Below are 72,089 nucleotides of genomic sequence, written 5' to 3' on the forward strand. Positions count from 1 at the left end.
CTCACTGCAAGCTCCACCTCTCGTGTTTACACCATTCTCCCGCCTCAGTCTCCCGAGTAGCTGAGACTACAGGTGCCCGCCACCACGCCCGGCTAATTTTTTGTATTTTTAGTAGAGACGGGGTTTCACCGTGTTAGCCAGGATGGTCTCGATCTCCTGACCTCGTCATCCGCCCGCCTCGGCCTCCCAAAGTGCTGGGATTACAGGCGTGAGCCACCGCGCCCGGTCGAGAATTTTTTTCTTTTTGAGAATGAAATGTTTCCCATCATAGTGGATTCTTAAGCACGTTTTCCTTGTATGCGGCGTGCTAGCTGGATTTCTTTTGGCATAATAGCCGTTTGGCATGGATAGCACACAGGTTGCTGTCTTCAAAAAGGCCAACCAGGTAGGCCTCACTTGCCTCCTGCAAAGCTCCAATAGCTGCACTCTGAAGCGTAGATCTGTTTTCAAGTCCTGAGCAATTTCTTGCACCAGACGCTGAAAGCGAAGTTTGCGAATCAGAAGTTCAGTGGCCTTCTGATAACGTCTGATTTCACGGAGTGCCACAGTACCAGGCCTGTAATGATGAGGTTTCTTCACCCCTCCAGTAGAGGGCGCACTCTTGTGAGCGGCTTTTGTACCCAGTTGCTTCCTGGCTGCTTTACGGTCGATTTGCAGGCAGTCCGCTTTGTACAAGCCATGGTATAGAGGCTTCCTTATTTACCTCCCTTATCCTTCAGCTTGGAGCCCTGCGAGCCAGAGGCGGCGCTGGCTTGGAGAGTGATGGCGGCATGGGGGTGCGGTGGCGGCTGCGAACACCTTGAGTGAGTTTCTTAATCCTCAGTTCTAATTTGATTGTACTGTGGTCTGAGAAACTTTGTTATGATTTCCGTTCTTTTGCATTTGCTGAGGAGTGTTTTACTTCCAATTATGTGGTCAATGTTATTTTTTATTTAGTTGTTTATTTATTTTTGAGACGGAGTCTCGCTTTGTCTCCCAGGCTGGGTGCAGTGGCGCCATCTCGGCTCACTGCAAGCTCCGCCTCCCGGGTTCACGCCATTCTGCTGCCTCAGCCTCCGGAGTAGCTAGCATTACAGGCGCCTGCCACCACGCCCGGCTAATTTTTTTGTATTTTTTTAGTAGAGACGGTGTTTCACCGTGTTAGCTAGGATGGTCTCGATCTCCTGACCTCGTGATCACCCCGCCGCGGCCTCCCAAAGTGCTGGGATTACAGGCGTGAGCCACCGCGGCCGGCCTATGTGGTTCATTTTAGAATAAGTTCTATGTGGTGCTGAGAAGAATGTACGTTCTGTTGATTTGGGGTGGAGAGTTCTGTTGATGTCTATTAGGTTTGCTTGGTCCAGAGCTCAGTTCGAGTCCTGAATATCTTTGTTAATTTTTTGTCTCGTTGAAATGTCTAACATTGACAGTGGGGTGTTAAAGTCTCTCACTATTATTGTGTGGGAGTCTAAGTCTCTTTGTAGGTCTCAAAGACCTTGCTTTATGAATCTGGGTGCTCTTGTATTCTTTAATTTTATTTATTTATTTTTTGAGACGGAGTCTCGCTCTGTCGCCCAGTCTGAACTGCAATGGTGGGATCTCGACTCACTGCAACCTGTGCCTACCGGTTGCGAGCGATTCTGCCACCTCAGCCTCCCAAGTAGCTGGGACTACAGACGTGCGCCACCAGGCCGGCTATTTTTTTTTTTTTTTTTGTAGAGACAGGGTTTCATCATGTTGGCCAGGCTGGTCTTGAACTCCTGACCTCAAGTGATTCGCCCACCTCAGCCTCCCAAAGTGCTAGGATTACAGGCGTGAGCCACTGCGCCCAGCCTAATTTTTATATTTTTTCTAGAGAAGGGGTTTAACTATGTTGCCCAGGCTGAGGACTCATCTTTTAAGGAAGTACAGCTATTTGTTTCTGATTAAATATTTTGAATTAAAAGGTTACTTTTTTTTATATCAATGGTTTTTTGTAAATCCATGCCTCTATTTAACGAAGAGGACAGTACTAAGAGTTCATACTAAATTATAAACGGGCCGGGTGCAATGGCTAACACCTGTACTCCTAGCACTTTGGAAGGCCGAGAGGGGAGGATTGCTTGAGTCAAGGAGTTTGAGACCAATTTGTACAACACAGGGAGACCCCATCTCTACAAAAAATAAAAACAAAATTAGCTGGGCTTGGTGGCATGTGCCTGTGGTCCCAGCTACTCAGGAGGCTGAGCTGGGAGCCCAGGAAATTGAGGCTTCTATGAGCCGTGATCAAGCCACTGCACCGCAGCCTGGGTGACAGAGTGAGACCCTGTCTCAAAAAATATATATTAATATATAATAAGATATATTAAATATTAAACAAATAATATATTATATAATAAATAATAAATAATAATATATAATATGTATATTTATATTATATGTATAAATGAAGAAAAATAAGACTATACAGCTCCAATTTCCTGACACATATCTCACTCTGGGTCACTTTTAGATAGCTTTGGAAGGTCTCAGGGTTAGGCGTTTCTGGGATTCAAAAAGATCACTTTTTTCTGTTATTTGTCATATTTACAATTTTAATAGTAACATGATCAGTACTACTGTTTTCTGCATGTTAGATTCTAGGTTCTGAATTTGAGGTTATAAGCGACCTAGAAAATGATAATATTTAGAGTCGATATAATAATCAGCTTTTGTGTATTTTGTATATTGGGGAGTAAAATCTTGAGTTAGCCATAACCTAGAGTCTAGGACTACCAGTTTTGTCATCATTTTCTGATTCTTCTCAGTTCTCTTTGTTTTGCTACACTAGTGTAAATGTATTCCCTTGTTTCAATATAATAACCCCACATGTACATAGGCCCCTCCAAAACAGACAACATGCAAAAATGTAGAGTTTATTATTCTAAAGTGTTTAAGATTTCTACTCAGATGCTTTGATTTGCTTCCACAATCAGATACTGAATGTATCTTCTGTTTAAAGAATAGAGATGAGGAAAATAGCACTGTCTGTGTGTGTATGTGTGTGTGTGTGTGTGTGGCGTGTGTGTGTGTGTGAAATAGACTGATGTGATGCATTGTGACAACAGGTTGGGTTAATGACATCCTCTTTTTATAAGGACACCAGTCATATTGAATTAAGGCCCATTCTAATGACATTATTTTAACTTCATTCTTAAAGACCCAATCTCCAAATACAGTTACCTTGTGAGGTACTGGGGGTTAGAACTTCAACATATGAATTTTGAGGGAACACAACTCAGCCCATGACGCACCCATAAAGGTGGAGAAACAAAGGGAAGAATTTGAAATTACCAACCATTAAAGGCTTAACAATAAGGGCCCTACAGATCTAATACTCAGACCTTTGAGAAAAAGGGGGAGTTGGTCTAGTGCTTATATCTCAGAGCTCAAAAACCTATACCACAGCACAAATTTAAGATGCAAATATCTTACTACCAAGATGGAATAAGAATTACTGGAGTTTACAGTCTTCTCTGAAAAAACATAGAAAAAAACCAAATAATAGACAAAAAATATATAAAACCAATTTTTAAGACATCAAGCAATGAAGGGCAGTAATCTTGGAAAATGGGAAACAAATGAGCCCTGTGATTACACAGCCTTCTGAACTGAGAGAGATCCCAGGTTGTGACAAAGAGAGGGGGACCCCAGGCAGGGTCTGGTAGAACTCTGTATGTTGAGGAGACAGAATTGAGAGTCTGGGGAAACGGAGGCAGCTAGCATTTTCAGGACAGAGTGCCAGAAGTGAAGGAGCTGCCCCAGAGAGAACTCTGGAGATCTGTAGAGGGTGCCCCTTAGTATTCAGGAGAAAGCTGGTCAGCACATCCATGAGAGGAAATGACTCAAAGCCGGGGAAAAACCACTGAGAGGATTAGAGAGAAGAGCATATAACACTCACACAAGGCCAGAGAAACTGCTATCTTACTAGCTAGACTGGAGAAGCTCACAATTCATAGGACGCTGGGGACAATACTGAGAAGGGCCTTGACTCAGTAGTGTGCAATAGTTAAGTTAACCCAAGACTAATCATGGCTCTGGTCATTCCTAATTTTTTTTTTTTTTGAGGCAGAGTCTCGCTCTGTCACCCAGGCTGGAGTGCAGTGGCACGATCTTGGCTCACTGCAAGCTCCATCTCCCGGGTTCACGCCATTCTTCTGCCTCAGCCTCCTGAGTAGCTGGGACTGCAGGTGTCTGCCACCATGTCCGGCTAATTTTTTGTATTTTTAGTAGAGACAGGGTTTCACTGTGTTAGCCAGGATGGTCTCGATCTCATGACCTTGTGATCCGCCGGCCTCGGCCTCCTAAAGTGCTGGGATTACAGGTGTGAGCCACTGCGCCCGGCCCCCTCCCCCCTTTTTTTTTTTTGGAGCCTTACTCTGTTGCCAAGGCTTGTGTGCAGTGGTGGGATCTCAGCTCATTGCAGCCTCCACCTCTTGGGTTCAAGTGATTCTTGTGCCTCAGCCTCTCCAGTAGCTGGGATTACAGGCATGTACCACCAGGCCTGTCTAATTTTTGTATTTTTAGTAGAGATGGGGGTTTCACCATGTTGGCCAGTCTGGTCTCGAACCCTTGACCTCAAGTGATCTGCCCACCTTGTCCTCCCAAAGTGCTGGAATTACAGGCATGAGCCGCCACACCCGGCCCATTCCTAATAAGTCTCAAAAGCAAGACCAAAAGAGGATCCAACCATTTCCAAGTAACTTAACTATATCTGAGAACAAAGCTCAAGAATATTTATTGAGATACAGAAAAGATGCAGAACTCATCAAGGTGAAATTCACAATTTTACTAGGCATGAAAAAAGGCAAACAACAACAACAACAACAACAAAAACTGATGCATAATGAAGAGAAAAATCAATCAATTGAATTGGATCAAGAAGTGATACAGAGGCTGGGCACGGTGGCTTATGCCTATAATCTCAGCACTTTGGCAGGCTGAGGTAGGTGGATCACCTGAACTCAGGAGTTTGAGAGCAGCCTGGCCAACATGGTGAAACGCTGTCTCTACTAAAAATACAAAAATTAGTACCGGGCATGGTGGTGGGTGCCTGTAATCCCAGCTACTCAGGAGGCTGAGGCAGGAGGATCACTTGAACCTGGGAGGTGGAGGTTGCAGTGAGCGGCGGTCACACCATTGCACTCCACTCCAGCCTGGTGACTAGAGTGAAACTCTGTAAAAAAAAAAAAAAAAAAAAAAAAAAAAGAAGTAAAGGACATTAAAGCCAGTTATTATAACTCTATTTCATATGCTCAAAAAGATTTTTTTTTGGTAAAGACCTAAAGTGAGTTTCTACAGGTAAAAATGACAATGCCATCAAAACAGCTTTATTTGTAATAGCCAAAAAAATGGGAAATAATCCATATGCCATGAACAGGTGAATGGTAAACCGTGGTGTATCTGTACAATGAAATACTACTCAGCAATAAAAGGGGCAAAGTATTGATACACACAGCAATGTGGATGAGTCTCAAAATAATTATGCTAAGTGAAAGAAACCGAGCAAAAGGAGAACACACAAAATGTGAATTCACCTACAGTGATAGAAAGTAGATTAGTAGTTGCCTGGAGATGGGAGTGGGTAGGGATTACAAAAGGTTATGAGAAACTTTTCAGGGGATGGTTGGACTTGTTCATTATCTGGATTGTGATGATGGTTTCATGAATATACATACATCTGTCAAAACTTATAAAATTGTACACTTTGAATATGTGATGTGCAGCTTATGACAAGTCAATTGGTAAAGCTGTATTTTTTTAAAAATAATGATTGACAGGAGTGTTTAAGGTCTGTCTCAAAACTTATCTCTTCTGGAGGCTGCTACACACCAACCTGTACTTGTACTTTATACTCAGAAACACTAATGTGCAGTTGCCCTATCAGTAACTTGCTTTGATGGGTAGTTCTACCCACAGACTCTTAGTAGGAACATTAGCAGCTAGCATTTGCTGTCAGCTTTGCTTCCAGTGACTCTTCTCTTCCTGACAGGATTTTTGCAGCCCCAATAACCTCATATGATATTTAGAGGGTGAGATATTTAGTATTAACTCACAGCATTCTCACTAACTGGGTCAATGGAAAGAAGTATGGACAAGGAATACAGTCGTGCTGAAATTGTGCTGCCGCTAAGTAGACACACATAGAGGTAAAGCGTTCACTGCATGGTAATGGTCTGTTCTCAGCTTTCTAGTATTGCATTGTCTTCTGTAATTGTGCAGTATCTTCTACCTGGAAATCTTCCAACTCTCCCACAAGATATTTTATTTTACAACATCCATGGAAAGAAAAGTTACAATAATCGTGACTTGCTAACCTCAATAAGGTCAACAACAGGTTTTAAAAATCTTTGTTTCTCTTTCCTTATCTCTGCCATTGTTAAATAATTCAGGAAATACCTAGCAAGGGCTTAGTGCGGGGCACACTTAGCTGTCATGTACGTCTACAGCCTTGTTATTCAAAGGGTATTTAGTGGAGGACAGTCTCTGCATTGGCTGGGAGCTTATTAGAAATGCAGAGTCTTAGTTCTCCTCCAGACATACAGGATCAGTTTCTGCATTTTAACAAGATCGCTTGGTGATTTGTATGTACATTTAAGAAGCTGTGTTCTGGAGAATTCTTCTTAGCTCTACCACTTAAATACTGCCATGACTTTGAGAAAGAGACTTCACTTCTTTAAGTCATTAACAAATGAGGGGTGTGGGAATAATAGTAGAACCCACCTCATATTTGTTGGGAGGATTTAGTGAGACAAACCTTCTAAAACCCTTAACATACTAGCTACTAAGTGCTTTTAAAAAATTACCCTTTATTATTATTATTATTTTGTAGTTGAAAGAAAAAACACACTTTTTTAATAAAACATCCGTCATAGGCACTTCCTCTCTAGTTTATTTATATGTTCATAATGACGGCAGAGAGACATTATTGCAACAAACATGAAAAATAAATATGACGCTTGATCCCGAATTAGAACTTGAAGAAGAAAGGAAATGAGGGAAAGGGAATGTCTTAGCTTGAACTCTCATAACAAAATACCACATACTGGGTGGCTTAAACAACAGATGTGTATTTTATTTAATTATTTTTTTTGAGATGGAGTCTCGCTCTGTTGCCCAGGCTGAAGTGCAGTGACGCGATCTCGGCTCACTGCAACCTCCACCTCCTGGGTTCAAGCAATTCTCCTATCTCAGCCTCCCGAGTAGCTGGGACTACGGGCACACGCCATGACGCACGGCTAATTTTTGTATTTTCAGTAGAGACAGGGTTTCACCATATTGGTCAGGCTGGTCTCGAATTCTTGACCTCAGGTGATCCACCTGCCTCGGCCTCCTAAAGTGCTGGAATTACAGGCAGGAGCCACTGCGCCCGGCCTCAGAAATGTATTTTCTTACAGTTCTGGAGGTTGTGGTGCCCGCATGGCTAGGTTTTGGTGAGGATGCTCCTCCTGGCATGCAGATAACTGCCTTCTCATTGTGTCTTCACATGCCCTTTACTCCACAGTTGCACCTGGAGGGGGAGAGAGATTGTTCTTTCTCCTTTCTCTCTCTGTTTTTCTTTTTTCTTTTTTTTTTTGAGGTGGAGTCTCACTCCGTCGTCCAGGCTGGAGCGCAGTGGCGCGATCCTTGGGTCACTGCAACCTCCACCTCCCTGGTTTGAGTGATTCTCCTGCCTCAGCCTCCGGAGTAGCTGGGACTACAGGCACGTGCCACCACGCCCGGCTAATTTTTGTATTTTTAGTAGAGATGGGGTTTCATCATGTTGGTCAGGCTGGTCTCAAACTCCTGACCTCAAGTGACTCGCCTGCCTTGGCCTCCTAAAGTCCTGGGATTACAGACATGAGCCGCTGTGCCTGGCCTCTTCCTCTCCTTATAAAGCCACTAATCCCATCAGGAGGGCCCTACCCTCAACCATAATTACCCTCAGAGGCCTCATCTCCAAATACCATCACATTGGGGGTTAGAATTTCAACATAGAAATTTTGGGGGGATACAAACATTCAGTCCATAGCAGGGAATATGTTTGTTGATGCTATTGTTATTCTTCCTGTAAGTGACACTATTGGACATTTGTATTTAAGTGATGTAGAATTTGAAAATGATGAATCCCTTCCAGGTGAAAAGCTGAACAAAAACTTTCAGAAGAGGACTGGATGTATTTAAGGGCTTTAAACAATAATAATGTTGCTATCCAGAGACTGCTCTTGCTGATACCCCCTTCCTTTTGCTCAGTTTCCTCAAGAAAGGGTCTATGGGTGGCTGGCTACCTTGGACCCCCTAACTAATAAGCTCCAGGTTATATTTGTTCCACTCAAGTCTATTTATTTTATTATTATTCTTTCCTTAGGGATGGGTCTCATTATGTTGCCCAGGCTGGACTTGAACTTCTGGGCTTGAGCAATTCTCCCACCTCAGCCTACCAAGCAGCTGGGACTACAGGTCTGCACCACTGCACCCCACCCATTCAAGTCCACATCCCCAGAAATGAGGATAATGCTTGGCACAAGGTAGGCATTTAATACATATATGTTGAATGTATGAATAAATATACTGGCTCTTTCTCAAGGCCAGAGAAGCCTCTCTTCATCCTCCCAGGACTTCCATTACCTACTTTTTTTCTGGAGGGCGGGGGGGAATAATTTCAACCTACAGAAAAGATGCAGATGCAAGAATAATGAAAGGAACTCTTAGATACCCTTTAATCAAATTCACCAATAATGTTTTAGTTTGTAAAATCGAATTTGAAATAATTAAAAAAAAAAATTATTTTCTCCTCAAATTTCTTTTTCTTTTTCTTTGGCTTAAGAATCTTCATGTTTTTATTTATTTATTTATTTATTTTTTGTTTTTGTTTTTTTGAGACAGAGTCTCACTCTGTTGCCCAGCCTGGAGTGCAGTGGCATTATCTAGACTCACTGCAACCTCCACCTCCTGGGTTCAAGTGATTCTTGTGCCTCAGCCTCCTGAGTAGCTGGGATTACCGGTGCATGCCACCACGCCAGGCTACTTTTTGTATTTTTAGTAGAGACAGGGTTTCGCCATGTTGGCCAGGCTGGTCTCGAACTCCTGACCTCAGGTGATCTGCCTGCCATGGCCTCCCAAAGTGCTGGGATTACAGGCTCATGCCTGTAATCGCTGCGCCCAGCCTCAAATTCCTTTTTTACCATGAAATAATTTCAAATTTATAGATTTGCAAGAAAAACACAAATAATACAAAGAACTACCTTATACCCTTCACCCAGATTTCCTGATTATTAATCATTTACATTTGTCTGTTTTTCTTTCATATACCGTTATTTTATTCCTGATACATTTGAGATTAAGTTGCAGACATGTTGACAAATTACCCCTAAATACTTCAGTGTGTATTTCCAAAAACAAGGATACTTTTCCATATAACCTCAATACTCTCATCAAAATCAGGGTATTAACATTGCTACAATACTTTAATCCACAAATTCCACTTAAATTTCAACAATTGCAGGGATAGCATTAGGAGAAATACCTAATGTAGATGACAGGTTGATGGGTGCAGCAAACCACCATGGCATGTCTATACCTATGTAACAAACCTGCACGTTCTGCACATGTATCCCAGAACTTAAAGTATAATAAAAAAATTTTCAACAATTGTTCACTAATGTCACTTATTGAAAAGAAGAGCAACAGCATCATCAACAAAACTTTTCCTCTTCCGCCTTTCCTTTCTGTTTCAATATTCAATTCAGGATCATGCATTGTATTTAGTGGTCATGTCTCTTTTTTTTTTTTTTTTTTGAGACAGGGTCTTGCTCTGTTGCCCAGGCTGGAGTGCGGTGGCATGATCTTGGCTTACTGCAACCTTCGCCTCCTGGGTTCAAGTGATTCTCCTGCCTCAGCCTCCCGAGTAGCTGGGATTACAGGCATGTGCCATCATGCCATCACCCCTGGCTAATTTTTGTATTTTTAGTAGAGATAGGGTCTCACCATGTTGGCCAGGCTGGTGTCATGTCTCTTTAGTTTCCTTCAATGCTTAGTTTTTTCCTCATTTTTCATGATCTTGCCATTTTTGAAAAGGATAGGTCAGTTGTTTTATAGTATTTCCCTCAATTTGGGTTTGTCTGATGTTTCTTCATGTCTAGATTCAGAGTATGGATTTTTGGTAAGAATGCTATAGAAGCAATACGATTTTCCTCTCAATGCCTCACATTAGGAAGCACAAAATACCAATTTTCCTCATTAATAATGATAGTAACTTTTGTCACACTGTTAAGATGATGTTTATATTTCTCCACTGTAGAGTTCATTAATAACAGATATTTTATTGAGCTTTACTTTTAAATTTTATACATATGTATCTATTTTTTCATCAAAATTTTAATGAGCTTAACATCTATGGATAATTCTTGTCTGAATAATTTATTACAGCAGTGGTTGCTGAATGTTATTTTCTAATTCTTTTTTTTCCTTTTTTGAGATGGAGTCTCATTGTGATGCCGAGGGTGGAGTGCAGTGGCACAATCTCAGCTCACTGCAACCTCCGTTTCCTGGGTTCAAGTGATTCTCCTGCCTCAGCCTCCTGAATAGCTGGGATTACAGGCACCTGTCACCATGCCTGGCTAATTTTTGTATTTTTAGTAGAGATGGGGTTTCACTATGTTGGCCAGGCTTGTCTCAAACTCCTGGCCTTAAGTGATCTGCCTATCTCAGCGACCCAAAGTGCTGGGATTACAGGCATGAGCCACCATGCCTGGCATTGTTATTTTCTAATTTGATCAGTTCTTGTAAGTTTATTAGTTGGCATTGTACTATAAGATAGATCTTTTCTTTGAATATCAGTATGGGCTCATGGATTCTTATTTTATTGAATCAGTTATGCTCTATTATTATCCTTAACTATTACTTATTACAGCTTTATTGATGTATATTTGACATACAAGAAATTGCATATACATAAAGTGAACAGTTTGAAGAATTTTGTGTACCTATAAAGTGAATAAACTGTTACACTCATCAGTGAAATAAACATTTTCATTAATCCCTAAAAGTTTCCTTGTCCTTCTTAGTAATCCAATCTCCCTTCCTCTCTCTCCATCCTCAGGAAAGCACTAATTTGATTTCTGACACTGTAGATTAATTTCCATTTTTTCTAGAATTTCATGTAAATGGAATTCTAAAGTATGCATTTTTGGAGTGAGGGTTCTGGCTTCTTTCACGTGGTGTAATTATTTTGAGATTAATCCATGTTGTTGAATCTATTAGTGGTTTCTTATTTTTATTGGTGAGTAGTATTCCATTGTATTGATTTACCAAAGTATGTTCACCCATTCACTTATTCTTGGGTATTTATTTTTTTCTAGTTTGTGACTCTTACTAATGAAATTTCTATGAGCAAGTAAGAAGTCTCTGTACAAGTCTATGTCTGTGTCTTTGTATGGATATATTCTTTGATTTTCTTGGTAAAATATCTAGAGTTGGAATGGCTGGATTATACAGTAGATCTATGTTGAACTTCTATGAAACTGCTAAGTTATCAAAGTGTTTGTACCACTTTACAGTCTCCTCAGCAATATATGAACACGTTCATTGTTTGATGTCTGCACCAATACTTGGTATGGTCATTCTCTTTAATTTTATCCATTACACAGTGGGTATACTGGTACTACTTTATGGTTTTGATTTTCATTTTCCCAATAACTACTGATGTTAAACATTTTTAAATATACTTATTTACCATTCTTGTATCTTCTTCAGTGAAGTGTCTGTTCAAATCTTCTGCCCATTTTTACTGGGTCATTTGTCTTCTTCTTCTTGAGTTGTAAGAATTTCTTTTTCTTTTCTTTTTTTTTTTTTTGAGACAGAGTCTTGCTCTGTCGCCCAGGCTGGAGTAGCTGGGACTACAGGCGCCCGCCACCATGCCCGGTTAATTTTTTGTATTTTTAGTAGAGACAGGGTTTCACTGTGTTAGCCAGGATGGTCTTGATCTCCTGACCTTGTGATCCGCCCACCTCGGCCTCCCAAAGTGCTGGGATTACAGGCATGAGCCACCGTGCCCAGCCTGAGTTGTAAGAATTTTTCATATATTCTAGAAGTAATTTATCAGATTGTATGTTTTGCAAATATTTTCTCCACTCCTGCCTTTTCATTTTCTTTTCTTTCTTTCTCTCTTTTTTTTTTTTTTGAGGCAGAATTTCACTCTTGTTGCCCAGGCTGGAGTGCAATGGCATGATCTCAGCTCACTACAACCTCTGCCTCCCGGGTTCAAGAAATTCTCCTGCCTCAGCCTCCTGAGTAGCTGGGATTACAGGCATGCGCCACCACACCCGGCTAATTTTGTATTTTTAGTAGAGATGGGGTTTCTTAATAGTGTTATTGGAAGAGCAAAGGTTTTTGATTTTCATGAAGTCAGCTTGGAAGTAGATCCTCCAATTGCAGATGGAGGCCTCCAATCCCAGGCCAACAGTTTGCCTGAAACCCTATGAGAAACCCTGAGCCAAAACCACCCAGCTAAGCTACTCCTGGCTTCCTGACCCTCAGAAACTATGTGGAATCATAAATGTTTGTTGTTTTTAGTTACTAAGTTTTGGATAAAATGATATGCTGTGATAGATAACTAATATACACTGGCTTAAAGTGAATATGCCTTGTAATTTTCTTCATATATAAATTTTTAATAATTTCAACTATTATTTTATATTCAGAGGGTACATGTGTAGGTTTGTTACCTGGGTATATTGCATGATGCTGAGGTTTGAGGTATGTATGATTGATTCCGTCACCCAGGTACTGAGCGTAGTACCCAATAATTAAATTTTCAACCCTCCCCTCCAATAGTCCCTAGTGTGTATTGTTACCATCTTTATGTCCGTGAGTACCCATCGTTTAGCACCCACTTTCAAGTGATAACATGCTGTATTTGGCTTTCGTGTTTCTGTGTTAATTCACTTAGTGTAAGGCCTCCAGATGCATCCATGTTGCTGCAAGGGAAATTATTTTATTCTTTTTTATGGCTGTGTAGTATTCCATGGTGTATGTATACCACATTTTCTTATTCCAATCCATCATTGATGGGAACCTAGGTTGATTCCATGTCTTCACTATTGTGAATAGTTCTGCAATTAACACACAAGTGCATGTGTCTTTTTGGTAGAATGAATTATTTTCTTTTGGGTATATACCTAGTAATGGGATTGCTGTGTTGGCTGGTATAGTTCTAAGTTCTTTGAGAAATCTACAAACTGCTTTCCACAGTGGCTGAACTAGTTTATATTCCCACCAACAGTGCATAAGCTTTCTCTTTTCACTGTAGCCTCACCAGCATCTGTTATTTTTTGATATTTTAGTAATAGCCATTCTGACTGGTATGAGATGGTATCTGGTGTGGTTTTGATTTGTATCGATTTGTATTTCTCTGATGACTAGTGATGTCGATCATTTTTCATTAGTGACGGTGAGCATTTTTAATTATTTCAGTATATATATGTTATATAAAATATATATTTTTTGTTTGGTGTTCATTGAGCTCCTTTGATCTGTGGGTCTTTTTTTTTTTTCTATTGCTTTCTTCAAGTTCACTAACTTTTTCTTCTGCAGTGTCTGGTGTTAATTTAATCTGGCACATTTTTTCCAGAGACTGCATTTATTATCTCTTGAAATCAGTTTGTGCCTTTTAAGTATTTTAGCATGCTTACCATTTACCATACTCTTTACCATGCTCACCATTTACATTCTTTTATATGGAGTATGTTTACAGTAGCTGTTTTAATAACTATTAATTTTATTATCTGTGTCATTTCTGTGTCTATTTCCGATCATTAATTTTATCTTTATTATGAATCACATTTTCTTGCTTTTTTGCATGCCTTTTAAATTTTATTGGATGCCAGATATTTTGAATTTTATGTTGTTGGCTGGGGTTGTTTGCATTCCTTTAAATAGTTTTGGTCTTTTTTTTTTTCTGGCAGGCAGTTATCTGGAAACAATTTTATTTTTTTAAGGTTTACTTTTAATTTGTTAGGTGGGTCCTAGGGCTAATTCGGCTCTAATGCTGAGGCAACACCTTCCGAAAATTCTACTTGTTGCACCATGTGTTAACAGGCCTTCCCACACTGGCTAGTGGCAATATGAACTCTTGACCTGTGTGAGCTCTGGTGATTGTTTCACTTGATTCTTTCTGATGTTCTCTCCCTGGCCCTGGGACGTTTCCTCAAACACATGTGCTAATCAGTGGGCAGCTGAAGAATCAAGGGCAATCCTCTATAGATCTCCGGAGCGTTTGCTCTATCAGCTCTCTCTTCTCTGGTAATCTGGTCTTTAAATTCTAGCTGTCTTGGTGTCCCCAAGCTCTAAACTTTGTTTCCTCACCTCAGGGAACCCTTGTGGATTCCCTATAGGGGCTTCCTTCCTGAGCTGCACCCTGTAAGCTCTCTCTAGGCAGTGAAGCAATTTTAGGGCTCACATTGTTTGCTTTCTTTCAAGAATCACATCCCTGTGCCATTTTCACATATCTGAAAACCATTGTTTCATATATTTCTCATTTTTAAATACTATTTATTTATTTATTTATTTATTTTTATTTTTTAAGACAGAGTCTCACTTTGTCACCCAGGCTAGAGTGCAGTGGTGTGATCTTGGCTCACTGCATCTGCAGCCTCCCGGGTTCAAGCGATTCTCCTGCCTCAGCCTCCTGAGTAGCTGGGATTACGGGCACCAGCCACCACACCTGGCTAATTTTTGTATTTTTAGTAGAGACGGGGTTTTACCATGTTGGCTAGGCTGGTCTCGAACACCTGGCCTCTAGTGATCCACCCTCCTTGGCCTCCCAAAGTGCTGAGATTACAGGTGTGAGCCACCGTGCCTGGCTCAGATTTTACTTTTCATAGCAGTTTTGGAATTTCAGAACAATTAAGAAAGTAGTACAGAGTTCCTATATACCCTACATCCAGTTTTCCTTCTTATTGTCTTACATTTGTATGATACATGTCATAATTAATGAACCAACATTGACACGTTATTATTAGCTAAAGTCCATAGTTCTTTTTATTTCCTTAGTTTTTACCTATTTTTTTTTCTTCTTTTCTTTTCTTTCTTTTATTTTTTTGAGACGGGTCTTGCTCTGTCACCCAGGCTGGAGTGCAGTGGCATGATGATGGCTCACTGCAGCCTCGACCTCCCAGGTTCAAGTGATCCTCCCACCTCATCCTCCTGAGTAGCTGGGACCATAGGCACACACCACCACACCTAACTAATTTTTAAATTTTTAGTAGGGACAGGGTTTTGCCATATTGCACAGGCCAGTCTTGAACTCCTGGGCTCAAGTGATCCACCCATCTTGGATTCCCAAAGTGCTGGGGTTATGGGCGTGAGCCACCACGCCCAGCCCCTAATGCTCGTTTTCTACTTTAGAATCCCATCCAGGATACTGCATCACTTTTAGTTGTTGTATCTCTCTAGGCTTCTCCTGGCTGTGACAGTTTTTCTGACTTTCCTATGGTTCTGACGACCTTCACAGTTTTGAGAAATACTAGTCACATGTTTTACAGGATGTCCTACTATTTGACATACAGACCAATGGAATAAAATGGAGAATGCAGAAATTAATCCATATATTTATAGCTGTTATTTTTTATTTCCGTAGGTTATGGGGAACAGGTGGTGTTTGGTTACATGAGTAAGTTCTTTAGTGGTAATTTGTGAAATTTTGGTGCACCCATCACCCAAACAGTATATACTCTACCCTATTTGTAGTCTTTTTACCCTCACCCCCTCCACCCCTTACCCCAGAGCCCCCAAAGTCCATTATGTAATTCTTATGCCTTTGCATCCTCATAGCTTAGCTCCCACTTATGAATGAGAAGATACGATGTTTGGTTTTCCATTCCTGAGTTACTTCACTTAGAATAATAGTCTCCAATCTCATCCGGGTTGTTGCAAATGCCATCAACTCATTCTTTTTTATGGCTGAGTAGTATTCCATCATATATATATTGTGAGATATATACATCACAATTCTTTCTATATATATACCATATATACCACAATTTCATATATATGTACACATGCATACACACACACACACACACACACACACACCACAATTTCTTTATCTACTCGTTGTTTGATGGGTATTTGGGTTGGTTCCACATTTTTGCAATTGCGAATTGTGCTGCTATAAACAGGTGTGTGCAAGTATCGTTTTTGTATAATGACTGGGTAGGTACCCAGTAATGGGGTTGCTGGATCAAATGATAGTTCTACTTTTAGTTCTTTAAGGAACCTCCACGCTGTTTTCCATAATGGTTGTACTAGCTTACATTACCATTAGCAGTGTAGAGGTTTTCCTTGTTCACCACATCCACACCAACATCTATTATTTTTTGATTTTTTTGATTATGGCCATTCTTGCAGAAGTAAGGTGGTATTGCATTGTGGTTTTGATTTGCACTTCCCTGATAACTAATGATGTTGAGCATTTTTTCATATGTTTCTTGGCCATTTGTATATCTTCTTTTGAGAATTGTCTATGTATGTCCTTGGCCCACTTTTTGGTGGGATTGTTTGATTTTTTTCTTGCTAATTTGTTTGAGATTGTCGTAGATTCTGGATATTAGTCCTTTGTCGGATGTATAGATTGTGAAGATTTTCTTCCACTCTGTGGGTTGTGTGTTTACTCTGCTGACTGTTCCTTCTGCTGTGCAAAAGCTCTTTAGTTTAATTAAGTCCCAGCAATTTATCTTTGATTTATTGCATTTGCTTTTGTGTTCTTGGTCATGAAATCCTTGCCTAAGCCAATGTCTGGAGGGGTTTTTCTGATGCTATCTTCTATAATTTTTATAGTTTGAGGTTTTAGATTTAAGTCCTTGATCCATCTTGAGTTAGTTTTTGTATAAGGTGAGAGACGAGGATCCAGTTTCATTCTCCTACATGTGGCTTGCCAATTATCCCAGCACCATTGTTGAATACAGTGTCATTTCCCCATTTTATGTTTTTGTTTACTTTGTCAAAAATCAGTTGGCTGTAAGTATTTGACTTTATTTCTGGGTTCTCTATTATGTTCCATTGGTCTATGTGCCTATTTTTATACCAATACCATGATGTTTTGGTGACTATGTCTTTATAGTGTAGTTTGAAATCAGGTAATGTGATGCCTCCAGATTTGTTCTTTTTGCTTAGTCTTACTTTGGCTATGCGGGCTTGTTTTTTGTTCCAAATGAATTTTAGGATTGTTTTTTTCTAGTTCTGTGAAGAATGATGGTGGTATTTTGAGGGAAATTGCATTGAATATGTAGATTGCTTTTGGCAGTATGGTCATTTTCATAATATTGATTCTACCCATCCATGAGCATGGGCTGTGTTTCCATTTGTTCGTGTTGTCTGTGATTTCTTTCAACAGTGTTTTGTAGTTTTCCTTGTAGATGTCTTTTACCTTCTTGGTTAGGTATGTTCTTGAGTATTTTATTTTATTTTATTTTATTTTTACAGCTATTGCAAAAGGGGTTGAGTTCTTGATTTGATTCTCAGCTTGGTTGCTGTTGGTGTATAGCAGAACTACTGATTTGTGTACATTAATTTTGTATTCGGATACTTTGCTGAGTTCTTTTAACAGTTCTAGGAGCTTTTTTGAAGAGTCTTTAGGGTTTTCTAGATGTACAGTCATATAAGCAGCAAACAGTGACAGTTTGACTTCCTCTTTACCGATTTGGATGCTCTTTATTTCTTTATCTTGTCTGATTGCTCTGGCTAGGACTTCCAGTACTATGTTGAAGAGGAGTGGTGAGAGTGGGCATCCTTGTCTTGTTCCAGTTCTCAGAGGGAATGCTTTCAACTTTTCCCCATTCAGTATTATGTTGGCTGTGGGTTTGTCATAGATGGCTTTTATTATATTGAGGTATGTCCCTTGTATGTTGATTTTGCTGAGAGTTTTAATCATAAAGGGAAGCTGGATTTTGTTGAATGCTTTTTCTGCATCTATTGAGATGATCATGTAATATTTTTGTTTTTAATTATGTTTATGTGGTGTATCACATTTATTGATTTGCATATGTTAATCCTGCATCCCTGGTATGAAACCCACTTGATCATGGTATATTACATTTCGATATCTTATTGGATTAGGTTAGCTAGTATTTTGTTAAGGATTTTAGCATCTATGTTCATCAGGGATATTGGTCGGTAGTTTCTTTTTTAGTTATGTCCTTTCCTGGCTTTGGTATTAGGGTGATACTGGCTTCATAGAATGATTTAGGAAGGGGTCCTTCTTTCTCTATCTTGTGGAATAGTGTCAAAAGGATTAGTACCAATTCTTCTTTGGATGTCTGGTAAAATTCAGCTGTGAATTTATCTGGTCCTGGCCTTTTTTTCTTGGTAATTTTTAAATTACCATTTCAATTTTGCTGCTTGTTACTGGTCTGTTCATGGTATCTAATTCTTCCTGATTTAAACTAGGAGGGTTGTATCTTTCCAAGAATTTACCCATCTCCTCTAGGTTTTGTTGTTTATGTGCATAAAAGTGTTCATAGTAGTCTTGAATAATCTTTTCTATTTATGTGTTCTCAGTTGTAATATCTCCCATTTCATTTCTAATTGAGCTTATTTGGATTTTCTCTCTTGGTTAATCTTGCTAATGGTCTATCAATTTTATTTATCTTTTCAAAGAACCAGCTTTTTATTTCATTTATCTTTTCTATTTTTTTTTTTTTGTTTCAATTTCATTTAGTTCTGCTCTGACCTTGGTTATTTCCTTTCTTCTGCTAGGGTTGGGTTTGGTTTGTTCTTGTTTCTCTAGTTCTTGAGGTGTGACTTTAGATTGTCTGTCTGTGGTCTTTCAGATTTTTTGATGTAGGCATTTAGAGTTATGAACTTTCCTCTTAGCATCACCTTTGTGGTATCCCAGAGGTTTTGATAGGTTATGTGACTATTATCATTCAGTTCAAAGAATTTTTAAATTTCCCGCTGGGTGCAGTGGCTCACGCCTGTAATCCCAGCAGTTTGGGAGGCCAAGACAGGCAGATCACCTGAGGTCAGGAGTTCAAGATCAGCCTGGCCAACATGACGAAACCCTGTCTCTACTAAAACTACAAAAATTAGCCAGGCATGGTGGCGGGCGCCTGTAATCCCAGCTACCTGGGAGGCTGAGGCAGGGAGAATTGCTTGAACCTGTGAGGCGGAGGTTGCAGTGAGCCAAGATCATGCCACTGCACTCCAGCTTGGGCAACAGAGTGAGACTCCATCTCAAAAAAAAAAAAAAAGAATTTTTAAATTTCCATCTTGATTTCATTGTTGACCCAATGATCATTCAAAAGCAGGTTATTTAATTTCCATGTATTTGCATGGTTTTGAAGGTTTCTTTTGGCGTTGATTTCCAGTTTTAGTTCCCTGTGGTGTGAGAGAGTGCTTGACATAATTTCAGTTTTCTTAAATTTATTAAGGCTTGTTTTGTGGCCTATCATATGGTCTATCTTGGAGAAAGTTCCATGAGCTGTTGAATAGAATATATATTCTGTGGTTGTTGGCTAGAATATTCTGTTAATATCTGTTAAGTACATTTGTTCTAGGGTATAGTTTAAATCCATTGTTTCTTTGTTGACTTTCTGTCTTGATGACCTGTCTAGTGCTGTCAGTGAGGTATTGAAGTCCCCCACTATTATTGTGTTGTTGTCTATCTCATTTCTTAGGTCTAGTAGTAATTGTTTTATAAATTTGGGAGCTCCAGTGTTAGGTGCATATATATTTAGGATAGTGATATTTTCCTGTTGGACAAGGCCTTTTTATCATTATATAATGCCCCTCTTTGTTTTTTTAACTGCTGTTGCTTTAAAGTTTGTTCTGTCTGATATAAAAATAGCAAATCCTGCTTGCTTTTGATGTCCATTTGCATGGAATGTCTTTTTCCACCCTTTTACCTTAAGTTTATGTGAGTCCTTATGTGTTAGATTAGTCTCTTGAAGGCAGCAGATGGTTAGTGAATTCTTATCCATTCTGCAATTCTGTATCTTTTAAGTGTAGCACTTAGGCCATTTACATTCAATGTTAGTATTAAGATACGAGGTACTATTCCATTCATCATGCTATTTGTTGCCTGTATACCTTTTTTTTTTAAAATTGTATTTTTGTTTTATAGGTCCTGGGAGGCTTATGCTTTAAAGAGGTTCTGTTTTGATATGTTTCAGGATTCATTTCAAGATTTAGAGCTTTTAGTAGTTGTTGTAGTGTTGGCTTGGTAGTGGTGAATTAGCATCTGTTTGTTTGAAAAAGACTGTATCTTTCCTTCATTTATTAAGCTTTGTTTAGCTGGATGTGAAATTCTTGGCTGATAATTGTTTTGTTTGAGGAGGCTGATGATAGGGCCCCAATCCCTTCTAGCTTGCGGGGTTTCTGCTGAGAAATCTGCTGTTAATCTGATAGGTTTTAGTTTATAGGTTACCTGGTGCTATTGACTCACAGTTTTTAAGATTCTTTCCTTCATCTTAACTTTAGATAACCTGGTGACAGTGTGCCTAGGCGATGATTTTTTTGAGATGAATTTCCCAGGTGTTCTTTGTGCCTCTTGTATTTGGATGTCTAGGTCTCTAGCAAGGCTCGGAAAGTTCTCCTTGATTATTCCCCCAAATATGTTTTCCAAACTTTTAGATTTCTCTTCTTTCTCAGGAACTCTGATTATTCTTAAGTTTGGTTGTTTAACATAATCCCAGACTTCTTGGAGGCTTTGTTCATATTTTCTTTTTTTCTTTGTCTTTGTTGGATTAGATTAATTTGAAAACCTTGTCTTCAAGCTCTGAAGTTCTTTCTTCTGCTTATTCGATTCTATTGCTGAGACTTTCCAGGGCATTTTGCATTTCTATAAGTGTGTCCATTGTTTCCTGAAGCTTTGATTGTTTTTTATTTATGCTATCTATTTCCTTGAAGATTTCCCCTCTCATTTCTTGTATCATTTAAAAAAATTTCCTTACATTGGGCTTTGCCTTTCTCTGGTGCCTCCTTGATTAGCTTAATGATTGCCCTTCTGAATTTTTTTTCGGGTAAATCAGGGATTTTCTTCTTGGTTTGGATCCATTGTTGGTGAGCTAGTGTGATTTTTTTTGGGTGTTAATGAACCTTGTTTTGTCATATTACCAGAGTTGGTTTTCTGGTTTCTTCTCATTTTGGTAGGCTCTGTCAGATGGCTGAAGGCTGTTGTTCAGATTCTTTTGTCCCATGGGTGTTCCCTTGATATAGTACTCTCCCTCTTTTCCTAGGGATGTGGCTTCCTGGGAGCCAAGCTATAGTGATTGTCATCTCTCTTCTGGATCTAGCCACCCAGCAGGTCTACCAGGCTCTGGGCTGGTACTGGGGGTTGCCTGTACAGAGTCCTGTGATAAGAACCATCTATGGGTCTCTCAGCTGTAGATACCAGCACCTGCTCTGGTGGAAGTGACAGGGGGGTGAAATGGACTCTGTGAGGGTCCTTAGTTTTGGCTGTTTAATTCACTATTTTTGTACTGGTGGACCTCCTGCCAGGAGGTGGTGCATTCAACAGATCATTAGCTGTGGTAGTATGGGGAGGATCAGGTGGTGGGCGGGGCCCTAGAACTCCCAAGAGTATATGCCCTTTGTCTTCAGCTACTAAGGTGGGTAGGGGAGGACTATCAGGTGGGGGCAGGGCTAGGCATATCTGAGCTCAGACTCTCCTTGAGCGGGTCTTGCTTGGGCTGCTGTGTGGGATGAGGGTGTGGTTCCCAGGTCAATGCAGTTATGTTCCCAAGAGGCTTATGGCTGGCTCTGCTGTGTCATTCAGGTTGTCATGGAAGTGGGGGAAAGCCAGCAGTCACAGGCCTTACCCTGTTCCCTTGCAACCAAAAAGGCTGGTCTCACTTCCACTCTTCCCCTGTATCCCCACAATAGCACTGAGTTTGTTTCCAGGCAGTGGGCAAGCAGAGCTGAGAACTTGCCCCAGGCTACCAGTCTCCCAGCTGCAAAAGCATGCAGGGCTTTCGTACTTTCCGCCTGTGGAGTCTGCACACCAGATTCACACCCTCCCCTGAGTTCTGGCCGGGAGACTTCTCATTTGGTTGAAATTGTTACAAAGTTCAGCTGGAGGTTTCCTTCTCCCTGTGGCCTTTTCCAAGTACCCCCAGGCAGCCTGCTCCAGGGACCCCTGTGAGGCAAGGCAGAAATGGTTTCTTAGGAGACCCAGAGAGCCCACAGGGCTTTTCCTGCTGCTGTTTCTACCACTGTGTTTTGTTCTGCTCTCTAAATTGACTCAGCTCCAGGTGAGGTTAGAATCTTCTCCCATTCGCTAGACCTTGAGATTCCCCATTGAGGGTGTATGTTCGAGGGCAGACAATCCCCCTTTCCCATTTTCACCGTTTGGGCACTCACAGTATTTGTGGTGTCTCCCGGGTCGTGCAGGAGCAATTTGCCTCCTTCAGTGGGTCTGTGGGTTCTCTCAGCTTTCCTGATTTATTCCTGCAGTAGTTCTAGAGCAAAAGTTCATGAAGTGAGCCTCCACATGCTGCTCTGTCCGTCCGAGTGGGAGCTGCAATCCAGTCCTGCCTCCCATCCACCATGATCCTCTCTAGTCCCCACTATTTGAATTTAACTGATGTTTTCCTCATGATAAGACAGGTTTGTGAGTTATTGGGAGGAAGACCACAGAGGTAAAGTGCCATTTTCATCTCGTCATATCAAGGATACGTATTATAAACACAGTTTATGGTTGCTGATGTTCACCAAAATCTCCTTATTTATGTTTGTAGGGACTAGGATATTTATTTTATACTTTGAGTTATAATCCAATACTACTTTATTTATTTTTTTGCTTAATTCCTTCCATTTTTGGCTACTGAGAGCTCTTTCAGTGGCTCCTGTTGTTATAGAACTGAACTGGGGTCCACTTGTCTGGCACAGTAAAAACAGATGCCTACACTGAGGTTTTTGCAGTGCTAGAAAGGAAGATGTTTATTGCATAGTACTACACAAGGAAGATCAGACAGCTAAATGCCCAAGTCTAGACTCCCCAATGAGTTTTTTAAGGCAAGGGTAAATTTCAGAAAAGCAGAAGTTATAGGCAAAATAATAAATCAATATGGTGGTTACATGTTGGTTTGAGCTTAAAAAGGCAGGATATCTTGCAGTGGTGGTTTACAGGTTGTAGGTAGATTCAAGAACTTCTGATTTGCCATTGGTTAAGAAGAGAAGCTTTGTTTAAAAATTTGGGGTCCGTGGAAAAATATTAACTGGCCTGGCTAGGGGAACTTTTTTTCTCCAAGCCCCTCAGAAAGAAACAGAATAAAGGGTGAATAAAGTTTAGTCTTCACGTCCTCTTTATTGGGGGTATACGTGCCAATGGATCCATTTGTGGGGGTCCTAAGTGGGAGTACAAGCTCATGAAAGACAACTCAGTGACATACGTTGTTATTCTTAGTTTCTATAGGGAAAGCAAAAATCTCTGGAACTGTAATTTCCTTGGCTTTTGTTTTAGGCTACGATTTCCTTCTTGCTTAACAAGTTACTTAAATTCACTTCTGGGGCTAACTAGATGCCTGGGATTTCGCTTGAAGGAATTTCAGGATTTTCCTTTGTGTTCATGCTTGAGATTTACAGGATCCCCAAAAGGGACCCCCTGCTGTGTCTCACAGTGTCTATAGCAATGTGGCTTTTTGTTTTTATTTTCAGCTCTTCCTTACTTTTTGACACAAGATGCTCCAGGCTTATCTTGTATATTTCCTTCCCCAGGCTTAAACCAGCCATTTCTTCGAGGATCCCTTATTCCTTTTGTTGGAAATGGTTGGTGCTTGCCTGTAATCCCAGCTACTTGGGAGGCTGAGGCGGGAGAATCGCCTGAACCCGGGAGGTGGAGGTTGCAGTGAGTCAAGATTGTGCCATTGGACTCCTGCCTGAGCAACAGAGCAAGATTCCATCTCAAAAAAAAAAAAAAAGAAAAGAAAAAAAAAAGAAACCAAGTTCTGGGACCTAATGAGTTTTTGTTGCTACTTCTTTAGGCCTTCTCAGCTTCAGAGCAAAAACTATATGTGCATATACTAGCCCATGCATACATAGGTATCTATACATATCTGTATCTATATTAAGCTAAGCATGAATTCAGATTGATAGATAGAACTGAAATCCATTATTACTACCCAGGTTACTCTTGATTTTTTTCTAGTTTTATTGAAATATAACTGCAAATAAAAATGTATATATTCAATATTTCCAACATAATTCGATGTATGTATACATTGTGAAATAATTGCTACAACCAAATTAACACATTTATCATCATCCATAGTTACTATTTTCTATGTAAGTGCTGTGTGTGTGTGTGTTTGTATGGAGAAGACACTGAAAAACTGTTCTTTTATCAAATTTTAAGTAAACAACACAGTGTTATTAACCATGGTCACTTTCTTGTACATTAGATCCTCAGAACTTATTCACTTTGTAAGTGAAAATTTGTACCCATTGACCAGTATCTCTTCAGCTCCTCCACCCCCAAGCCCTTGGCAGCCACTGTTCTAGTCTCTGCTTCTATAAGTTTGACTTTTTGGGAAATGAAATCATTGTCTCAAAGAGATATCTGGCTGGGTGCGGTGGCTCATGCCTGTAAACCCAGCACTCTGGGAGGCCGAGGGGGGTGGATTGCTTGAGTCCAGGAGTTTGAGACCAGCCTAGGCAACATAGCGAAACTCTGTCTTTACTAAAAATACAAAATGTTAGCCTGACATGGAGGGACGTGCCTGTAATCCCAGTTACTCCGGAGGCTGAGGTAGGAGAATCACTTGAGCCCAGGAGGTTGAGGCTGCAGTGAGCCGAGATCACGCCACTGCATTCTAACTTAGGCGAGAGAGTGAAACACTGTCTCAAAAAAAAAAAAAAAAAAAAGAGCTATCTGGGTTTTCATTGCAGCATTATTCACAGTAGCCTAGATATGGAAACAGCCTAAGTGTCTATGAACAGATGAATATTTATAGAAAATGTGCTATGTAGATACAATGGAGTATCATTCAGCTCTGAAACAAGGAAATCCTGCCATTTGTAACAACATGGATGATACTGGAGGAAATTATGTTAAATGAAATAAGGCAGACACAGAAAAATGGGTACTGTATGATCTCACTTATATGTAGAATCTAGAAAATTATCTTTAAAAATTAAATTTTATTTATTTCTTTGATCAGTTAATGTAGTTACATGGCTAAAAAAGTAAAAGGGGCATGTAGTGAAAATTCTCCCTTCCTTTCCTTTTCTACAATCACAGACTGCCTTCTGAAGGTGACTAATGTTACCAGTTTCTACAGGGGAATTGAGATGAGAAGATCATCTTTCTTTCTTTGTTTTTTTAGAGATAAACTCTCACTCTGTTGTCCAGGCTGGAGTGCAGTGTTGCGATCCTAACTTATTGCATGCAGCTTTATACTCCTGGGCTCAAGCAATCCTCTTGCCCTAGCCTCCCAGGAAGCTCACTACAGGTGCGTGCACCATGCCTGGCTAATTAAATTTTTTTTTTTTTTTTTGTAGAGATGGTGTCTTGCTATGTTGCTCAGGCTGGTCTCGAATTCCTGGCCTCAAGTGATCCTCTCACCTCAGCCTTCCAAAGTGCTGGGTTCACAGGCTTGAGCCACTGCACCCTCTACTTTAATTTTATCTTACAACAACAATGTTGAAGATAGTACCAGAAGATAGTACCAATACCATTTTAAAAGTAAGGAGAATGGGAAATAAAAATTTGTTTTTCTTTTAAATGAGAAAATTGTATAAATTCATAATGTGGACAATTTGAGAAGCACTACGGAAACACTCAAAGTTTAGAGTCAGGATTTGACTGTGGTATAAATCTGATCTCTGCTGGTTCATAGCTATTTAAACCTGACATATCTTTTAAGCAATCTGAGTCTCAATATTTTCATCTGAACATTGGACTAATAATACCTATTTAATAGAGTTGTTAATTATATTTGTAATGTGCTGAAGCCAGTGCCTGCCACAAACAAATCGCTCAAAGAATGGTAGCTATTATAATTTTAAGTTGTTTTAGTGGTTGAGCATAAAAACAATTGTTTTATTGTATGTCAGTAATATTTATGTAAGTTAGCCTCAAATATTGGATGGAGAGATTGCTAGCTATTTTTTTCCTTAGCCATCTAGCCAGGTCCATTGCTGGAAAGTGGCATGTTCCTTATTTTAACAGCAAATCTTTGAAGGAAAATTCTGGCTTCCTCCTCTCCATAGAAATGCAAAGTCAAATTTTTGGAAAATAAATGCTAAAATTGTCTTTTTTTCCTCCAATAACTATATATTGGAGCTCTCTTCAAGTATATAAAGCATTTTTGGGAATGCCTTTATAAAACAGATAATTCATACCCTGAGAGAAAAACCTTAAACATTGATAAGATTCTAAATAAGTCTAAGGGGCAGTTTGGCAGTAAGAGAGGGCATTTCTGTCTTCCTAAGTTGCTCTTGACAATGGATGTTTAAGCAGGGTAATCAAATGTGACTTCTATCATCAAAATTAGTAGGGCATGAAAAACTTTTATGAGCTCATTCATTACATTGCCTGTTTGAAAATATGATCTCATGTGCCTTCTTAAGAGTGGTCACTTTGGGCTCCCTCTGCAAAGCGAGGGTTTCAGATTTTCAGGATGTTGCTAAGCAGACCAGGATTTGCTAATCCCTATGAAAGTCATTTAATGTTTTTTATTTGTTTTGTTTTTTTGAGACAGAGTCTCACTCTGCTGCCCAGGCTGGAGTGCAGGGGTGCCATCAAAGCTCACTGCAGCCTCTAACTCCTGGTCTCAGTTGGTCCTCCCATCCCAGTCTCTTGAGTAGCTGGGACTACAGCTGTGCGCCACCATGCTTGGCTAATTTTTGTATTTTTTTGTAGAGATGGGGTTTCACCATGTTGCCCAGGCTGGGCTCAGACTCCCCAGCTCAAGCAGTCTGCCCATCTTGGCTTCCCAAAGTGTTGGGATTACAGGTGTGAGCCATCATGCCTGGCAATATTTGTGTTTTAGAAGGAGCAATAGACTTCTTGTATTTGGGTAGTCCCATTGTTAGAACTCTTTCTCTTTTACTCTTTTTCACTTGGGCAGTTGGTAAATAATTAGTGCTATTTTCACCAAAGGTCATATTCTTTTCCAAGTTTATCTTCTTGGTTTTATATTACTCCTATCTAGAAGAAGGAAGTCTCTAATTTATTAGGAATAAGATAAGTAAGACAAAGAATGTATGCAAGTATTTCCAAATTTATTCATATCTAATAATTTTTTTTGTATTCAACAAATATAGCCATCAAATCGTAGATGTTGTAGCACACCTAGGGACACATATATAATATTAATAACACACATGCATTTGCTTTATTTTTCATCCTCAGGAATTTTCACTTCAACCTCTAATTTGGTCAAAAAGTCATTCATTTTTCTAATTACTCATCATGCAATGGTGTTTTCCCTGTTTATGTCTTATTTTAAACAATAATTTAGCAAGGGATTTCTAGCTAAATAAACCTCAATGAGCTTGTTTTTGATTTAGAACATGCAGATTTTATTTAATTGGTGAATCAATCTTTGTCTATTAGATATCCTCCTGAAGTGCAAAGTCTAGGGAATAATTTAATACCAGAGACTTGTCAGTTTGGATACACATGCTTCTGTGGACCTTTAGAAATAAGATGCATATTTATCTGGCTAATTATGGCTTGGCAGATGTGTTGCTGAGGTCTAGTACATAGTCAGTTCTAAAGGTGAATTGTCAACTAGAGGCAAGACTTCAACCAGTGCCCATCAGAGGAATGCACAAGTCCACAAATGCCAAGAGTTAGCAGATATAACTTGAAGAGATAGTCTCAGGCTTTGAAGGACTAAATAAAAAGAAGTGGCTGATGATGTCAAATGGTGTTGGGGTTTCTCAGTCGTTGCTAGACTTTAAATACGCACAATTATCTGTATTAAATAAATGAAAATATTTGAGAGAAAGTGAAATCAGAGAAAATACTGATTTGGTCACTGTAGATACTGGGTTGATATGGAGCACTTTATATAACTTTGTATGTGTGTGAGCTTGTGTCTTATTTCTCTAACTTGTAAAATTCTGGCTGCTTCTATGTTATAATGCATCATGGTATGGACCAGAACCATAAAATAGGATTTTCCATGATGATGGTCATGTTCTACATCTGCACTGCCTAATATGTAGCCACTAGACTCATGTGGCTGTTGAGCGCTTGAAATGTGGCTAATGCAAATGAGTTATATAATTTTAAATTTAATTTCAATGAAAAGAACCACATATGGCAAGTGGCTACTGTATTGGACAGTGCAGTTCTAGTCATTGACATACAATAAATACTCCTTTTCTAAGCCCAAGTGAAAAAAATTGCTAGTTTCACACGCATTTTAGAGGAGTAGCTACTAAATACTTGTATTTCAAATGTAAAACCACAGAATTTTCTCCTCTTTTACACCAGAGTAAACTGTATCACTGATCTGAGCTGTATCACGTATTTGATTAGTATCATGTGTTTTTTCAGGTCTTTCTTTTTCTATGTCTTTTCTCCATGACAAAAATTAATAGCCCATGGTTTCTTTGTATTTCTCCTTGATTTAACACATGTTTATTTAGCATCTACTATGTGTCAGGCACTGTCTTGATGCTGGATATGCAGCAGAGAATAAGACTGATCTCACTGAAATTACTTTAACACACAATTATGTAAAAATTATTTGAGGACAATTATGGTAAGCTTTTAGTGTATTTATCTAGAAATAACTAAAAAATTGTTGATTGATTGAGAATTGTCACTGTCTACAAACTCTGTTTCTATTAGGCATTGACCTTGACTACTTTTTTTTTTTTTTTTTTTTGAGACGGAATCTTGCTCTGTCGCCAGCCTGGAATACAGTGGTGTGATCTCGGCTCACTGCAACCTCTGCCTCCCAGGTTCAAGCGATTCTCCTGCCTCAGCCTCCTGAGTAGCTGGGACTACAGGCGTGCCCCACCACGCCCAGCTAATTTTTGCATTTTTAGTAGAGACAGAGTTTCACCATATTGGCCAGGTGACTTTGACTACTTTAAAAGGGCTCTCAGTTTATTTATTTTTTTTTTTAGAGATGAGGTCCTGCTTTGTCACCCAGGCTGGAGTGCAGTGGTTTGATTATAGATCACTGCAGCCTTGAACGTCTGGGCTCAAATGGTCTTCTTGTCTCAGCCTCTTGGTAGCTGGGGCTCCTCAGTTTAAATTAGGTATGTAGGAGTGGGGAAAAGATGAATGGTAGAGCAGGGGGAGAGAAAAAAGGAATAACATTTCTTCTTTAGTTCTATATAACTCCAGTTGAATATAACCTCCTTGCAGGAGGAATTATCCTGTTCCCTTCCACAATCCTCCACTAGCCTGTGTCCCCAGCACCTGAGCTAGCGTCTAGTGAGCATTATAAAACAAAACCAAACACCACATAAAATGTTTCTGGATTTTCCTTTTAGATTGTTTCTAATTTTGTGAGGAATTTAATGATTTTTAAAATCGTTCTTCTACAGTCATTTTTGTTTTGTTGCCTTTTTTCCTTCAACCGATTAAATGCTTCAGGTGTCCAAACTGGAGTGGCTGAAAATTATTGTAGAGCTACCCCTTTCATCATCCCATTCCCTTCTTTCTTCCCCTTTTGGTCTTTGCTATGGTGTGAATGTTGGAGTCCTTCAAAAATTCCTATGTTGGAACCTAATATCCAGTGTGATAGTATTAAGAGGTGGGTCCTTTTGGGAAGCGATGAAGTAGTAAAGCCTCAGCTCTCATGAATGGGATTGGTACCCTTATAAAAGAGTTAATAGGGAATTGCCTTGCCCCTTCTGCCATGTATGGACACAGCAAGAGGTGCAATCTGTGAGGAATAGGCAGGCTCTCACCTGACATCAAATCTTTGGCACCTTGATCTTGGACTTCCCAGCCTTAAGAACTATGAAAAATAAATTTCTATTGTTTACAAATTACCCAGTCTAAGGTATTTTGTTATAGTAGGCTGAACAGGCTGAGACAGTCTTTTTTCTTATTTTCCCCATTAAGTTTGAGGTAGGAGATGAGGAAGGAAACAGATAGATGGTCAGGGTTCTGAAGTTTATAATTCCAGTTCTTTTTTCTTTAATTTCCTTTCTCTTCCCATCAAGCTATGAATCCACAGCTGACTTTTCCCTTCATTTGCATTTCTTACATTTTAAGGCTATTTCCAAATTCTCAATATTTATCTCCTTCTACTCTAAAATTTTGGCTCACTTTTCTTTGAAGAGCAGGTCAACATAAAAGAAAACTAAAAGTCAATCTTGATGTCATTGGTTGCAAAGTGTATGTCCTGCTTGATTCACATCATATTCTTATCACATTCTTTTAATCAGCTTAACATTTTGGGGAAATGTCCCTATAGGAATTTTCTTCTGTACTTTTCAGCTTTGTGGTAATTATCAATGTAGACATTAAACTAGATTTACAGAAAATCTGTATTTATCCCAATAAGAACACCTCTATTTTGTTTGGATAAGCCATTGCTCTCTGGTGTTAAAATATACTCAAAGTAATTACACCATTAAAAGTTAATTTTGGCTCCACTTTAGAATCAAATCTGAGATTGGATTCATGTTTTCAATAACTTCACTCCTGAAGCTTTGCATTTTTTAGTAAGTGTGGAGATGCATTTAGGAGGTTGAGCTTCTTGTTCATAACTGGTTTTGAATTGTTCATGGGCACAATAATCATTAGGAACAATAATCATAAGCAGTTATAAGTGCCAGAATGATAACTGCTTCCTTTCCTACTGCTGTTGTAACAAAATATTATGAACTGAGTTGCTCAATGCCACACAATTTTTTTCTGTTACAATTCTGGAGTCAAAAGTCCAAAAATCAAGCTGGGTAGGCTAAAGTCAGCAGGGCCATGTTCCTTTTTGAGGCTCTGGGGGAGAATTTGTTTCCTTGTCTTTTCTATCTTTTATTGGCTGCCCGTATCCCTTGACTCCTGCCCCTTTCCCTGCATCACTCTGACCTCTATTTCTGTTGTCACTTCTTATCTCTGACTTCGACCTCTTTCCTCTGTCTTTTAAGAATCCTTGTGATTACATTGGGCCGCCTGGATAATCCAGGATAATCTCTCCCTGCTAAGATGCTTAGCTTAATCACATCTGCACAGTTCCGCACAGTTCCTTTTACCGTGTAAGGTAACATTCATAGGTTCTGGGGATGTGGGCACCTTCGGGGACCATTATTATGCCTAGCCACACCAACTCTAAGTTAAACAAGAAAATAGCACATCGAGTTCAGAGCCCCATGTGATGTCACATTTATGTGACATCTCTCTCATTTATGTTCTTTTGTGTTGGTCTCCTTTTCAGGCAAGATCTTCCTATAAAGTGAAAAAAAATGGTCACTAGAAAACATGACCTAAAATTCTATCAGTGCCTCATTCTCAAAAGTTTCAGGGATGACTCTCTTTGTCAGAGTTTATATTTTCATGTTCCTTCTGTAGACAATCTGCAATCTCTGACTCTTATTTGGTGGCCTTAATTGAGGAGAGGAGGAAGTTTATCCTTACTTAAGCCTCATGAACTTAACTGTGAAGAAAGGGTGGTTTGCCTAACGAAAATTGATCTGCTTTTACCAGAAGAAGAGAAAATGGGATATTGTGTAGAAAAACTAATATTCATTCAGTACATACTCCTTAGGATGTAGGAATCTATGTGTTTTCTTTGAAAGGTTTATGATTCACAGAACACTTTAAAGCCCAGGAAACTTTATTATCAGGCTCACAAAGTTGATCTAATTCCTCTAGAAAGACCCAGCATTGATTCCTCTGGGTGAAAGGCACTAATTCATTATCAATCATCATTATCAGGGTGCACACATGATTTAGGTGCTTTGCCATTCCCCTGCTAGGCAGTAATGAAAGTAGCTAAACATGGGAATTTCTCTATGCCTTGTCTATAAAGCATTGCTCAGAAGAGAAGGGTTACTTCAAAAAAGATTTATTCCTATTCACAGTAACAAAAATGCATTCCCCTCACACCTCCCCCATATAAAAAGTGAAAAATAAAATAAAACTTTATAGATAAGGCTAAATTTCAATAGATAACCCTCTCCTACTTCATAATGTTCCCCTTCTGATTCCACAGCCATCAGCTGGGTTTTCAGACATTGTTCTGAACATATAAAGTAGGTTATATACAGGTTACTTTAAAAGCCTTAAATGACGTGATGTTTACCCTACATTAGAAGTTATACTTTATTTGATTATAATTGATTCAATCTTCTATTAGAAGTTATAATCAATCCTATTACCTATTCTATCATGTAAGTTTCTACAATGAAGAAAAGTTTTCTTGTCTTCAATTACTTGGGAAATGAGAAAGAAAACAAAGTTTGTTTATTATATAACCATTCCAGATACTTGATCAGATTGACTTTCACTTGTATCTGGGCAAAGCTCATACTAATTCTTTTAGTTTTTCCCTCTAGGTCAACTTTTCTAATTCTTTCATTATCTTTGGTTGGGGAAATGTCAAAGATACTTTTAAACAAGTAGGTAATTTACTAAAACATTTTCATTTCTAAAATTTTAACTATATACAAACCCACATATAAGCTACAGAAGATGACTCTTATATATCTGTTCTTCAGTTTCAGTAGTTACCAACTCATGACTAAATTATTTTAAAACAAATCTCAGACAAAAATTTATAAAAATAATTATTTATAAAAAAAATACTATTGACCAAGGAGGTGGAGCAAGATGGCTGCATAGAAGCCTCCACTGATTACCCTCCTGACAAAAACACCAAATTTAACAACTATCTCCACAAAAAAGCACCTTGTTAAGAACCAACAATCAGGTTAATGATCACAATACCTGGCTTTAACATCATATCACTGAAAGGCACTGAAGAGGGTAGGAAAGACAGTCTTGAATTGCCTGCACAACCCCTTCCTCATCTCTTGGCAGTGGCAATGTGGCACAAAGATGAGTGTCACATGGGGTGTGCTTGGCGGAGGGAGACTGCAGCAATTGTGGGACTTTGCATTGGAACTCAGGGCTGCCAACACCAGGCAGAACTCAGCCAAAACCCAGAGGAAGCATTTAGACTAGCCCTAGCCAGAGGGGAATCGCCCATTCCAATAGTCAGAACTTGAGTTTCAGTGAGCTTTGCCATTGTGGGCTAAGAGGCTCTGGGGTCCCAAATAAACCTGAAAGGTAGTCTAGGTTGCAGTTCCAGGCAAGACTCTAATGCCTAGGCAAACTCCAATGCTGCGCTGGGCTTGGAGCCAGTGGACTTGGGGGACACCCAGCTTGTGAGTCACATGCTGGAGTGGATAAGGGAGTACTTGCATCACCCCTCCCCTCAACCCCAGGCAGCACAGCTCACAGCTCCAAAAGAGACCCCTTCCTTGCACTTGAGGAGAGGAGAGGGAAAAGTAAAGAGGACTTTGTCTTGCAACATGGAAAGCAGTTCGGCCACAGTAGGACAGGGCATCAAGCAGGGTTGTGAGGTTCCGCATTCCAGGCCCTAGCTCCCAGATAACTTTTCTTTTCTCTTTTCTTTTCTTATCGTTTCTTTTATTTCTTTTCTTTCTCTTTCCTTATTTCTTTCATTTTTCTTTCTTTCTTCCTTCCTTCCTTTCTTTTTGAATATACCATTGAGGCTTTTTTTTTTTTCTGGACAGGGTCTGGCTCTCTGGCTCTGTCACTGTCCCCCAGGCTGGAGTGCAGTGGCCTGATCTCGGCTCACTGCAACCTCTGCCTCCCAGGTTCAAGTGATTCTCCTGTCTCAGCTTCCCAAGTAACTGGGATTACAGGTGCCCACCACCATAAAAAATACTATTTTTTTGAACTTTTAGTAGAGATGGGGTTTCACCATGTTGGTCAGGCTGGTCTCAAACTCCTGACCTCAAGTTATCCACCTGCTTCGGCCTCCCAAAGTGCTGGGATTACAGATGTGAGCCACTGAGCCCAGCCACCATAGAGCTTTAATTATGATTCAGCATTCAAAATTGCATTTACAGACAAATGTTCAGTTATTAATGGAAGGAATGTGTCTATAATTATGGGCCCGAGGTTCTGAAAACTTCATACCCTGCCCCATGAGCAGCAAGCAAAATGGAACAGGTGGTTTTTGTTAAAGAAAAAGGTTTTTAAAAAAATTTATTTATTTATTTTGAGATGGCATCTCGCTCTGTTGCCCAGGTTGGAGTGTGGTGGCATGATCTCAGCTCATTGCAACCTCCGCCTCCCAGGTTCAAGCAATTCTCCTGCCTCAGCCTCCTGAATAGCTGAGATTACAGGCATGTGCCACCATGCCTGGCTAATTTTTGTATTTTTAGTAGAGACGGGGTTTCACCATGTTGGTTGGGCTGGTCTCGAACTCCTCACCTTGTGATCCGCCTGTCTCGGCCTCCCAAAGTGCTGGTTATAGGCATGAGCCACTGTGCCTGGCCAAAAATTTATTTTTTATTTCAATAGATTTTTAGGGAGCAGGTGGCATTTGATTACATGAATAAGGTTTTTAGTGATAATTTCTGAGATTTTAGTGCACCTGAGCAGTGTACACTGTACTGAGCAGTGTACACTGTACTGAGTGTGTAGTCCCTGATGACATTTCTAGACACACCTTGTGCTAGAAGGAAACCCGCTGCCTTAAAGGGAAGGACCCAGTTGTGGCAGAATTCATCACCTGCTGACTAAAGAGCTCTTGAGTCCTGAATAATCAGCAGCAGTAACCAGGTAGTGCATAGTGTGAGCCTTGGGTGAGACTCTGAGATGTGCTGACTTCAGGTGTGACCCAGCATATTCACAACTGTGGTGGCTATAAGGAAAAACTCCTTCTGCTTGAGAAAAGTAGAGGGAAGAATAAAGGAGACTTTGTCTTGCAGCTTAGGTACCAGCTCAGTCACAATGGGGAAGAACACCAAGTGGGCCCTTGGGGTCCCCGATTCCAGGCCTTGGCTCTTGGATGGCATTTCTAGACCTACCTTGGGCCAGAGGGCAGCCGACTGCCCTGAAGAGTGAGTCCCAGGTCTGGCAGCATTTCACACAAGCTGACTGAAGAGCCCTTGGGCCTTAAGTGAACATCAGCAATACTGTCCAAGGGCCTTGGGGGTGGTGGATATGGAGACAGACTTCCCTGGTTGGAGAAACAGGAGTGGGGAGGGAAAAGGACTTTGTCTTGTGGTTTTGATGCCAACTTAGCTACAGCAGAATAGAGTACCAGGTAGATTTTTAAGGTTTACAACACAAGGCCCTTGATCCTGGACAGCAACTCTGGACCTGCCAGGGCCCAGGGGAACTTACCACTCTGAAGAGAAGAACACAGACTGGCTGGTTTTGCCATCTGCTGGTTGTAGAGCCCTAGGGCCTTGAGCAAACATAGGCAGTAGCCAGGTAGTGGTTACAGTGGGCCTTGGGAAGACCTAGTACCGTGCTGGCTTCAGGTCAGATCCAACATAGTCCCAGTGGTGGTGGCCCCAGGGGTGCTTGTGTCAGTGCTTCCCCAGCCTCAGGCAGCTCAGCACAGAGAGAGGGAGTCCATTAATTTGAGAGAAATAAGGGAAGAGAACAAGAGTCTCTGCTTGGTAACCCAGATAATTCTCTTTTAAAATAATTATTTTTTTATTTGTTTGAGACAGAGTCTCACTCTGTCTCCCAGGCTGGAGTATAATGGCATGATCCCAGCTCATTGCAACCTCCATCTCCTGGGCTCAAGTTATCTTTCTGCCTCAACCTCCCAAGTAGATAGGACTTACGGGTGCACACTACCATGCCTGGCTAATTTTTGTATTGTTTTGTAGAGATGAGGTTTTACTATGTTGCTCAGGCTGGTCTTGAACTCCTGGGCTCAAGCAGTCCACCTGCTCAGCCTCCCAAAGTGCTGGAATTGCAGGTGTGAGCTACTGAACCTGGCCTCAGAGAATTCTTCTGGCTCTTATCCAATACCACCAAGGCAGTACCTCTACAAATCTGTAAGAACCACAGCATTCCTGGGCTTGCAGTGCCCCCTAATGCGGATACAGCTACAGTAACTAGAAACTTAGATTACAAAAGCAAAGTCCCTTTGAATAGATGAAAAACCTTCCCGAGAAGGAAGGGTACAAACAAGCCCAGACCATGAAGACTACAATACCTAACTTTTCGATGTCTAGACACTGACAAACATCCACAGACATCAAGATTATCTAGGAAAACATGACCTCACCAAATGAACTAAGTAAGGCACCAGGAGCCAGCCCTGGAGAGATAGAGATATGTGACTTTTAAGACCAAGAATTCAAAATAACTTTTGAGGAAACTAAGAAATTCAAGATAACACAGAGAAAAAATTCAAAATCCTATTAGATAGATTTAACAAAGAAATTACAGTAATAAAAATAAACAGAAATTCTGGAGTGGAAAAATGCAATTGCCTTACTGGAGGATGCATCAGAGTCTCTTAATAGCAGAGTGGATCAAACAGAAGAAAGAATTCAGCCTACTTGAAAGTACACGGTTAGAGGAGACAAAAGACAAAAAAAAAAAAAAACAATGAAGCACAGTTAAAAGATCTGGAAAATAGCTTCAAAATGGCAAATCTGATAATTACTGAACTTACAGAGGAAGAAGAGAGAGAGAGAGATAGGGGTAGAACATTTATTTAGAGAGATAATATCAGAGAACTTCCCAAACCTAGAGAAAGGTATCAATACCCCAGTGCAAGAAGGTTATCGAACACCAAGCACATTTAACCCAAAGAAGACTACCTCAAGAGATTTAAAAAACTCCCAGAGGTCAAGGATAAAGACAGGATCATAAAAGCAGCAAGAGAAAAGAAACAAATAACATACAATGGAGCTCCAATACAACTGGCAGCAGATTTTTCAGTGGATCGCTTACAGACCAAGAGAGAGTGGCATGACATATTTAAAATGCTGAAGGAAAAAAAATTACCCTAGAATAGTATATCTGGCAAAAAATATCCTTCAAATATGGAGGAGAAATAAAGACTGTCCCAGACAAACAAAAGCTGAGGTATTTTATTAACACCAGACATGTCCTACAAGAAATGCTAAAGGGAGTACTTCAGTCTCAAAGAAAAGGATGTTAATGAGCAATAAGAAATCATCTGAAGGTACAAAACTCACTGGTAATAGTAAGTACATGGAAAAACACAGAACATTGTAACACTGTAACTGTGGTGTGTAAACCACTCTAATCTTAATTAGAAAGATGAAAAGATGAACCAATCAAAAATAATAACTGCAGCACCTTTTCAAGCCATAAACTGTACAAGGAGAAATAAATAGAAACAACAATTTAAGTTAAAAAGCAGAGAGATGAAGTTAAAGTTTTTATTAGTTTTCATTTTTCTTTCTTTCTTTTTTTTTGAGACGGAGTCTCTATCACCCAGGCTGGAGTTAAAGTATAAAGTTTTTATTAGTTTTCCTTTCTCTTTCTTTTTTTTGAGAGGGAGTCTACCTCTACCACCCAGGCTGGAATGCAGTGGCGCATCTCAGCTCACTGCAACCTCCACCTTCTGGGTTCAAGCAATTCTCCTGCCTCAGTCTCCCGAGTAGCTGGGATTACAGGCGCCCGCCACCACAGTCGGCTAGTTTTTGTATATTTAGTAGATAGAGTTTCACCATGTTGGCCAGGTTGGTCTTGAACTCCTGACCTCAGGTGATCCACCCACCTTGGCCTCCCAAAGTGCTGGGATTACAGGTATGAGTCACCGCACATGGCCTAGTTTTCTTTTTACATGTTTGTTTATGCAATCAGTGTTAAGTTGTGATAAATTTAAAATAATGGGTTATAAGATATTATTTGCAAACCTCACGGTAACCTCAAATCTAAAAACATATAATAGATACACAAAAAATAAAAAGCAAGAAATTAAAACATACCACCAGAGAAAATCGCTTTCACTAAAAGGAAGACAGGAAGGAAGAAAAGAAGAAAGAAAAGACCACAAAACAACCAGAAATCAAATCACAAAGTGCAGGAGTAAGTCCTTACTTATCAATGATAACATGGAATGTAAATGAACCAAACTCTTTGACCAAAAGACATGGAGTGGCTAAATGGATTAAAAAAGAAAGACCCAATGATCTGTTGCCTACAAGAAACCATTTACATTGTCTATGTGTGTCTTTATAGAAGAAATAAAGAAGAAATAAAGGTGTGTGTCTTTATGAAATAAAAGGATGGAAGAAGATATTCCATGCAAATAGAAACCTAAAAAGATCAGGAGTAACTATACTTATATTAGACACAATAGATTTCTATACAAAATAAAAAAAAATAGAGAAAAATAAGACCCTTATATAACGGGTCAATAAAGGATAAATAAAAAGGGCATACTAATTGTAAATATATATGCAGCCAGCACTAGGGCACCCAGATATATAAAGCAAATATTATTAGAGCTAAAAAGAGACAGACCCCATTACAATAATAGCTGGAGACTTTAACATTCCACTTTCATCATTGGACAGATCATCCAGACAGAAAATCAACAGAGAAACATCAGACTTAATCTACACTATAGACCAAATGGACCTAATAGATATTTACATGCTATTTCATTCAATGGCTGCAGAATACACATTCTTCTCAGCACATGGATCATTCTCAAGGATACACCATATGTTAGGCCACAAAGTTGGAAATATTCAAAAAAATTTCTAATAATATCAAACATCTTCTCTGACCACAATGGAATAAAACTAGAAATCAATAATGAGGAATTTTTGAAACTATAGAAAAACATGGAAATTAAGCCATATGCTTCTGATGACCAGTGGGTCAATGAGGAGATTAGGAAGGAAATTGAAAAGTTTCTTGAAACAAATGATAATGGGAAAACAATATACCAAAACCTTTGAGATACAGCAAAAGCAGTACTAAGAGGGAAGTTTATAGCTATAAGTGCCTATATCAAAAAAGAATAAAAACTTCAAATAAACAATCTACTAATGCATGTCAAAGAACCAGAAAAGCAAGAGCAAACCAAACCCAAAGTTAGCAGAATAAGAGAAATAATGAAGATCAGAGCAGAAATAAATGAAATTAAAATGAAGAAAACAATATAAAAGATTAATGAAATGAAAGTTTTTTTAAAGCCAGGCGCAGTGGCTCACGCGTGTAATCCCAGCACTTTGGGAGGCCGAGGCGGGCAGATCACAAGGTCAAGAGTTCGAGACCATCCTGGCTGACACAGTGAAACCCCATCTCTACTAAAATACAGAAAAAAAAAATTAACCGGGCATAGGTGGTGCACGCCTGTAGTCCCAGCTACTTGGGAGGCTGAGGCAGGAGAATGGCCTAAAACCCGGGAGGCGGAGCTTGCAGTGAGCCGAGATCATGCCACTGCACTCCAACATGGGAGACAGAGCAAGACTCCGTCTCAAAAAAAAAAAAAAAGTTTTTTTAAAAGATAAAGAAAATGAACAAACCTTCAGCCAAACTAAGAAAAAAAGAAAGAAGATCCAAATAAATAAAGCCAGAGATGAAAGAGGAGACATTCCAGCTGATAACACAGAAATTCAAAAGATCATTAGAGACTACTGTGAGTAACTATATACCAATTAATTTTAAAACCTAGAAGAAATGGTCAACTTCCTAGACCCATGGAACATACCAAGATTGAAGTATAGAAAAATATAAAACCTAAACAGGTCAATAATAAGTAATGAGATATAAGCTGTATCTGTTATCCCTTTGAATAAATGTTATACCCCTATCTGCTAATAGTTCTTACATTTGCCATTTTGAGGCTAATTCCTAGATCCTGTAAGTATATTTTATTGTTTTTTATTCTTTTGTCTACGCTGCTTTGTGTTTTCAAATAGCCTGACTTCAAGCTTACTATGTTTTTCTTCTGTTTGATTCATTCTGCTATTAAGAGACTCTGATGCAGTCTTCAGTATGTCAACTGCATTTTTTCCACTCCAGAATTTCTATTTGATTATTTTTATTATTGCAATTTGTTTGTTAAGTCTCCCAGTGAAGAAAAGGTTGAGACCCAATGGTTTAACTGCTGAATTTCACCAAACATTTAATGAAGAGCCAGTACCAATCCTACTGAAACTATTCCAAAAAATAGAAGTGGAGAGAGTAGCTTCTTTTTTTTTTTTTTGGAGTCAGAGTCTCGCTCTGTTGCCCAGGCTGGAGTGTGGAGTGCAGTGGTGTGATCTCGGCTCACTGCACCTCCACCTCCTGAGTTCAAGCAGTTCTTCTGCCTCAGGCTCCCAAGTAGCTGGGACTACAGGCACATGCCGCCACTCCCAGCTATTTTTTTTTTGTATTTTTAGTAGAGACAGGGTTTCATCATGTTGCCCAGGCTGATTTCGAACTCCTGAACTCAGGCAATCCACCCGCCTTGGCCTCCCAAAGTGCTGGGATTACAGGTGTGAGCCACTGCGCCCGGCCAAGTATTTTCAAACTCATTCTCTGAGTCCAGTATTACCCTGATACCAAAACTAGATAAAAATACATCTAAAAAGAAAACTAGGCTTGTTGTAATGGCTCATGCCTGTAATCCCAACAATTTGGTAGGGCAAGGCAGTAGGATCACTTGAGCTTAGGAATTTCAGATCAGCTTGGGAAGCATGGTGTAATTCTGTCTCTACCAAAAAAAACACAAAAATTACTAGATTTGGTGGCATGTGCCTCTAGTCCCAGCTACTCTGGAGGCTGAAGTGGAAGGATCACTTGAGCCTGTGAGGTTGAGGCTGCAGTGAACCATGATTATGTCACTGCACTCTAGCCTGGGTGACAGAGTGAGACCCTCTCTCAAAATAAGAAAACCAGAGAAAAGAAAAAAAGAAAAGAAAAGAAAGAAAGAGGGAGAGAAAGAAAGAGGGCAATATCGCTGATGAACATTGAGGAAAAAATCCTCAGTAAAATACTAGCAAGCCAAATTCAACAATGCATTAAAAAGATCATATATCACCACCAAGTGGGATTTGTCCTAGTATGCATGGATGGTTCAACATATGCAAGTCAATCAATGTTATATATCATACCAGCATAATGAAGGACAAAAACCATATGATCATTTCAATTGGTGCTGAAAAAGCATTTAAGAAAATTTAACATCCCTTCATGATAAAAATCTTTAAAAAATTGGGTATAGAAGGAACATATCTCAACATAATAAAAGTCATATATAACAGACCCACAGCTAGTATGATACTGAATGGGGAAAAATGGAAGCCTTTCCTCTAAGATCTAGAACACAACAAGAATGCCCATTTTCATTGCTGTTATTTGATATTGTATGGGAAGTCCTAGCTACAGAAATCAAACAAGAGAAAAAAATAAAGGGCATCCAAATTGGAAAGGCAGAAATCAAATTATCCTTGTTTGCAGATTATATGATCTTATATTTACAAAAATCTAAAGACTCCACAAAAGAACTGTTGGAACTAGACCAGGCACGGTGGCTCACGCCTGTAATCCCAGCACTTTGGGAGGCCGAGGTGGGTGGATCATGAGGTCAGGAGATCGAGACCATCCTGGCTAACATGGTGAAACCCCGTCTCTACTAAAAATGCAAAAAATTAGCCAGGCGTAGTGGCGGGTGCCTGTAGTCCTAGCTACTTGGGAGGCTGAGGCAGGAGAATGGTGTGAACCAGGGAGGTGGAAGTTGCAGTGAGCTGAGATCATGCCACTGCACTCCAGCCTGGGTGACAGAGCGAGACTTTGTCTCAAAAAAAGAAAAAAAGAGCTATTGGAATTGATAAACAAATTTAGTAAAGTCACAGGATACAAAATCAACACACAAAAGTCAGTAGCATTTCTGTATGCCAACAGCAAACAATCTGAAAAAGAAACCAAGAAAGTAACCCCATTTACAATAGCTACATATAAAATTAAATAGGAATTAACCAAAGAAGTGACAGATCTCTACAATAAAAACTATAAAACACTGATCAAAAAAATTGAAGAGGACACCAAAAAAATGGAAAGAGATTCCATGTTTATGAATTGGAAGAATCAATATTGTTAAAATGTTCATACTACCCAGAGCAATCTATAGATTCAATGCAATCTCTATCAAATTACCAATGACATTCTTCACAGAAATAGAAAAAAATCCTAAAATTTATATTGAACCACAAAAGACCCCAAATAGCCAAAGCTATCCTAAGCAAAAAGAACAAAACTGGAGGAATCACATTACTTGACTTCAAATTATACTATAGAGCTATAGTAACCAAAACAGCATGGTACTGGCATAAAAGCAGACACATAGACCAATGAAACAGAATGGAGAACCCAGAAACAAATTTATATCTCTACAATAAACTGATTTTCAACAAAGATGTCAAGACACACATTGGAGAAAAGACAGTCTTCAATAAATCATGCTGGGAAAAACATACACATGCATGTTTGCATTGCTATTGCATGCATGCATTATTCATGTGCAGAAGAATGAAACTAGACCCCCCATCTCTTGTCATATACAAAAATAAAATCAAAGTGGATTAAAAACTTAAATCTAAGACCTCAAATTATGAAACTACTGAAAGAAAACTTTGGGGAAAATCTCCGGAACATTGGTCTAGGCAAAGATTACTTGAGTAATACCCCATAAGTGCAGGCAGCCAAAGCAAAAGTGGACAAATGGGATCACATCAAGATAAAAAGCTGCACAGCAAATGAAACAATCAACTAAGTGAAAAGACAACCCACAGAATGGGAGAAAATATTTGCAAAGTACCCATCTAACAAAGTATATATATATATATACACATATATATATATGTGTATATATATATATATACACATATATATATGTGTATATATATATATATACACATATATATATGTGTATATATATATATATTTTTTAATTTATTTTATTTTTTGAGATGGAATTTTGCTCTTGTTGCCCAGGTGCAATGCTGTGATCTTGACTCACGGCACCCTCCAACTCCTAGGTTCAAGTGATTCTCCTGCCGTAGCCTCCCGAGTAGTTGGGATTACAGGCATGCGCCACCATGCCTGGCTAATTTTGTAGTTTTAGTAGAGACGGGGTTTCTCCATGTTGGTCAGGCTGGTCTTGAACTCCTGATCTCAGGTGATCTGCCTGCCTCAGCCTCCCAAAGTGCTGGGATTATAGGTGTGAGCCACTGCTCCCGGCCCTAACAAAGCATTAATAACCAGAATATATAAGAAGCTCAAACAACTGTACAGGAAAAAAAATCTAATAATTTGATTTAAAAATGGGCAACAGATTTGAATAGACATTTCTCAAAAGAAGACATACAAATGGCGAACTGTTATGTGAAAAGCTGATCATTATCATTGATCAGTAGAGAAATACAAATTGAAACTACAATGAGATATAATTTCATCCCAGTTGGGTTGGGGGAGGGGGGAGGGATAGCTTTAGGAGATATACCTAATGCTAAATGACGAGTTAATGGGTGCAGCACACCAGCATGGCACATATATACATATGTAACTAACCTGCACATTGTGCACATGTACCCTAAAACTTAAAGTATAATAATAAAAATAATAACAATAATAATTTCATCCCAGTTAAAATGGCTTTTATTGAAGGGAAGCATGTTTTGGTCTGGATAGGAGTATTAAAAGATGTTAAATTGGGACTTTATTTTGGGTATTTGTTTTGTAAGACATCACAAAGGTGAAGAATAATATAACAGACATCAAGTGTCCTCTGATGAAATCCTTTATTTTCTCCCTTCCTCCACTGCATTTTTGGGGATGGTGGTAGTACTGGAGGATTTTCAGAAGAAACAAGCTAACCCTATTGCCATTTGTCATATGTCACAAAAGTGAGGTGGGCCGGAGAGTGTACTGATTAACCCTATAACTTAGAAACATGGATTCTTGTGGAGGACAAACCCTAATATGTCTTGGTGAATAACACAGCAGATAAAATAGAGCGCAATCTGGTCATAAATCCCTTGACTAGTGCCATCAATTGCTACGAGAAATTCCCTGAGAAATTTCTGGACAATTCTGTTTCCTAGATTCTGGGGGGTTTCTACCACTGAAGAACTCTGCCTGCTAGTGAGATGGCACATTGGTCAGGATTCTTGTTGTAAGTAACAGAAGCCAGCTCTAACAGATACAAGTGTAAAAGGAATTTATAGAAATACATCAGAATAAGAAAAGTAGTTATACTGGGTAGTTCACAGAGGCACTGGGAAGCCAGGAGAACCAGGCTGGGGCTGTGCAGGTGGAAAATGTGCCCTCAATTATGCCACTGAACTAGTCCAGAGATATGCCTGGGACATCCGTGGGAGCTTGAGGCTTGCAGTATGTGCTGGTGACACTGCTGCTTGTGGACTCTGGTGTCACAGCTAGTGGTGCCATCAGAAGTAGGTGTTTTCTTTATTGCTTTTCTCAAATTTGGATGAGGTGAATCTGTAGCTCCACAGGATGGTGTAATGCCATTGAACATCTCATTGAATATCTTTTTGAAGTGTCCATTTTACTTGAATGTTTCATGCAAAAAATTTATGTTAAAATTAATATGCATACAAAAAATGGCTTTTATTCAAAAGCCAGACAATAACAAATGCTGGCAGGGATATAGAGAAAAGGGAACTCTTGTACATCTTTTGTGGAAATGTAAATTAGTACAACCACTACGGAGAACAGTTTAGAGGTTCCTCAAAAACCTAAAAATTGAGCTACCATATGATCCTGCCATTCCACTGCTAGGTATATACCCAAAAGAAAACAGTATATCAAAGAGATATCTGTATTCCTGTGTTTATTGCAGCACTATTCACAATAGCTAAGATTCGGAAGCAATCTGTGTTCATCAACAGACAAATGGATAAAGAAAATTTGGTACTTATACACAATGTAGTACTTTTCAGCCATAAAAAAGAATGAGATTCTGTCATTTGCAATCACATGGTAGGAACTGGAGTTCATTATGTAAGTGAAATAAGACTGGCACAGAAAGACAAACTTCACATTTTCTCACTTATTTGTGTGAACTAAACAATTAAAGCAATATGACTCATGGAGATAGAGAGTAGAAGGATGGTTACCAGAGGCTGAGAAGGGTAGTGGGAGGGTGTGTGTAGGGGGAAGTGGGGATGATTAATTGGTACAAAAAAATAGAAAGAATGAGTTAGACAGTATTTGCTAGCACAACAGAGTGACTATAGTCAATAATAATTTAATTATACATTTATAAATAATTAAAAGAAGCTATTTGGGCTGACACTAAGAATAAATGCCTGAGGGGCTGGATACCCCATTTACCCTGATGTGGTTATTACACATTGTATTTCTGTATCAAAATATCTCATAGAGCCCATAAATATATACACCTACTTTGTACCCACAACAATTAAAAATTAAAATGAAAAATATAAAAAGTTATCCTTCTCACAAAACACTATTATCACTGTATTAGTCTGTTTTCATGCTGCTCGTGAAGACATACCTGAGACTGGGCAATTTACAAAAGAAAGAGATTTAGTGGACTCACAGTTCCACGTGACTGGGGAGGCCTCACAGTCATTTTGGAAGGCGAAAGGCACATCTCACATGGCAGCAGACAAGAGAAGAGAGCTTGTGCAGGGAGACTTCTGTTTTTAAAACCATCAGATCTCGTGAGACCCACTCACTGTCACAAGAACAGCTTGTGAAAGACCTGACTCTGAGGCAGAGTTCTTCGGTGGATTCAACCACCTCCCACCAGGTCCCTCCCACAACACGTGGGAATTCAAGATGAGATTTGGGTGGGGACACAGCCAAACCACATCAATTACTAACAAAAATAACTCCTTAAAGAAATAATTCATCTAGTAAATATTTAAAATCTCTTTCTTATCTCCTTTTTAAAATTTTTTTTGAACAAATAAGGTTGCCCTCCCTTGGTTGATCTAACTCTTACATGTCTTTTAATTAGTAGATTCCCCTCTTCTTCATCTTCCTTTTTCCCCTCCCTTTATTTATTTATTTATTTCCTTGCAAATTATTTGTGGAAGCAACGGTTGTTTGTTCTGCAGAGATTCTGAGAGATTATATTTTGCTGCTTGTATCAACTATATGACTTATTCTTTTATCTACATATTTTCTCTGCATTGATTATTAGAGCTATGTTCAGCTTATTATTTTTCTTTTGGTAAGAGAAAATTGTGGTGTTACCAGAAACCTTCTGGGGACTTACCAATATAGTGAAAAAAATTAATGTAATTTAGTTTGCCACAAGCAGAAATATTGAGGAAAAATATTTAGAAATATGAATACAATCATTCTACTTGCAATGTAAATACATTTATCTCCAAGTGGACACAGCCTGCAGAAGTTGATCTTGGAAATGTTCCTTGCCTGTAATTATTTCCTGTTTATTCTAAAGCCCTGTTCTTGATATATTCCTCTTCTAAAAAAACCTATGTAAAAATCAGTCATACAAAAGAACACATATATGACATAATAAATATTAAGAGTAACAAAACATCCACCCCTATGCTTATCTTGTGCTTATATTCTTTTTTTTTTTGAGAGAAGCATTGCATTTTTATTTATTTATTTATTTATTTATTTTATTTTATTATTATTATACTTTAAGTTTTAGGGTACATGTGCACAATGTGCAGGTTTGTTACATATGTATACATGTGCCACGTTGGTGTACTGCACCCATTAACTCGTCATTTAACATTAGCTATATCTCCTAATGCTATCCCTCCCCCCTCCCCCCACCCCACAACAGTCCCCCAGTCCCCGGTGTGTGATGTTCCCCTTCCTGTGTCCATGTGTTCTTGTTGTTCAATTCCCACCTATGAGTGAGAACATGTGGTGTTTGGTTTTTTGTCCTTGCGATAGCTTGCTGAGAATGATGATTTCCAGTTTCATCCATGTCCCTACAAAGGACATGAACTCATCATTTTTTATGGCTGCATAGTATTCCATGGTGTGTATGTGCCACATTTTCTTAATCCAGTCTATCGTTGTTGGACATTTGGGTTGGTTCCAAGTCTTTGCTATTGTGAATAGTGCCGCAATAAACATACCTGTGCATGTGTCTTTATAGCAGCATGATTTATAGTCCTTTTGGTATATACCCAGTAATGGGATGGCTGGGTCAAATGGTATTTCTAGTTCTAGATCCCTGAGGAATCGCCACATTGACTTCCACAATGGTTGAACTAGTTTACAGTCCCACCAACAGTGTAAGTGTTCCTATTTCTCCACATCCTCTCCAGCACCTGTTGTTTCCTGACTTTTTAATGATTACCGTTCTAACTGGTGTGAGATGGTATCTCATTGTGATGTTGATTTGCATTTCTCTGATGGCCAGTGACGATGAGCATTTTTTCATGTGTTTTTTGGCTGCATAAATGTCTTCTTTTGAGAAGTGTCTGTTCATATCCTTCACCCACTTTTTCATGGGGTTGTTTGTTTTTTTCTTGTAAATTTGTTTGAGTTCATTGTAGATTCTGGATATTAGCCCTTTGTCAGATGAGTAGGTTGCGAAAATTTTCTCCCATTTTGTAGGTTGCCTGTTCACTGTGATGGTAGTTTTTTTTTGCTGTGCAGAAGCTATTTAGTTTAATTAGATCCCATTTGTCAATTCTGGCTTTTGTTGCCATTGCTTTTGGTGTTTTAGACATGAAGTCCTTGCCCATGCCTATGTCCTGAATGGTATTGCCTAGGTTTTCTTCTAGCATTTTTATGGTTTTGAGTCTAACATGTAAGTCTTTAATCCATCCTGAATTAATTTTTGTATAAGGTGTAAGGAAGGGATCCAGTTTCAGCTTTCTACATATGGCTAGCCAGTTTTCCCAGCACCATTTATTAAATAGGGAATCCTTTCCCCATTGCTTGTTTTTCTCAGGTTTGTCAAAGATCAGATAGTTGTAGATATGCGGCCTTATTTCTGAGGGCTCTGTTCTGTTCCATTGGTCTATATCTCTGTTTTGATACCAGTACCATGCTGTTTTGGTTACTGTAGCCTTGTAGTATAGTTTGAAGTCAGGTAGCATGATGCCTCCGGCTTTGTTCTTTTGGCTTAGGACTGACTTGGCAATGCGGGCTCTTTTTTGGTTCCATATGAACTTTAAAGTAGTTTTTTCCAATTCTGTGAAGAAAGTCATTGGTAGCTTGATGGGGATGTCATTGAATCTATAAATTACCTTGGGCAGTATGGCCATTTTCCCGGTATTGATTCTTCCAACCCATGAGCATGGAATGTTCTTCCATTTGTTTGTATCCTCTTTTATTTCCTTGAGCAGTGGTTTGTAGTTCTTCTTGAAGAGGTCCTTCATGTCCCTTGTAAGTTGGCTTGCTAGGTATTTTATTCTCTTTGAAGCAATTGTGAATGGGAGTTCACTCATGATTTGGCTGTCTGTTTGTCTGTTATTGGTGTATAAGAATGCTTGTGATTTTTGTACATTGATTTTATATCCTGAGACTTTGCTGAAGTTGCTTATCAGCTTAAGGAGATTTTGGGCTGAGACAATGGGGTTTTCCAGATATACAACCATGTCATCTGCAAACAGGTACAATTTGACTTCCTCTTTTCCTAATTGAGTACCCTTTATTTCCTTCTCCTGCCTAATTGCCCTGGCCAGAACTTCCAACACTATGTTGAATAGGAGTGGTGAGAGAGGGCATCCCTGTCTTGTGCCAGTTTTCAAAGGGAATGCTTCCAGTTGTTGCCCATTCAGTATGATATTGGCTGTGGGTTTGTCATAGATAGCTCTAATTATTTTGAGATATGTCCCATTAATACCTAATTTATTTGGAGTTTTTAGCATGAAGCGTTGTTGAATTTTGTCAAAAGCCTTTTCTGCATGTATTGAGATAATCATGTGGTTTTTGTCTTTGGTTCTGTTTATATGCTGGATTACATTTATTGATTTGCGTGTGTTGAACCAGTCTTGCATCCCAGGGATGAAGCCTACTTGATCATGGTGGATAAGCTTTTTGATGTGCTGCTGGATTCAGTTTGCCAGTATTTTATTGAGGAATTTTGCATCAATGTTCATCAAGGTTATTGGTCTAAAATTCTCTTTTTTGGTTGTGTCTCTGCCCGGCTTTGGTATCAGGATGATGCTGGCCTCATAAAATGAGTTAGGGAGGATTCCCTCTTTTTCTGTTGATTGGAATAGTTTCAGAAGGAATGGTACCAGCTCCTCCTTGTACCTCTGGTAGAATTCGGCTCTGAACCCATCTGGTCCTGGACTCTTTTTGGTTGGTAAGCTATTGATTATTGCCACAATTTCAGATCCTGTTATTGGTCTATTCAGAGATTCAACTTCTTCCTGGTTTAGTCTTGGGAGGGTGTATGTGTCAAGGAATTTATCCATTTCTTCTAGATTTTCTAGTTTATTTGCGTAGAGGTGTTTGTAGTATTCCCTGATGGTAGTTTGTATTTCTGTGGGATCGGTGGTGATATCCCCTTTATCTTTTTTTATTGCGTCTAGTTGATTCTTCTTTCTTTTCTTCTTTATTAGTCTTGCTAGCGGTCTATCAATTTTGTTGATCTTTTCAAAAAACCAGCTCCTGGATTCATTAATTTTTTGAAGGGTTTTTTGTGTCTCTATTTCCTTCAGTTCTGCTCTGATTTTAGTTATTTCTTGCCTTCTGCTAGCTTTTGAATGTGTTTGCTCTTGCTTTTCTAGTTCTTTTAATTGTGATGTTAGGGTGTCAATTTTGGATCTTTCCTGCTTTCTCTTGTGGGCATTTAGTGCTATAAATTTCCCTCTACACACTGCTTTGAATGTGTCCCAGAGATTCTGGTATGTTGTGTCTTTGTTCTCGTTGGTTTCAAAGAACATCTTTATTTCTGCCTTCATTTCGTTATGTACGCAGTAGTCATTCAGGAGCAGGTTGTTCAGTTTCCACGTAGTTGAGCGGTTTTGAGTGAGATTCTTAATCCTGAGTTCTAGTTTGATTGCACTGTGGTCTGAGAGACAGTTTGTTATAATTTCTATGCTTTTACATTTGCTGAGGAGAGCTTTACTGCCAACTATGTGGTCAGTTTTGGAGTGGGTGTGGTGTGGTGCTGAAAAAAATGTATATTCTGTTGATTTGGGGTGGAGAGTTCTGTAGATGTCTATTAGGTCCGCTTGGTGCAGAGCTGAGTTCGATTCCTGGGTATCGTTGTTAACTTTGTGTCTCGTTGATCTGTCTAATGTTGACAGTGGATAAAAGTCTCCTGTTATTATTGTGTGGGAGTCTAAGTCTCTTTGTAGGTCACTCAGGACTTGCTTTATGAATCTAGGTGCTTCTTTATTGGTTGCATATGTATTTAGGATAGTTAGCTGTTCTTGTTGAATTGATCCCTTTACCATTATGTAATGGCCTTCTTTGTCTCTTTTGATCTTTGTTCGTTTAATGTCTGTTTTATCAGAGACTAAGATTGCAACCCCTGCGTTTTTTTGTTTTCCATTTGCTTGGTAGATATGCTTATATTCTTAAATAAGAATAATAAAACATCCACCCCTATGCCAGTATCTTTGATGTTTCTTGGCGTCCTTCCCTAATTCCATCCTTTTTATTCTCTTCCAGGTGTTTATTATTCCCTTGCTTTTCTTCATAATTTCACCACATAAATGTGAGTTTTAAAATAATATATTTAAAATTTTTGTTGTTTACCAAAACTTTATTAAATGATGTAATATATGTTTCAATTATATATGATATTTCTGTGACTTGCTTTTTTTGCTCAGTAGTATGCCTTTTTGATTTACCTAGGTTAGGGTTTCTCAACCTCCACAGTACTGAAATTTTGGACTGGACGATTCTTTGTTGTGGGAGGCTGTCCTGTGCATCATAGGATGTTAGGTGCATAACTAGTCTCTAGCCTTTAGATGCCAGTGACTTGACCCTAGCCGTGGCAATCACAAGTGTGTCCAGACATTGCCAAATGACACCTGGGTGTTTGAGTTTGTGTTGGGGTGGCAGATTCCCTCGGTTGAAAAGCATTGGTCTATGTTGCTGTGTATGGATGAATTTCATTCAATTTCACTGATACAGATCATTTTATTAATATTACCTGAATATGCACCTGTTGATTTATCCATTCTTCTGTTGATGAAATTTGCATTTTCCCATGGTTTAGCTATTACAAACCATGCTATTGTGAATGTATCTATGCATGGCCCCTGGTACGTGTGTACTATAATTCTTCTAGGGGTGCATATCTAAGGATAAAAATATTGGCTTATGAAGTTTACCCATCTTCAACTTCAAAGATTAGGCAAAAATATTTTACAGCTTTCTCTTTTTTTAAATTTACAGACAAGACAGACAGACAGACACATAGACACACATGCACACATTTCCTAATCTCTTGTTCTGTAAATACTATAACACAGGACAATAGTATGCATGCACCCAATAGAAACAAACATGATGGTAAAGTCAAAGTTTCTTTTCTAAGATGCTAGAAGAGGATCAGTTCAGTTTAGCATTTCTGGAACTCAAAATCTCACATCTATCTCCCCATAAATTGTGGTGTGGGAAATAATACCAAGGATGGAGCAAAAAAGAATTGTGAAGCTCTAAAATTTTCCTTCGTTTATTCAGTATGTAACTGCTGCTCCTCTCCTATCTGCTTGGCACTGTCAGAGTGATCATGGTGAATAAAACACCATTCCTTCCTCAAGAAACTCGTATTAGTCAGCTAGAAATATATTAACAATTAAATTTAAAATAACAAGATATGAACAAAGAAAAAGGACCAGAAGAGTACAAATGAAGTGCCAAATTCAGTTAAAAGGGTAAAGAATAACTTCACCTAAGAGTGGCATTCATTCATTCATTAATTCAACACATATTTATTGTGTTCTTACTGTGCTCCTGGCACCGTTTTGGGACTGTTAATATCCTGCTGTGTCAACAAAGGAGTCACACTCTCATGGAGCTGACATTCTAGTTAGAGGGAGACAGACGGTAAGCAAACACAAATCACCCTGAGGTAGAACTCAGCTAGGCGTGTGTGGGGAATAGGAAGATTAATAGGAGAGCTGGGCTTTGAAGGGTCACTAGGAGTTTTTGTGGTGGTTGTAGGGAATACGGGCAGCAGGAATATCATGTAGAAGCACAGAATATCAAAGAGTAGAGAATAGGGGGTTGTTCTGGCTTCTTAGGTATGTGGAAAAGGCAAAGGATAGGAAGGATTTTCTGGGAGAAGAGATGGGATTGAAAGAGGAGATGGGGTATAGAATGCTTATTATTTAAAAAAAAAAACCTTCAAACTGACACAAAAGTAGAGGAAATACTATACTGAACCCCTGTATCTCAATTGCCTAGGTTTTATAATTATCAAGAATTTGCCCCCTTCCTTCTTCTATCCTCCTTTCTTCTTCTCCTCCTCCTCTTCTTTTTTGCTAAAATATTTAAAGCAAATCTCAGACATTATGTAATTTCCCTAACATAACTCAAAATATATTTCTAGAGTTACATGAATTTTTGAAAATATAACCATAACGTCATTATCACATTTGCCAAATTTAATGAAATTTCCTTGCAACATTCAATAGCCAACCCGTATTCAAATTTAGCACATTGTCTGAACCAATTTTTAAACTGATTGATGTATTCAAATGAATATCTAAATGAGTTCTACCATTTGTATTTGGCTATTAAGTCTTTAATCTTTATTTTATTTATTTATGTTTTTTGAGACAGGGTCTCACTCTGTTGCCCAGGCTGGAGTGCAGTGGCATGATCATGGCTTCACAGCTCACTACAGCCTTGACCACCTGGGCTCAAGAAATCCTCCCACCTCAGCCTCCTGAGTGGCTGGGAATACAGGTGCATGCCACCGCCATGCCTGGCTAATTTTTGTATGTTTTTGTAGAGACAGGATTTTGCTATTTTACCCAGGCTGGTCTTGAACTCTTGGGCTCAAGTGATCTGCCCACCTTGACCTCCCAAAGTGTTGGGATTACAGGCTTGAGCCACTATGCCTGGCCTAAATCTTTAATCTTTAAAAAATTTCTTTTGACATGGAACTCATTAGTTAGAACTAAAGATTTGAGTAGATTTAGGTCCATCATTTTTGGTTTGGCTCTGTGTCCCCACCCAAATCTCATGTTGAATTGTAATCCCCACATGTTAGGGGAGGGGCCTGGTGGGAGGTGATTGGATCTTGGGGGCGGATTTCCCCCTTGCTGGTCTTGTGATAGTGAGTGAATTTTCACAAGATCTAATCATTTAAACATGTGTAGTACCTCCCCCTTCTCTTTCTCTCTCCTGCTGCCATATAAGACATGCCTTGCTTCCCCTTCACTTTCTACCACAATTGTAAGTTTCCTGAGGCCTCCTCAGCCATGCAGAACTGTGAGTCAATTAAACCTCTTTTCTTTATAAATTACCCAGTCTCGGGCAGTTCTTTATAGCAGTGTGAAAACAGACTATTCATAAGTGACACTTCATAAATGGTCTTGGATGACACTTCACAAGTGGTCTTGGATGCTGCCTGTGTTTCATGTCATGAAGCATATATTTTTGGTAGCCCTACTTTAATGATGCAAAGATTAATCATTGAAATTCACATGGTGACACTGTTTCTCTCATATATAAGTTCACTGTGGAACTTTCATTTATTTTTTTCACCAGCTGTTTTTTTAAGCTATAAACATTTTGTAGAGAAGTTTCATTCTTTAGTTATATTCCTTTGGTTATCCAAAATAAACTTCACAAAAAAGATTAGATAATTTCTCAATTCTTTCCCTAAAGTTCTACCTTAGGAAGAGTGTTTGGGGTCTCAGTTACTGCCAGTGGTGACCAGTGTTCTGCCTTTCTCTCTCATACACATTAAAAACTCATGTGTTTTTATATATTCATGTGTATGAACCAATACAGTTATTATCAAACTGTTTTTCAATGGTGATAATAATGAGCTGCTCTGGGATTTGAGAAAAGAATGATACAGATTTCAAGAAAATAGGAAATTACTAGGTAGAAGAAGTTAAAACTCTGCATACAAAAATGCTGAGATGGAACTGAGGGAATTGGTCATCTCTCTTTATCACCAATAGAACTGCACTGAGACTCTCTATACGATCAAAGGTGATGTTTAAGCTCCTGGTAATGCCTAGTTGCTTTCACAGGTGATTTAATGCAACATAGATAAATCATAAGAGAAACATAACATTGTCCTTTGGGGTTGATTCTGAGGAAGAAATAGGGAATACAATAAAGATAGTGAAGGGAAAGCTGAAATGCTATATACTAAAAAAATGGGGATTAAAGTTCTGCTCAGGTATTCTACCACCCACTACAGTCTAGTACAAAATTCCATTTCCAAATGAAATGATTCATATACAGGCCACTAGAGTAATGAAGAATACTTCCTTTGACTAATATAACATAGACCATTGGATCTTAGACATCATATTCTGAATTTCTCATTTTACCAATGTGGAAACTGAGTCTACAAGCTATTGTTAATAATAATTCACACAATAAAGGGATAATTTTCCTGAAAAATTATCTCTACTAGATTTTTCCCATCAGCATAAAAGGTGCTGTTATTTCTCTTTTCTTAAAACACATACACATACCTTTTAGTTCTAGTTCTCCCCATAGGTTTATAGATAAACTGGAAATAGTTCCTGGTTTCTGACGTCCTAATTCTATACGTAATATTTCATTTTACTTCACCACTTGTCTGTCTAATGCAAACCTCAAACTTAACATGGCCATAACAGAACTCCTAATCTTTCTCCCCAGTCTTCACATCCATCTCTTCACACTCTAGCGACAACATCATTCTTGCAGTTGCTTAGACCAAATACATTTGGGTTATCCTTGGCTCTTTCTCACTTCATATCTTTTCCACTGGGCAACCCTGCACTATGTACCTTTCCAATATTCTAGAAACGTTTGCCACCTTTACTATAACCATCCTGGTCTGAGCCACCATCATTTCTCACTGCAATTGAAAAGCCTGTTAACACATTCTCTCTATCCATTACAGTCTAGTCTCAACACAGCTGTCAGTGATCTTTACAAAAGTCATATTCTTTCACTGCTTTGCTCAAGAGTCTCTAATGACCTTTTACCTCACACTGAGTAAAAGGCAAAGTCATTATAATGATCTACAAGGCCCTATTTTATCTGACTCTTGATACTTTTCTGACCTCATCTGCTTCTCTCCCCATCTAATTACTGTCCTTTGGTCACACTTACCTCCCTGCTTATCCTAGACTGTTTGCTCCTTCTTCTTGCACACATTCACTCCTCTATCTCTGGTTCTTTTTCTCCAAATACCTGGTTGGATGTCTTCCATACTTCTCTTGTCCTCGTCCATCCCCTACTCAGTGAAGCCCTACCTGATTGCTCTGTTTAAAATCTTCATCCCTATCACCTATCAATAGTTAGCTCTCTCTTCTACTTTAGTTTTTTTCCATTAAATTTATCATCTTCTGCTACATAAAACTCAAAAAAATGAAATCAGTAATCAACTGAAAAAAATCCACTGATATGGCAGCTTTATGTGGCTAAAAAAGAATTTGTTTACTTGCTGTATTTCCCACTGGAATGTAAACTCTGTACTTCTCATTAGTGACTGGTATGAAATAAGCATTCAATAACTGTTGGCTGAATTAAATACCTAGGAATACATTAACCAAAGGAGGTGAAAGATCTCTACAAGGAAAACTACAAAACACTGATGATAGAAATCATAGATGTCACAAACAAATAGAAAAAATCCCATGCTTATGAATTGGAAGCATCAATATCATTAAAGTGACAATAGTGCCCAGTGCAATCTACAGATTCAATGCAATCCTTAGAAAATTACTAATGTCCAAAATTGACAAATGGGATCTAATTAAACTAAAGAGCTTTTGCACAGCAAAAGAAACCACCATCAGAGTGAACAGGCAACCTACAGAATGGGAGAAAATTTTTGCAACCTACTCATCTGACAAAGGGCTAATATCCAGAATCTACAATGAACCCAAACAAATTTACAAGAAAAAAACAAATAACCCCATGAAAAAGTGGGTGAAGGATATGAACAGACACGTCTCAAAAGAAGACATTTATGCAGCCAAAAAACACATGAAAAAATGCTCATCATCACTGGCCATCAGAGAAATGCAAATCAACACCACAATGAGATACCATCTCACACCAGTTCGAATGGCAATCATTAAAAAGTCAGGAAACAACAGGTGCTGGAGAGGATGTGGAGAAATAGGAACACTTTTACACTGTTGGTGGGACTGTAAACTAGTTCAACCATTGTGGAAGTCAATGTGGCGATTCCTCAGGGATCTAGAACTAGAAATACCATTTGACCCAGCCATCCCATTACTGGGTATATACCCAAAGGATTATAAATCATGCTGCTATAAAGACACATGCACATGTATGTTTATTGCAGCACTATTCACAATTGAAAAGACTTGGAACCAACCCAAATGTCCAACAATGATAGACTGGATTAAGAAAACGTGGCACATATACACCATGGAATACTATGCAGCCATAAAAAATGATGAGTTCATGTCCTTTGTAGGGACATGGATGAAGCTGGAAACCATCATTCTCAGCAAACTATCACAAGGACAAAAAACCCAACACCGCATGTTCTTACTCATAGGTGGAAATTGAACAATGAGAACACATGGACACAGGAAGGGGAACATCACACACCAGGGCCTGTCATGGGGTGGGCGGAGCGGGGAGGGATAGCATTAGGAGATATAGCTAATGTTAAATGACGAGTTAATGGGTGCAGTACACCAACGTGGTACATGTATACATATGTAACAGACCTGCACATTGTGCACATGTACCCTAAAACTTAAAGTATAATTTAAAAAAAATAAAGTTACTAATGTCATTCTTCATAGAATTAGAAAAAATTATTCTAAAGTTTATATGAAACCAAAAAAGGGCCAGAATAGCAAAAGCAGTACTAAGCAAAAAGAATAAAGCCAGAGGCATCACCTGACTTCAGATTGTACTACAAGGCTGTAGTTACTAAAACAGCATGGTACTATTCAAAAATAGACACATGGATCAATGAAACAGAACAGAGAACCCAGAAATGAAGCCACATATCTACAACCAGCTGATTTTTCACAATGTCAACAAAAATAAACAGTTACAAAAGGACACCCTATTCAATAAATGGTGCTGGGAAGGTTGGCAGAAGAATAAAACTGGACCCCTATCTCTCACCATATACAAAAATTAATTCAAGATGGATTAAAGATCTAAATATAAGATCTGAAACTATAAAAATTCTAGAAGAAAACCTAGGAAAAATTCCTAGACATTGGCCTGTGCAAAGAATTTATGACTAAGATCCCCAAAGCAAATGCAACAAAAACAGAAAGAGAAACGGAATTTAAAAAGCTTCTGCACAGCAAAATAAATAACCAATAGAATAAACAGACAACCTACAGAATTGGAGAAAATATTTGCAAATTATGCCTCTGACAAAGGACTAATATGCAGAGTCTACAAGGAACTCAGTTAGCAACAACAACAAAAAACAACAAAACCAATAATCCCCTTAAAAAAGAGCAAAGGATGAGAATAGACATTTCTCAAAAGAAGACATACAAATGTCCAACAGACATATGAAAAAATACTCGACATTAATCATCAGAGAAATGTAAATTAAAACCACAATGAGATATCATCTCACATCAGTCAGAATGGCTATTATTAAAAAGTGAAAAACAACAGATGTTGGCATGGATGCAGAAAAAAGTGAAACCTTATACACTGTTAATGAGAATGTAAATTAGTACAACATCTGTGAAAAACAGGATGGCAATTTCTCAAAGAACTAAATATAGAACTGCCATTTGACCTAGCAATGCCCCTGGATATCTACCCAAAAAAAGAAGTTATTATATTAAAAAAACCTGCACTTTTATGTTTACTGTGGTGCTATTCACAACAGCAAAGTCATGGAATCAACCTAAGGTCTATCAACATATGATTGGATAAAGAAATGTTATATATATATATATATATATATATATATATATATATATATATATACACACACACACACACACATACATACATGCACACACCATGAAATACCATATGGTTGTAAAAAAGAATGAAATCATGGTCTTTGCAGCAACATGGATGGAGCTAGAGGCCATTATCCTAAGTGAATTAATATGGAAACAGAAGATCAAACACCGCACGTTCTCACTTTTAAGTGAGAGCTAAACAATGGGCACACAAGGAAACAAAGATGGAAATAATGGATACTGGGGACTCCAAAAACGGGAGAGGTTGAGAGTGGGGGTGAGGGTTAAAAGATTGTACTTATTACAATGTGTACTATTTGGGTGAGGGGTATACTGGAAGCCCAAACCTCATCATTATGCAATATATCTGTGTAACAAATTTGCACATGTACCCCTCAATCCAAATTAAAAATAAATCCAAAACCAAATTATTGGCTAAACGGCTGAATGAATAAATGGCCAATCTGGAGACTTCTGTTATGTAGAAAAGAAAGAAAATAAATTCAGTAGTAAAGCTGGACATAATTCATGTTGAGACTTTTTGATAAATGATTTGAATACCTTGGAAAGAAGAGATTCTTGTCCTGAAGTAACCTATTTTATTTTCTTCAAGACTATGGCATCTTTCTCATTATCTGACTTTTAAAGAATTAATCTCCAAAGTTTATGGGTTTAGATGTCAGTGAGGGATGGATTTCAGATGTCAGGGCAGAGTGCTGATTCACTTATTAAATGCATTCATTTCTTGTTCCATTGCAATAGAGCCCTGATTTTAAACAGTGAGGCAAAATGTACAGCTAAGACACCAAATTTTATAGCTATTGATAACTAGACTTGGCCAATGAAATATAAGTGGAAGATGTTTCCAAGAGCTCTTTAAATCAAGCTACCTTGGCTGGAGACATTCTGTTTGCATTTCTCTTCCCTTCCCCCTTTTTTCCAATCTAAAGTTCAACAAATATTTCCAGGAGTTTCAGTAATCCTCCTGAATTAGGATGTAACTTGAGGATGAAAGCCTTTTCTCAAGTGGCAGAATACAAAGATGAAATAAATATGGTCTAATGATTGATGTCACAGAGCTGCCATTCACATTCTGGACTGTCTACATCTGGACATGTCTTATATGCAAAAAAAAGCCATATATTTTTCTCAGCTACTGTTTTTGATTTTTGTTTTGAGACAGGGTCTCACTCTGTAACACAGGCTGGAGTGCAGTGGCATAATCACGGCTCACTGTGGCCTTGACTTCCCCAGGCTCAGGTGATCCTCCTGCTTCAGTCTCCTGAGTAGTTGGCACTACAGGTGCATACCACCACACTCAGTGATATGGTTTGGCTGTGTCCCCACCCAAATTTCATCTTGAATTGTAGTTCCCACAATCCTCAAGTGTCGTGGGAGGGACCCTGTTGGAGGTAATTGAATCATGCAGGTGGGTTTACCCATGCTGTTCTCATGATAGTCAATAAGTCTCATGAGATCTGATGATTTTATAAAGGGCAGTTCCCCTGCACATGCTCTCTTGCCTGCCGCTGTGTAAGATGTGCCTGTCTTCTTTTTTTGCCTAACACTATGATTGTGAGGTCTCCCCAGCCATGTGGAACTGTAAGTCTATTAAACCTCTTTTTCTTTATAAATTACCCAGTCTTGGGTATTCTTTCATAGTATGAAAATGGACCCAAGTGGTCAATTTTCTGATTGACCAAGTACTGGTCAAGTGGGATGCTGCTCTAAAGATACACAACAATGTGGAAATGACTTTGGAACTGGGTAACAGGCAGAGGTTGGAGCAATTTGGAGGGCTCAGTAGAAGATAGGAAAATGTGGGAAAGTTTGGAAATTTCTAGAGGCTTGGAGGACTCAGAAGACAGGAAGATGTGGGAAAGTATGGAACTTCCTAGAGACTTGTTGAGTGACTTTTACCAAAATGCTGATAGTGATATGAATAATAAAGTCCAGGCTAAGTGGTCTCAGATGAATATGAAGAACTTGTTGGGAACTGGAGTAAAGGTCACTCTTGCTATGCAAAGAAACTGGTGTCATTTTGTCCTTGCCCTAGAGATCTGTGGAACTTTGAACTTGAGAGAGATGATTTGGCATATCTGGTGGAAGAAATGTGTAAGCAGCAAAGTGTTCAAGAGGAAGCAGAACATAAAAGTTTGAAAAATTTGCAGCCTGACGATGCAGTAGAAAAGAAAAACCCATTTTCTGGGGAGAAGTTCAAGCTGGTAGCAGAAATTTTCATAAGTAATGAGGAGCCAATTGCTAATCACCAAGACAATGGGGAAAATGTCTGCAGGACATATCAGAGACCTTTGTGGCAGTCCCTCCCATTACAGGCCCAGAGGCCTAGGAGGAAAAAAGGGTTTCCTGGGCTGGGTCTGGGCCCCCCCCTGCTACATGCAGCCTCAGGACTTGGTGCCCTATGTCCCAGCTGCTTTAGCTGTGGCTAAAAGGGGCCAAGGTACTGCTCAGGCTGTGGCTTTGGAGGGTGCAAGCCCCAAGCCTTGACAGCTTCCACATGGTACTGGTCCTGTGGGTGGGCAGAAGACAAGAAATGAGGTTTGGGAACCTCCACCTAGATTTCAGAGGATGTATGGAAATGCCTGGATCTCGAGGCAGAAATTTGCTGCAGGGGCAGTACGAACATGGAGGACCTCTGCTAGGACAGTGCAGGAGGGAAATGTGGGGTGGGAGCCCCCAAACAGAGTCCCCACTGGGGCACTGCCTAGCGGAGCTGTGAGAAGAGGGTCACTGTTCTCCAGACCCCAAAATGATAGATCCACCCACAGCTTGCACTGTGCACCTGGAAAAGCTGCAAACACTCAATGCCAGCCCATGAAAGCAGCCAGGAGGGGGACTGTGCCCTGCAAAGCTACAGGGGTGGAGTTGCCCATGACCATAGAAACCTACCTCTTGCATCAGCATGACCTGGATGTGAAACATGGAGTCAATGGAGATCATTTTGGAGCTTTAAGATTTGACTGCTCCTCTGGATTTCAGACTTGCATGGGGCCTGTAGCTTCTTTGTTTTTGCCAATTTCTCCCATTTGGAATGGTTGTATTTACCCAATGTTTGTACCCCCATTGTTATCTAGGAAGTAACTAACTTGCTTTTGATTTTTCAGGCTCGTAGGTGGAAGACATTTGCCTTGTCTCAGATGAGACTTTGGATTGTGGACTTTTGAGTTAATGCTGAAATGGGAAGGGCCAGGGGTAGAATGATGTGGTTTGGCTGTGTCCCCACCCAAATCTCGTTTTGAATTGTAGCTCCCATAATCCCCACATGTTGTGGGAGGGACCTGGTAGGAGGTAACTGAATCATGAGGGCAGGTTTTTCCATGCTATTCTTATGATAGTGAATAAGTCTCATGATATCTGATAGTTGTATGAAGGGCAGTTCCCCTGCACACACTCTCTTGCCTGCTGCCATGTAAGACCTGCCTTTCCTACTCCTTTGCCTTCCACCATGATGATGAGGCCTTCCCAGCTATGTTGAACTGTGGGTGTATTAAACCTCTTTTTCTTTATAAATTATCCACCCTTGGGTATTTCCTGATAGCAGTATGCAAATGGACTAATACACTTGCCTATTTTTTTTTTTGTATTTTTTGTAGAGATGGGGTTTCTCCATGTTGCCCAGGCTGGTCTGGAACTCCTGGGCTCAGTGATCGGCCTGCCTTGGCCTCCCAAAGTGCTAGGATTACAGGAGTGAACCACCATTGGTTTAATATGTTTATTGTCTTTTTTTTCTTTTTTTTTTTTAATAGTGTGAGGCAGCTCTGTTACTCATAGCTGCTTGCAGCTCTTTATTTTATTTTTTATTTTTAAATTTTTTTGTTATGTAGTTTTTATTTCATAATCATAAACTTAACTCTGCAATCCAGCTAGGCATGGAAGGGAACAAGGAAAACAGGGAACAAAAAGGGAACTGAAGTGAGAGCACAAAGATTCTAGGATACTTTGAGCAAATGGGGTGGAGGGGTGTTTGCCTGAGCTACAGAAAGAATGGGTTGGTGGTTAAGATGAAACACAAATCAAACTTATTAGAGTTGTCCACAGTCTGCAATAGTGATCTTCTTGCTGGTCTTGCCATTTCTGGACCCAAAGCGCTCCATGGCTTCCACAATATTCTTGCCTTCTTTTACCTTGCCGAAGACCATGTACTTGCCATCCGGCCACTCAGTCTTGCCAGTGCAGATGAAAAACTGGGAACCATTGGTATTGGGTCCACCAGTTTCCATGGACAAGATGCCAGGACCTGTATGCTTTAGGATGAAGTTCTCATCATCAAATTTCTCCCCACAGATGGATTTGCCACCAGTGCCATTATGGCGTGTGAACTTGCCACACTGACACATAAACCCTGGAATAATTCTGTGAAAGCAGGAACCCTTATAACCAAATCCTTTCTCTCCAGTGCACAAAGGTTTTCTGCTGTCTTTGGAATCTTGCAGACAAGATTCCAAAGGAGACGTGACCCAAGGGCTCACCATCAACAGCGATGTCAAAGAACATGGTGAGATTGACAGTGGCTGATAGTATGGGGCTCCCAGTGGTGGTGGCATCTGCAAAGCCTACAGTTCTTAACAAAAAGAATGGTGTTGTCATGTTAACAAGAGAATTCAAAAGGTATACCTAATAGAAAATATGAAACATTTAGAAGAAATTCTGCCTTACCTATTTTTGTACATAAGTCATACCTAATACTAAAATATCTCAAGAAAATGGTTGGAGAAACTCCTAATTACAGATAAGTTTCTAACTTACATATGAAAAGATCAATTTATGGCATAGCTTCTATTCTTTTTCTTTTCACAGCTTTATTGATGTATGTTTTATATAGCATAAAATTCATCCATTTTAAGTGTACAATTCAATTTAGTATATTCACAGAGTTGTGCCACCATTTCCAATTTAATTTTAGAACTTTTTTTTATTGAGATGGAGTTTCGCTCTTGTTGCCCAGGCTGGAGTGCAATGGCATGATCTTGGCTCACTACAACCTCTGCCTCCTGGGTTAAAGCGATTCTCCTGCCTCAGCCTCCCGAGTAGCTGGGATTACAGGCATGTACCACCATGCCTGGCTAATTTTGTATTTTTAGTAGAGATGAGGTTTCTCCAACACTCTAAAGATAAACCTTGTACCCTTTACAAACCTATTTTCCATTTCTCACCCTTACCTTTAAACCCTTTGCCTCCAGCCCTGGACTTAGCCATAGCTCCTGATGAGGACTAATTTACTTTTCGTCTGTATGGATTTGCCTATTCTGGACATTTTACATACACAAGTCCATATCATATGTAGTATTTTCGTGTCTGACTTCTTTTTCTTAGAATGTGTTTTCAAGGTTTATCCATGTAGAATGTAACAATACTTCACTTTTTATGGCCAAATAATATTCCACCGTATGGATGTATGACGTTTTGTTTGCCTATTCACCTGCTGATGGATGCTTAGGTTGTTTCTGCATTTTGGCTATTATGAATAATGCTTCTGTGATTGTTCATGCATAAGTCTCTGTGTGGACAAGTGCTTTCATTTCTCTTGGGAGTTTTCATTTCTCTTAGGAGTGGATTTGCTGGTCATATGGTTTAACATTTTGTTTATGTTTAACATTTTGAAAAATTGCCAAATTGTTTTCCAAAATGGCTTTGCTGTTTTACAATCTCAACAGCAATGTATGAGGGTTCCCATCTTCTACATTATCTACACTTGTTATTATTTCTCTCTCTCTTTTTTTTTAAATAGTCAACCTAGTGAGATTGAAATGTAATCCCACTGTGGTTTTGATATGCATTTATCTAATGACTAATGATATTGAGCATCTTTTCATGTGTTTATTGGCCATTTATGTATCTTCTTTGGAGAAATGTTTATTTAATCCCTTTGCTCATTTTTTAAATTGGGTTATTTATTTTCCTATTGTTGAGTTGCATTTTTATATATTCTAGATGATTGCTTTATCAGATATATGATTTAGAAGTATATTCTTTGGTTCTGTGGGTTGTCTTTTCAATTTTTTTTCTGTCCCAACTTTTATTTTAAGTTCAAGGGGGTATATGTGCAGATCTGTTACATGGGTAAATTGTGTGTCATGGGGGTTTAGTGTATAGATAATTTTGTCACCCAAGTAATCAGCATAATACCCGATAATTGGTTTTTCCGTCTTCTGCCTCCTCCCACACTCCACCCTCAAATAGGCCCTGGTGTCTATTGTTCCCTTCTTTGTGCCCATGTGTACTCAATGTTTACCTTCTACTCATAAATGAGAATATATGGTATTTTGGTTTCTATTCCTGCAATTATTCACTTAAGATTACAGCCTCCATCTCCATCTATGTTGCTGAGAAAGCCACGATCTCATTTTTATAGCTATGTAGTATTCCATGGTGTATATATACCACATTTTCTTTATCTAGTCTGCTGTTGATGGGCATCTAGGTGGATTCCATGTCTTTGCTATTGTGAGTAATGCAGTGAACATATGCATGCATGTGTCTTTATGGTAGAACAATTTATATTCCTTTGGGTGTATACCCAATAATGGAATTGCTGGGTCAAATGGTACTTCTATTTTAAGTTCTTTAAAAAATCCCCAGACTGCTTTCCACAGTGGCTGAACTAATTTACATTCCCACCAGCAGTATATAAGCATTCCCTTTTCTCCTAGGATCTTTATAGTTTTAGGTTTCACATTTAAGTCTTCAATCCATTTTGAGTTGATTTTTGTATATGGTGAAAGGTAGGGGTCCAGTTTCAATCTTCTGCATATTCTTAGCCAGTTATCCTAGTAGCATTTATTAAATAGGGAGTCGTTTCCCAATTGCTTTTGTTGGCTTTATCCAAGATCAGATAGTTTTAGGTGTGTGGCCTTATTTCTGGGTTTTCTAGCCTGTTCCATTGGTCTATGTGTCTATTTTTGTACCAGTACCATACTGTTTTAGTTACTGTAGCCTTGTAGTGTAATTTGAAGTTGGGTAGTGTGATGCCTCTGGCTTTATTTTTTTTTCTTAGGATTGCTTTGGCTATTCAGGCTCTTTTTTGGTTGCAAATGAATGTTAGAATTTTTTTTACCCTAATTCTGTGAACATGTCATTGGTAGTTTGATAAGAATAGCATTGAATCTGTAAATAGTTTTGGGCAGTATGGCCATTTTAACAACATTGATTCTCCTATACATGAGTATGTAATGTTTTTCCATTTGTTTGTGTAATCTCTGATTTTTTTAAGCAGTGTTTTGTAATTTCCATTGTAGAGATCTTTCACCTCTCTGGTTAGCTGTATTGCTAGATGCTTTATTCTTTTGTGGCTACTGTGAATGGGATTGCATTCTTTTTTTGTTTTTTGAGATGGAGTCTCCCTCTGTCACCCAGGCTGGAGTGCAGTGGTGCAATCTTGGCTCACTGCAACCTCTGACTCCTGGGTTCAAGCGATTCTCTAGCCTCAGCCTCCCAAGCAGCTGGGATTACAGGCAGACCACCAAACCCAGCTAATTTGTTTGTATTTTTAGCAGAGATGGGGTTTCGCCATGTTGGCCAGACTGGTCTCTAGCTCCTGACCTCAGGTGATCCACCCGCCTCGGCCTCCCAAAGTGCTGGGAATACAGGCATGAGCCACCATGCCTGGCCAGGGATTGCATTCTTGATTTAGCTCTCAGCTTGGATGTTATTGATTGGCATACAGAAATGCTACTGATTTTTGTACATTGATTTTATATCTTAAAATTTACTGAAGTTGGTTATAAGATCTAGAAGCCTGTGGGCAGAGACCATCAGGTTTTCTAGGTATAGTATCATATTGTTTGACTTCCTCTGTTCCTATTTGGATGCTTTTTTTTTTTTTTTTCTTTGATGGAATTTCACTCTTGTTGCCCAGGCTAGAATGCAGTGGCATGATCTCGGCTCACTGCAATCTCTACCCACCAGGTTCAAGAGATTCTCCTGCCTCAGCCTCCCAAGTAGCTGGGATTACAGGCACCCACCACCACACCTGGCTAATTTTTGTACTTTTAGTAGAGATGGGGTTTCACCATGTTGACCAGCTGGTCTCGAACTCCAGACCTCAGGTGATCCACCTGCCTCGGCCTCCCAAAGTTCTGGGATTACAGGCGTGAGCCACTGCGCCCAGCCTGGATGCCTTTTATTTCTTTATCTTGCCTGATTACTCTGACTAGGACTGCTTTTCTTCTCTTTTTACATTTTTTTATTAAAAAGAATAGAGACAAGATCTCACTATGTTGCCCAGGCTGGTCTCAAACTCCTGAGCTCAAGTGATCCTCCTGCCTCAGCCTCCCAAAGTGTTGGGATTACAGGCATGGGCCACTGTCACTGGCCAGGAGTTCCTCTTTTCAGTTTTGTATGCACAAAAGTTCTACATCTTAATGAAGCTTAATTTATCTATATATTTTTTGTTTCATGTGCTTTTGGTGTTTTATCTAAGAAATCAGCCATTGCCTAATCCAGTGTCTCAAAGATTTACTCCTATGTTTTCCTTTAGGTGTTTTATAATTTTACCTCTTACACTTAGATCTATTAGCCATTTTGAATTAATATTTGTGTACATTGTGAGGCAGAGATGTCCAGACTCATACTTTTTCATGTGGATATCCAGTTGTCTGAACATCATTTTTTAAAATACTCTTATTTTCCCACTGAATTGTTTTTATATCCTTGTCAAAAATCAATTGACAATAAATGTGAGAGTTTATGTATGGGCTCCTAATTCTATTCCATTGATTTATATTCTGTTTCTTTGTCAGTATTGCACTGTCTTGATTACTGTAGCTTTATATTGTGCAAAAGTGATTGCGGTTTTTGCCATTATTTTCAACTGTAAAACCTGCAATTACTTTTGCATCACCCTAATAGTAGGTTTGGAAATCAGGAAGTGTGTCTTCCAACTTTTTTATTTTTCGATATTCTTTTGGCTATTCTTGATCCCTCGCATTCCCATATAAATTTTAGTGACAGCTTGTCAATTTTTGAATTAAAAAACAGTTGGAATTTTGATAGATATTTTGTTGAATTTGTAGATTAATTTGGGGAGTATTGCTATCTTAACAATTTAAGTTTTCTGATCCATGAATATGGCATGTCTATTTATTTAGTTCTTGTTTAGTTTCTTTCAACAGTATTTGTAGTGCTCAGTGTACAAGGCCTGAGATTTTTTTTTGGCTAAAATTTTCCTAGGTATTTTATTTGCTGCTAATATAAATGGGATCATTTTTAAGTTTCATTTTCAGATTGTTCATTACTTGTAGATAGAAATACAATTGATTTTTGTATATTGACCTTGTATCCTGGCAAGTTTTTGAACTCATTTATTAGTTCTACAAGTTTTAAAATCTGATTCCTTAGAGTTTTCTATATACAAATATAGATAGCTTGCAAATAAAGATAGTTTCATATCTTCTTTTTCAATCTTTTTTCTTGCACAGTTGCTTTCCTAAAGCCTCAAGAACAGTGTGGATTAAAGTGGTGAGTGCAGACATCCTTATCTTGTTCCTGTTCTTAGAGAAATGGCACTCAGTTTTTCTTCATTAAGCATGATATTAGCTGTGGTTTTCCATAGATACCCCTAATCAGACTGAGAAAATTCCTTTTTATTTCTAATTTTTTTAAAGTGTTTTTATCATGAAAATATGTTGGATTTTTTTCAACTGTGTTTTCGTTTTTCTTTTTTTTCTCGAGACAGGGTCTTGTTCTGTCACCTAGGTTGGAGTGCAGTGGCTTGATCACGACTCACCGCAGCCTCAACGCCCGAGTAAAGTTGGAACTTTAGGCACATGCCACTATGTCTGGTTAATTTTTTTATTTTTTTGTAGAGTCAGGGTCTTGCCGTGGTTGCCCAGCCTGGTCTTGAACTCCTGGGCTCAAGCTATGTACTGACTTTGGCCTCCCAAAGTGCTGGGATTATAGGCATGAGCCACTGCACCCAGCTCAACTGCTTTTTCTATGTCTTTTGAGAAAATCCTGTTTTTTATTTTCTATTTTTCTACTAATATGGTATATTACATTGATTGATTTTTGTAGCCTAAACCACCAACCTTATTCCTGGGATAAATCCACCTTGATCATGATGTATAATTCTTTTATATTTTGCTGAATATTGCTTGCTAGTATTTTGTTAATAATTTTTGTGTCTATATTTATAAGGGGTATTGGTTCATTGCTTTCATAATCCTTTTTGTAAAACATCATTATTTTTTTTTCTTTATGAGACAGGGTCTCCCTTCCTCACCCAGGCTGAAGTGCAGTGGTGCGACTTTGGCTCATTGCAACTTCCGCCTCCTGGGTTCAAGTGATTCTCTTGCATCACTTCCAGTGTGGCTGGGACTACAGGTGTGTGCCACCACACCTGGCTAATTTTTGCACTTTTAGCAGAGATGGGTTTTTGCCATGTTGACGAGGCTGGTCTTAAACTCCTGGCCTCAAGTGATCTGTCTGCCTTGTCCTCTCAAAGTGTTGGGATTACAGGAGTGAGCCACTGTGCCCGGTGGAAAACATTAAAAAAACTCTTTGAAAAAATTTCAGACTTAATAAAAGGACATAGAATCCCCGTACACTTTTCATGCAGCTCCATCAAATGTTAGCACCTAAACATACTTGCTTTAGCATTATCTATCTGTCTGTCCATCTATCTATCTATCTATCTATCTATCTATCTATCTATGTGTGTGCGTGATTTTTTTTTTTGAATTTTTTTTTCTCAAATCACAATTTCATCCAATTTGGACACCTTTAATGTTCCGGATATGCCCAGCTATCTTCCACATTGGGAACATCTATTTATATAGGCATCTTTTTCTGAAGATCTTTTACTTCCTATTTTCAAGAAGTAACCTCTTCTCATCTTCCCAGTTTCAATCAGTGATACCTCATCAGTGTAATCTTCCAATACCCCACCTGTGTAAGGCCCACCATTCTTTTCTGTCCCTGCACCCTGATAATTTCCCCTATGAAATTTTTGCAATTTGAAAATCTGTATTTATTTATTAGTTACCTTAATTGTTCTTTGTCTTTCTCACTGGTTTATAAACTCTGAGAGGAGGGTGTCATGTTTCTTCTACGCACCATGGCATAATCAATGTTTAGCACGGTGCCTTGCATGCAGTAATTATTCAAGAGATATTTATTGAAGAATAAATTAATAAAATATGGAATAAATGCTTAGATAACTAGTATATGTTTTCAGGGCTTGATTTTTCTGTGAGTTGATTCAAGCAGTATATGTTTCTCTCTGGAAGGAGAGTGAAAAACCAATTAAATGTTATTCAGTATAGTTTGAGATGCTTTTAAATTAAATATTAGATGCCAGTACTGCTGTAGTTTGGATCTTTGTCCCTTCCAAATCTCATGCTGAAATTTGATCCCCAGTGTTAGAATTGATGCCTAATGGGGGTGTTTGGGTCATGGGAGCAGATCCCTTATGAATGGCTTGATGCTGTAGTAGTGGTAATGAGCATGCTGTCATTCTATTAGTTTCCCCAAGAGCTTATTGTTAAAGAGTGTGGCACCTCCCTCCTCTCTCTTGCTTCCTCTCTCACCATGCAGTCTCTGCTCACATGGGCTCCTCTTCACTTTCTGCCATGAGTGGAAGCAGCCTGTGGCCCTTACCAGATGCAGATGCTCAATCTTGAACTTTACCAGCCATGAAAATCATGACCCAAATAAACCTGTTTTCTTTCAAATTATTCGGTCTCAGGTATTTCTTTATAACAACCCTAAATAGGCTTAGACAATGACTTATTTCACTTTGAAAGAAATCAAAATAGGGAGTAAGAATTTGTTTACAATTGAAATAATACAAAAAGGATAATTGTGATTTAAAATTTGGGGAAGTAAAGAAATAATATATACCAAAACTAAGATATTTAAAGTTACTATAGAAAAAATGCAAATAAATGAGTAAACAAAGAAAAGAAATAAAACCAAAACCAAAAGCCCTCTATTAACAAGAGGGGATGGGGGAGGGGTGCATTTTGTTCCTCTAAACTTAGTATCTAACTTTAAGGAAAACATATTTACCAAAGATTTTTCAGGGCCTATATTAAGGATTTGATAATATCGACAAAGAGTGGCAAATATGTTTATTTTGTTTTGGTCTGTTGATTATTTTAGCAGGTATGATTTTTAGAAAATTGTGAGTCACTTTGAGGTAGGCAGTTAGAGGCCTGGGTACCAACTGGTATTTAACAGAAACAGAACGACATACAGCAGGAAAAGTTATTCTTTAGTATAGCTTAAGGTTAAAGTAGAGTTGGAATATATGTAGAAAAGTCCAGTTTACAAAGCCAAAAATGACGACTGTGGTGCCATAAGCATTGAATATCTGACAAAAAGAAAGCTATTTCAGGGGAAAAATACAAACAAAGTTGAATTTATTCTTTAATATATATGAAACTTAAAAATTTTACAAATACTGTTAAATATAATTGTACATATTCGTTATTTTAACGTTCAAGACTATAATATTTTTGTGTGTTTCTTTATGCAGTAGTACAATTAGTAGCTAAACATCTTGAAATTCTTATGGAAATATTTATTTTCTACTAATAATAATGCATTCGTTCATTCATTTTATCATATGGGCTTTAGCAATTTTAATTAAATGATTTTCCATGTATTTGAATTAACAATAGTACAATGAATATTATGGTAACGATTGACTGGATCACTACACAGAGAAAGAATAAACAAAGTCAATATTCCAACTTCTTTAACATGGTGATGTTTCTTTCTCTGTTGGTATTTTCTAAAGACACTGTCTTAAGGGGCAGCATGCTAACTGTTGGGAAATATGGCTTAGCCAAGGGCTGGTTAGCTACAAAGAGCAGAGACCTGAGTTTAAGTGGGCCTGGGGTCATTATGCTGTCACAAGCAGTAGAAGGGGAGGGAGGTCCTTAGAGGAGACAATAAAGACTAAAGACAGACACTCAGACCAGGGAATAAGGGGCCAGTGTCTAAAGTCAGGCGGAGACTGAGTTACTTCTAAACAAGGAATCAATCATGAGGAGATTAGCTGCTTGAACAAAAAAGAGGGAATAAATACAGTAGGAACATTAAAAAGGCCTTGGGGATATTTCCCTTTTAGATTTAGTCTTTTAAGTTGGTGCTGTGACTTCCAAAGAATTATTAAAATTTGAAGGACTGTGATTTTTTTTCCTGTATGTTTGCACATTTTAAAACTTTCTATAACATTAGGCTGGGCACGGTGGCTCACGCCTATAATCCCAGCACTTTGGGAGGACGAGGCAGGCGGATCATCTGAGGTCAGGAGTTCAAGACCTGCCTGGCCAACATGGTGAAACCACCATCTCCACCTAAAAAAAATACAAAAATTAGCTGGGCATGGTGGTGGGCACCTGTAATCCCAGCTACTCAGGAAGCTGAGGCAGGAGAATAGCTTGAACCCGGGAGGCAGAGGTTGCAGTGAGCCGAGATGGCACCACTGCACTCTAGCCTGGGCAACAGAGCAAGACTCCATCTCAAAAAAAAAAAAACAAAAAAACCTTCTGTAACGTTAGATGTGAAATTAAGCTAGTCAGCGAACCTTGTAGTTTTGATATTAAATGAAAAATTCTCATTAATTTTTTTTTTGACCCAGGCTGGAGTGCAGTGGCACGATCTTGGCTCACTTGCAACCTCCACCTCCTGGGCTCAGGTGATCCTCTCAACTCAGCACTCCAAGTAGCTGGGACTACAGGCAGGTGCCACCACACCTGGCTAATATTTTGTATTTTTTGTAGAGACATGGTTTCACCATGTTGCCCAGGCTGGTCTTGAATTCCTGAGCTCAAGCCTACCTTAGGCTCCCAAAGTGCTAAGATTAAAGGCATGAACCATCGTGCCCGGCCTCATTCATTGCATTTGATTATTGCCATTACCTTTAAAAGTTGGCAGTAAACTTGAAGTCCCACCTTTTCTTTTCACTAACTGAGGAATCTTGGACAAATCACTTTACCACTGTCAGCTGCAGTTTCTTCATATGTGAAATGGAATAATGGAGTGAGAGAGAAGGGTGAGTAAATTTGTGTCTAAGGAATAAGACAGTCATTTTAGAGCTGCAGAATACTATATAAATAGAAAACAGAATTGCCTCATGCATCAATTCTTACATAGTCTGGGTAGCTATTAGGCAAACTAATATTTTCCATTTG

The 72,089-nt window shown here is 38.9% G+C and overlaps 1 protein-coding gene and 1 long non-coding RNA gene across 2 annotated transcripts; one reads left to right on the forward strand and one right to left on the reverse strand.

The window, feature by feature from the left end:
* Positions 1 to 585: 585 nt before the first annotated feature.
* Positions 586 to 50,522, forward strand: LOC742397 (uncharacterized). Its single transcript, XR_010155685.1, has 3 exons — positions 586 to 803; positions 8,345 to 8,504; positions 50,477 to 50,522. It is a non-coding gene; the product is annotated as an uncharacterized LOC742397 (long non-coding RNA).
* An 11,451-nt stretch (positions 50,523 to 61,973) lies between these two features.
* LOC107970444 (peptidyl-prolyl cis-trans isomerase A-like) lies at positions 61,974 to 62,341 on the reverse strand. The gene has a single exon (XM_054680868.2). It carries the CDS (start codon positions 62,286 to 62,288, stop codon positions 61,974 to 61,976), a length of 315 nt encoding a protein of 104 aa, XP_054536843.1. The 5' UTR covers positions 62,289 to 62,341.
* Positions 62,342 to 72,089: the final 9,748 nt, after the last annotated feature.

This window comes from Pan troglodytes, chromosome 2, assembly GCF_028858775.2.
Source record: "Pan troglodytes isolate AG18354 chromosome 2, NHGRI_mPanTro3-v2.0_pri, whole genome shotgun sequence".
Lineage (NCBI taxonomy): Eukaryota > Metazoa > Chordata > Mammalia > Primates > Hominidae > Pan > Pan troglodytes.

What these genes read in the sequence shown, in the direction of transcription:
- LOC107970444 (XM_054680868.2), bottom strand. Translation starts at nt 62,288, where the DNA reads ATGTGTCAGTGTGGCAAGTTCACACGCCATAATGGCACTGGTGGCAAA.